Genomic DNA, 68772 nt, shown 5'->3' on the forward strand with positions numbered 1-68772 from the left:
GCCTCCAGCCTGCTCCGCGTCCCGCGAAGAAGGAGAGCTGGAGAGAAGGAGGAATGGAGGGAGGAAAGACAATGAGCTGGGGACACTCATCCCAGGTCTCTCCCTGACAGGCTGCAGGAGGGCTGAGCGTGTTCTTGGGGGGAAGGTCTCAGCCCTGGTCAGTGAGGCGGCCCCTCCCCCCAGACAGCTTTGCTGTCCCGGGTCCAGGTGACGCCCCCGGCCACCCCCAGGCCCAAGGGTAGGTCTCCCTCTTGCTTCCGTGTACCTGCTGCTCGCTCCTGCAAGCCCAGTCCCGTGGTTAAAATTATCCTCCAATCAAAGTGGCGGTGATGGGATGAATGGGGAGATTGGGATTGACATGTATACACCAATATGTGTGAATAGATAACTAATAAGAACCTGCTGTATAAAAAATAAATAAAATAAAATTCAAAAAAAAATTATCCTGCAGTCACTCAGTCTTGCTGTGCTGTTTCCGGTCAGGATCTGGGTGGCTTCAGACGGCGGTGGGCGACGGTGTTGGTGGGCAGTGGCTCTCTCCCGGAGCCAGCACCGTCCTGCCCTTGACACCTTGATGGGGGTGGGGGCGACTGGTTTTCTTCTCTGTTGGCCCACCCTGGGCAGGTGGCCCCTTGGGGGAGGGGGAGGGGCACGTGGCTTCCTGCCGGGGCGGGGGGGGGGGGGGACTGGCGGGGGGCAGGCTCTTCACCCTATGCACAGGTCTTTCCCAGCGTTCCTAGGTCTTAAGCCAGGGCCGGCCAGCTCCGGGAAGGACACGTGGGCCATCCAGGCTCCCCCACTCCCTCCAAGGGAGGGGGGATGCAGCCCTGGGGGCCACCGTGAGGGAAGCAGGAGGGCAAAGGCTCTGAGGCACTGGCCTGCGCCCCGACCAAAGGACCCACACGGCCCAGGTTATGAGGTTGTCAATCACTTCATCCTGCTTCCGCACCCCTTCCACCCCTCACACCCCAGTCTAGCCCGACCCCCAAGGCCCCGGCATTAACACCTTTAATAGGGGCTTCCCTGGCGGTCCAGTGGTTAGTACCCTGCACTTCCGTTGCCGTGGGCCCGGGTTCGCTCCCTGGTCGGGGAACGAAGCTCCTGCAGACCCCGCAGCGCGGCAAAAATAAATAAATAAATAATTTAAAACACCATTAATACTAGCGGCCTCTCCACGCTCTCCCCTCCCTCCCTGGGACCCCCACCTGGCAGAGGGGGGTCCAAGACCCGGCACCACTGCTGATGAAGGTCTCCTGTCATTCATACCCAGGATGCTCTCCAAGGCTCATGATTTATGGACTTTAATTTTCCCAGGTCCTCAGTCGTGTCCCCTCTTTCCCTCTGGTCTGTCAGGGCGTTTATCTGCCACCCTTGCAGCCCTTCTCCCCCTTCCCTGTTTTTTAATTTGAAGCATCTATCTGGAGCATCCTGAGATGGGACCGTCTGCAATACTGAATGCATTACACTGCTGACAGCTGTATTGATTTTCTCTCTCCTGCTGCATAATGCAAGATATATACAAGCCGATAGGTTGACCCCTGTCCCTTGCTTTGAAGGGACCGTGCCCTTTTTCTTTCTCTCTCTCATGTCCCCCTCACCCTGGCATACGTTGATATATAGGAGGGGTGTTTGTCCCTTACGCTCAAGATGGATTCTCCTCTGCCCCGATATTATTTTCCTCTCTGCTGGTGGACGCTGTCTAATCCATCCTTTTTACGGTAGCAGGTTGGACACCGTGGAAGCCGTTCACGGTGCAAAAGGGTTGGTGGAAGCAGGGGAGTTGAGGAGGTGGCATCTGTCAAAACTGGCTGTGTCCCCTCTGGGCAAGACCAGGCAGACTTTCCCAGGGGTGCCCTCTGCCGGCCTCACCAAGTCTAGGGCCACCCCAGCCCACCTCCTCTTCTCTGGGTTGTAGTTCTCCAAATCCACTGGCAACTCTTGACTTACATTCAGTTCACAGTCCCAGAGCCAGCTGCTGGGCTAAGCGTTTTCTGTTGTGGTTTCTGCTAAGCAAGGCAGGGAAGTGGCAGACAGTCATGTGGGCTACACCCAATTGGCATAGGGGTCTGAAAGGCTTGGAAGGAGGGATTAATATCCCTCCTCAACAGAGACTGAGGCTCAGAGATGCCAGGAGACTGGTTCAAGTTCTCCCAGCCAGACACAGGACTTGAATCCAAGACTATCTGTCTCCAGGGTCAGTTTTCCATAAATCCTATCACAACGCCTCCTCCAGGAAGACCTCCTGGACTGAGGCCACCTAATCCAATTGCTTCTTTATTCTTGTCCCCCTGGAACATATTTGCTTTGAAGGTTTGCTCTTGCCGGCTGGCTGCTGAGTGTGTTGGGTGGGTTCTCTCTGTTGTGAATCAGCATCATTGTTACTTCCTCCTGGCGGGTTTCCCTGGGCCCAGCCTGTCCCCAGCCCGGATCAATCTCCCACGGTCCCCATCTGGTCCCACAGTGAGAAGCACTTACTGCCTTATCAGTGCCGCTCCTGCTAGTCTGTGATTCTCTGGAGATGGGGACAGAGATGCAGACCGGATTTTATTTCTGCATCTTCACCGCCTGGCCGACAGAAGGAACTCTCTAAAAATGGGTTGAATCCGTTTAATCAGTCAATGGGCCGTCTGGGCGGGTGGGTGTTTGCTCTCTTAGAGGTCCCTTAAAGGCAGGCTCTGCAGGAGCTTTTTCTGCCTTCTCCCCTCCACCTCCCCTCACCCAACCCCCAGCCCCACACAAGGCCTCCCACTGGAAACGGTCCTCCAGCTGCCAAGGAGGAGAACACCATTCCTAAGGTTCAGGGCTTCTGGCCGATGGGGCCGCACGTGCTCCTGGTGACTGACTACCTGGCCACATCCATCTTGCCAGCCAGCCAGAGACCCACAGAGAAGCAGCAGAAAAGGATGCTGAACCTTCGAGCATCCCAGAGCAAGGGCTGGGTACCAGTATGAGCAATGGCCATGGGGTGCAAAGACAGAGGCCTGGGCCCATGAGTACCTGGCCACAGGTGCAGGACAGACGTCATTATAATAAAGAACATCCTCTTGGTTTTGTCTTTCTGGTCCAGTGGCTCTCAACGTGGAGTGATTTTGCCCCCCAGGGACGCGTGGCAATGTCTGGAGATGCGTTTGTCTGTCACAGTTGTGAGGGTCCAGCATCTGGTGGGTAGAGGCCAGGGAGAGCTGAACATCCTACAAGTTTCAGAACACCCCTCCCCCCAAAAAACAGAACGATCCCAAAAGCCAGCAGTGCCGAGTTTGAGAAACCCTGTTCCAGCCCGACCAGCCATGCCTTGTGGCTTTTAGCTCAGCAGCTGGGAGAATATCGAACCTGCATCCCTCGGGAGCACCTGAGATTCTCCTGGACTCCTTGGGGGCTGGAGGAGGGAAGAAACCTACGTTCCTTTAGTCCTCTTGGGTCCCCCCAAAAAGCACCAGCCTCCGTGCCCGCACCCTGCCTCCTTCCCTCCCTCATCAACCTTTTCCCAAGTCAGCAGATTCAAAATAACCCCCTTCCAAGATGGTTTAAAAGACAGCCCTGCCGCCAGACAAAGGCGTGGGCCTCTTGGGGGCCTCTTGGAAATTTTATAAGGTGGTAGATATGAGAGCACCCCGTCAGGTATGAAATACCATACAAATATTACCTCTAATTATGTAAGTGCTCTCAGCCAGGGGTTTTAGGATGCAAGGCAGAAAGGGGCCAGAATCTTCGCTTTCCATTTCCAGTCACGACCTCAGCGCCCTCGTGTGGCCACTGATGGAAACTACACCCAGGGCCGGGCGGGGATTTTCAGACCCGAGGCGGGGCAGGCAGGATGGCTCTGACTCTGGCTTTTCTCGTTGTCCCATTTGGGCTTCACAGCAGCACCCGAGGGAGGAGAGAGAGAGGTAGTATGACCTCCCCCGGAAAACCCCTGGAGCCAGCCATGGGTTTTTGCAGGATGACGCCTGCCGTGGACAAGCCCAGCCCTGCAGAGCAGCATAAAGTGGGAAAGGCAATTCGGGGAGCCGCTCCTCTCCCGCTGCCTCCTGGCTCTTATAGAAACCTTGAGCTCCCCCACTGGCACCCCCAGGAGGTTGGTCTCTGTGTTTTGTTACTAGACATCTATGTTCTCTTCTTATGCAGTTCAAGAGGCAAACATCTGTCTCTGGAATCACTGCCAAAAGGAAGGTGCAGCCCCCCTCCCTGTCCCTGTCCTGTAGGTCCCAGTGGGGAGAAGCAGCAGGCATTCACTCAACAAATATTTTTGTGGACCTATTATGTGCCAGGCACTGCTTCGTCCGAATTAATCACTTCCTCCCTCCCTCCCTCCCTCTCTTCATCCCTTCGTTCATTCATCCAACCATCCCTCCATCAATCTATCCACCCTTCATATGGTGAGTGATCTCGGATGCTGCGAACATCTCGAGGATCCTGCATGTCAGCACTGAGCACCTCTGTATATGCATGAGCAGTGCATTTTGGGAGTTATCAACAGAATGCAGAACGTCGACCTCACCTCTATAAAAAAGTCGGTGCAAACGTATGGGAAGTTTAACATTGCCGCACAGCCTATGGAAAGGCAGGTGGGAGTAACTGCTGCATGAGTGACGGGTGACAGGAGGCAGAGGTGCAGGGTCCTGCCCAGAGGAGAGGGCGGAGCTGAGCGCTGAGGATAAACAGGACTTAGGGTCAGAGGGGAGGGCACAGGCCGATGCCTGGGGTCAGGAAGTGCCCTTAAGACACCGGTTGGCTGGGCTGAAAAGGTCGTTGCTTTTGGCGGTGCAGTGGGGGAGAAAAGACCAGAAAGGCATCAGCCTGAGATGGAGGGGGGCTGTCAGGTCAGGCTGGGGGATTTGAGAGTGTCTTTCTCAGGTCAGAGCTGAGGCATCCTGACCTTCAGATAATCTCACATTAAGGCCCTACCAATTAACTTTTCTCTTTGTTAACACCCAGAAGCATCTGTAGTCACAGAAACATAGTTTGCCTTCTTTTAAAAGGCTGTCTAGCACCATTAGAGGATTTCGTGATCTCCCAGGGGCAAGGACTGTGGGTTTATCCTTCCCTGTATCTCCAGCATCTCTAGGAAAATGCTCAGCCTGGGCTTGTCTAATGGGAGGGAAGCGGGGGGGGGGGGGGGGGGGCGGGGGGGAGTGGGTTCAAAGCGAAGTTCATGGTAAAGGACTCTTTTCTCTTCAGGTGAGCTGCTCTGTAATAATGCGCACAGGGCAATTACATTCTGTTGTGCAGTTATTAAATTGGGGAGGAAACAAATATAATAAAATGTAGACATTTGTAAGGAGGTTAAAAATAAAGTGGAGGATGAAAATTAAATCGATAACCTCAGGTTTCCCGGAGCCTGCCTGAAAAGACGTTCTGGAAGAGCTGAGGGTAAATTTGTGCTGAGAAAATAATACCAGGGATGGGGTGAAGGCTGCGAGGAACCAAAGGCGCAAAGGGAATGCTGCCTTCCCAGAGCTGCCAGCCCGTTTCAGGTGGGCAGCCTAGTGAGGAGGTGGTCAAGAGTCTGGGAGCGTGGTTCCGAGTCCCGACTTCACCTCTCCCAGCAACTGACACGCCTTCATTCTCTGCGGGTAAGACTGGAGTAAACGACCGGAGCCACCCGTCACAAGCATGCCCGAGGATCACAGAGGCCCTATGGGTAAAGTGCTTAGTACAGGAGATGCCCGGTGTGAGTGTTCCATAAAACGTTAGCTATTCCAAGTTTGGTTTTTTGGGGGGGGGGGGGGGTTTTGCGGTACGCGGGCCTCACTGTTGCGGCCTCTCCCGTTGCGGAGCACAGGCTCCGGACGCGCAGGCCCAGCGGCCCTGGCTCACGGGCCCAGCCGCTTTGCGGCATGTGGGATCTTCCCGGACCGGGGCACGAACCCGCGTCCCCTGCATCGGCAGGCGGACTCTCAACCACTGCGCCACCAGGGAAGCCCCTATTCCAAGTTTTAACTTGCTTTTATGGTACCAGTTCTTAAAGGAATTGGAAGCAGCCAGTGGAAAAGCTCCGTTCAATAAAAAGAGGCGAGCAAGAGGGCCCTGCCCATGACAGATTAGATGTCCGTGGCAAAGGAGACCAGAAGGAAAAGGGAGGAACCCCTAGAAAGAGGTTATAAAATGTACGTAGGAGGGTCCCTCCATTTAAAAGAAAAAAAATTCTCTGCGTAGATGCCCAATACACAGGTCTAATGAAAGTAGTAGATAGTAAGTCCTAACACAGGTCTTCAAACCGGATCTGAAATAAAACCTAGCAAAGCCAAGGTGGGGTTTGGACCGGAGGATAGAGGAGGTAGGGAGTGGTGGAGGGAAGCGTCCCATTGCTTTCGGGGAGCCGCGCTGTTAATCCAGGAAGAGACGCAGCGATGCGAAAGGCGAACGCCTGTGTTATTCTTGACCCGTTGCGGACACCGTACCCAGCTTCCTCTGGGGGAGGGTTTAACTGCCCGGAAACGGAAGTCTCTTTCTTTTCCGTTCTCCTCGCTTCTGGCTGCTCACGGTGAGTGTTTTTCGGGCCCTACGTTGGGAGTGGGGGTTAATCCGTGGTAATCCATGGCCGGGTGACGTCTGAGGACCCAGGGCCTGGATCAGAGGTGCGGGGGGAGGAGGATAGAGTGCGATGGGGCCGGTATTTCGGGGGTGCGGGGAGGGGAAGCGGGGTAGCCGCTGGTCCCCGCATCCCATGGTCACTGACGCTTGTTTCCCGCAGGTTCTGCCTGTGCTCTCCGCGCCTCGTCGCCATGGTGAGTACGACCCCTGCCTGGGGCCTTTCCGGGGTTGGGGGGCGAGGGGCGAGGGCAGGGGCGCCTGTGCGAGGGTCTTCCGAGCCCCGAGAGGGGCTGGTGGGCCCGACCATCCTAGAAAAGCGTGTCTCTGCAGTTGCTTCTTTTTGCTTTGTGTTGCAGCCTCGCAAAATTGAGGAAATTAAGGACTTTCTGCTCACAGCCAGGCGAAAGGACGCCAAATGTAAGTGAGGGTCTAGACGAGCGAGTGGAAAGGGTCGCGTTGGCGCGGAGCCGCTCCTGCACGGCCGCTGGGCCGGGCGGCTGCTTAAGCCTGTGCGTGCTGTCGGGAAGCAGTGGTTTTAGCAGGTCTCGCGTAAGAAAAGCTGGTTGGCTAGTGTGTTCTCTTCCTTAGCTAGCTGTGAACGTTTAAGAAACGTCCTAAGGTGTTTTGTTCGTGTGTGTCCTCCTGTGTGTGGTAGGTGCTCAGAACGGAACCTTTACTGGGTGAAAATCTGGAAACGCGCGTTTCGTAAACCCCGACTTAGTGCTGCATGTTAGGCTCTGGGCTGAGCACAGGCCCTGCTCACAAGGAACTAAGTCATTTCCCTTCTACGTGTGTTAGCGTCCTAGCCTGTAAACGAAGGGAAAAGTAATTGATGGCATCAGAAACATAAAACAGCGAGTTTTTGGTGGACATGTGCCAGCCCCAGCTGCCAGCGTGTTCTCTCTACACTGGGAGGGAATTCTGCTGGTGTGCCTGTGTTGTAGTTGAAGGAGGTGTGGGGAGCTTGTGCTCTATACTAGATCTTGAACTGCCTTAATGCGGAGTCATCTTTCTTGTGCTGCTCCTTATAGCTTTCTTTCCTTCCCAGATTTGTGCTAAAGAGAAAATCGGATAACACGTGAAGGTGGAGTATTCTCGGGCTGACTTACTTTAAGGTGGGCTGAGGTGCCAGCCGTCTCTGATGCCCTGTGTCACTGGTAGAGTGAAGCAGTGGCGTGCAGGAGAGCCTTTGAGGGAGTTCACGGGGCTTCAGGGAGAGTCATGTCTGTGTCCCCTTTACCTGAAACAGGTTGTTGCCTTTGATCCCCTGGTGCTGTGTGAACTGGTGACCACCTGTGAGAACAAGTAGCATCTGGTGGGAATGTCTGTCCTGACGGGTGGTGGGGACCCCGGGTGACAGTGCGCTTGTGTTTTTGTATGTACTGTGGTGCACAAAGGAAATGTATCAGGTCAGCCTTAGTCCGGGCCACGGAATTTGCTGTCACTGCCTGGGCAGATCCTAGCTCTACCAGCAGGTAGCTGTCCTTAGCAAGGTAAACACAATCCCACTGTTTTCTTTCTGTTGAAGAGGGGGTGATGACATCTGTCTCCTAGTATTGGTGCAAGGATCAGATCAGATGATCTCTTGGAGACGTCAGCACGTTGAGCAAGTGACACCAAATCCATCAGATGGCTTTGCATTTTAATTCTGTTGGGGAGCTTGAGTTTAGACAGTGACCTGTGAGAGTAGGGGTCACGTTCCCCTGGATGTGATAGGGTGCTCAGTGAGTGTTTTGTGAATACACTTTTGAATATTTCTTTATAGTTTTAATTGTAAAATATAAAATTTTTTGGTGTGCAGTTTACTGGCTTTGAGTATGTTCACACTGTCGTGCAACCATCCTTTTCCAGAAATTTTCATCTTGCAAAACTGAAACTCTGTAACCCATTAAACAGTAGGTCTCCATTCTCCCTCCAAGCCCTGGCCACCACCATTCTACTTCGTCTCTATCAGTTTGGCTCTTCTCGGTGTATGTCGTGTAAGTGGATCCTCTGGTATTGGTCCTTTCATGACTGGCTTGCTTCATTTGGCATGAGATCTTCAGAATTCATCCGCGTTGGAGAATTTGTCAGGATTTCCTCCTTAAGACTAAATGGTCCATTGTGTGCACACGCCACATTTTGTTTCTCCGTATCCGTCCATGGACATTTGGGTGGTTTCTGCCTTTGGCTGTTGTGAATAATGTTGCTGTGAACGTTGTACAAACATCTCTTGTTGCTGCTGTCTGTGCTTTTGAGTATATTCCTGTAAGTAGAATTGCTGCATCACATGATGTTGAATAAACACTTTTAAGCGATGCGTCTGCCTTATCTTGTGAGGGTTCAGTTAGTTTATAGATGTACAGCAGCTGCTAGGGACGACGCAGTATACTTAGCTTTGGGAGGAATGTTAAGATAGCAAAATAGGTTGGTTTGAGTAAATATCCATGTGCCTGATTTATTAAGACATGAGCCAAGGCAGCCCGTGCCTTCGGCAGGACCACAGAGCTTCTGCTTCCTGTGACACGTCCCACCCCTTGAGCAGTTTATTGGCAGAGATGGAGCTGTGGGTTGTGAGTGCAAGTTACCTGTGCTGTAGAAGTCGGAACGGGGAACTTGACAGGTGCCTGACATGAGTAACCTGGGAAGCGGGTGTCTTCCTGCCGCCAGAATAGGTGGCGGCCTCATGAAGGTGCATCGACGCTTGCACATAACCACGCTGTTTGCTACATTTCAAACCTTGCGCTGTTGAACTTCGAGCACACTTGGGGCTCTTTGTGGTCTGAGCTGTGTTCCCGAGATGGAATTTTAAAGCAATAAAGAGCCCAGGACATGTGTTCTGCTCGCATTTGAGGAAAAGCTTCAGCACATGCTCATTATGTCGGGGGGCGGACCTGAAGGAAGAGCCTTAGCATCACCCCCGATGGCATCTCATATGCAGTTATTTCTGGAAGGGTGGTGGAAAGCTCTTGATCTCAGCAGATAATCCATCTCCTTACTTTATGAACTACTTTCATCCCTTAAAAAATAATAATAATGAGATGGACACAGGATGGTCTAGGATGTGTTCAGTGTACCAGATACTACCTGTGTTTTAAATATAAACATTAAGCTCCAGGTTCTTGAGTAGTAATGTAAGGGAAATGAAGATTTCTGACATTATTTTTAAATACTGAGCTCAGAGGAGGGCGGGGGCATCTTGTTTTCTGTTTCAACAGAGGGACAGTGGAGGGAGGCAAGCACAGCTGTCACACGTGCCACGTCCTGCAGACCTACAAAGCCGGTGGACTGTGCGCCCTCTCTTTTCTGTGATACAGTTTAATTGTTAATTCTGGTCTCTGATAGCGGTCAAGATCAAGAAAAATAAGGATAATGTGAAGTTTAAGGTTCGATGTAGCAGGTACCTTTACACCTTGGTCATCACAGACAAAGAGAAGGCGGAGAAGCTGAAGCAGTCCCTGCCCCCAGGTGAGTGAGGCGGGAACCCCGGCGGGGGGGAGCAGCCCGGAGTGTGGGGGTCCCTGTGTCACCACCTTGTTTCTTCACTTGTCCCCAGAATGAGGAAAGTCCATTCTGTACTTTGTCTAAGTATCTGCTCTTGCTGTGGCTGTAGTGCAGGGAATATGTGTGGTTCTCAGAGGTTAGATCCCATAGCAGAAATCGCTTCCGTGGCCACAGGAAAGTTTGTTTCGGCCCCTTCAGTGCTTTCCTAATGCAGCAGCATAACGGCCGATGCTCATTCTGTCACTCACCTCATCCTCACCGCGGCCCTACAAGGTAGGTAGGTGCTGATATATTGATGACCCCCATGTTTATAGGCTGAGGGACTTATTAAATACAACAGGCCATGAGCGTAGGTTAGTTAAGCATAGGGGCCTGTCCTGGTGGTGGAAGGCTCAAAAGGGCATCTGGGAGGAAACTGCCCCAGGAGCCCAGAGGGGGTTCCAAAGGCTGCTGCTTCACAGTGAGAAGTCAGCCAGCACCACTTGCCCTTGTAAGACTAACTGGAACGTCTTTAGAAAGGCTGAGAGAGGGAACGTTTTTATCATCAAACGCTAACTGTTATGTTTTAAGCGAAACCGTCCTGGTGGGCTTAATTTCTGAGCTTTGCGAACCCTCTGTAGCTTAAGTGCAAAATCCAGACAAGCAGTAGCTCAGATAAAATGAATAATCTTCTGAGTGGCTTACTTCTGGTGTCTCTTTTCCTCTAGGTTTGGCAGTGAAGGAGCTGAAATGAATCACGCACAGATTTGAACTGTATTAAAAAATTTGTAATTCTCAAAATGGCCTTTTTCTTTGAGGATGGGGGGTGTGGGTGTTACTTGGAATGGCTTCTGGTGGGAATAGGTTGGGGGTCCTGGTTGCTACCTTGTTGCATCCCTAATCTTGGGCTGTGATCCCAGTGGACAAATAAAGCCATCTTTTTTTTTTTTCTTAAGCCTAAGTTTGAAAATAAGTAGATGGAAATAGGCAGTTAAAAGAGCCAATTATTGGTGGAAGTGAAGCCAGTCTGCACTCGTGGGATGTAAAAGTCATTTAGGTAAAATGAGCTCCCTTGTCATGAAAATGATAGTTAAAAGGAGGAGTTGATCAGCCTTCTTGGAAACGGCAGTAAATGAAGCCGTCTCTTCCTCAGGAGGTGGTGGCGCTTTTGTGTCTGCCATGTTGAAATGTTTCTTGATGCGGAGGTGGATGTGTGATTCCCTCCCCTCCCTCGACTAAGACACTTGTGTTCTCAGGCACAGGAGTGAAAATTCACTCTTGTGTGTTTCCTAAGTGCTACTCAAGATTAAGTGGAGCTCGGGAGTGGTACTTGGTGCCGTGAGATGAACGCAGATGAGAGGACAGTTTAGATGAGGGGCTCTGAGAAGGAGCCTGTGAGTTAAGCATGGAGATGAGTGGATGTTAGCCCAGCGAAAGGAGCCCCTGGAACCCAAAGACCGGTCTGAACATTTAAATGGAGGAGCCAGAGATCTGACCCCGGACCTTGAGGCAGTGCAGTGGTGGGTGTGGGGATAGGACACGCTGCTCAGACAGGTGCGTGAAGGCCCGAATCCCACCTCCCAGCCAGGCCTGGCTCCTTGGGGATTCAGTCCCGCTTCCACTACTTGCTGACATGAATGATCTTGAGAAACTACCGCAGCTCCCCTGCGCCAGTTACCAGTCCCGGGGAGGACTCCAGACGCAGATAGGGCAGTACTTAGAAGGGTCCCCTGTGGCCAGCGAGTGTCTGCACGGTGGCAGGGCAGTTCGCTTACATGCACCCCTCCTGCCTCGTGGAAGGACCCCCATCCCTTCCCCACAGAGCAGTATGGAGGGCCAAGTGTTTTAGGAGGCACGCATTTTTAAGCAGGGAAAGTGATTCATTGAGCTTGAAATAAGGAAATTGCCCACACTGGTGACAACGACGAGCCCGGCACAGGTCCTGTGGCCTCATTACCCCTTGGCCAGGAAGTCTTCCCCAGCCCGAGGACCAGTCTCAGGCAGCTGAGTGGGGGTCGCCAGGGCGCTTTTCCCAGCACTAAGTTCCCAGAAGGTTATGGCAAGTCCCCACTGCAGTGGTTTCAGAGTCCAGTGAGCTACACCATCGAGGTTAGGGTCTTGGCACGGATGTGTGGGTGCACCACGAGGTGGCGCCAAACTACGGCAAATGAGCGCCGGCGGCCCGGGAAGGTCTGGCCGTGGTTTGCACTGATATCTACGCCCAAGTAGCCAAGTGGCTGAGATCGTTTGTAGGCTTTTTTCTATAAGAATTCGAGGCATGTGAGGTCCTTTTTCAATCTAGTCCTGAGGAGTTCGGGTTTTGTTTCCTCCGGCACAAGGGTCCTCGGCGCTCAGTGGTTGTCGACAGACCCAGATGGGGCGCCTTCAGCGGCTTCCAGTCCTGCCCGCCCTTTCATTGGTCCAGCTTCCCAGGAAGAGGGCGGGCTTACCACTTGGGCTCCCTTTGTCCCAGCACATTTTGCAGAGACCAGCCCCAGTTCCTAGGATACAAACCCCGCAGGCATTTGTCTAGAGGAGGCATCCTTTCATGCTGTGGTTCTCAGCCCCGGCCTGTGCCTGCCAGTCATTTAGGGCACTTTTTAAAAGTTCGCTGAGGCCAGGTCTGGTTCCAGAGATTCTGCGTAAGTTGGTTTGATGTATCGGTATGTGTTCAAGCCCTCTGGTGCCCAGGGCCGACACTGCCTCTCTGAGGTCAGCCGGTCAGCTTGGGTGAAGTGGTTCCTGCCACGCCAGATGAATGGGGAGCTGCGTAGGCAAGAGGGCTGTTCGACGCCCTTAACGAGGCCCTGGGAGGTCTCACGTTTCTCTTCTGCTTCACTGGCATCCCGTCTAGGTCAGCAGGCCTCCGGGGAAGCAGCTAGAAAGGTCACTGTCCAGCTGGGTGCAGACCGGCCCAGCAGGTTTGTGTGTTCAGGCTGCACCCCGTGGCTGTGGCTGCGGTGATGGCCCTGAGGGTGGGCTTGTGCAGTCAGCGTCTTCAGGTGTGGGCTGCGGGCCCACCCTTCCCCAACCCGTTCTGTCTCTGGGCCCAGCCCCAGCTCCAGCAGAGTCGATGCTCAGGGTGCACTCCATGCCCTCGCCCTCCCTTCTCCCCTAAGACACTTGCAGTTTGCTGTAGTGACGCTAATCTTCCTAGAGGAATGCCAAATCCTCCTAACTTCCGGGTCATTGTGGCAGGGATCAGCAGCTGCAGGCAGAGCTGTTGACAACGGGCAGGGGGGAGGGGAACGTGTATGTGGCACCAGGCGGTGCCTATCCCGGAGGTCCCGGGGCTGCCTGGGGGCTGCGTGACCATGCAGGTTTTCAGCGCCACCGAGGGCCCTACGAAACCGCTTCAGGTCCGTCTTCCTGAGCTACCAGCACGGCCGGTTCAAGACCAAGACCCTGACCAGGGCCTCTGGGGCCATGTGTGGTCTGGCCCGGGCCTACCTTGACAACTTGTTTCTCTCTCTTTTGAAAAATACCTTTATTTTGGGAAATTCCCTGGCAGTCCAGTGGTTAGGACTCAGAGCTTTCACTGCCAGGGGCCGGGTTCGATCCCTGGTTGGAGAACTAAAAATATATATATATACATATATAAATTTTATATATATATATTTTTTTTAAGTAAGGCTGAGGTATAATTTACAGTGAAATTCACCCTTCTTGGTATGCAGTTCTCTGTACTTTGACAAACGTGTACAGTTGTGTAACCAACCCTGCAATCCAGAGAGAATATTCCCACCACCCCAAAGTCCCCTCTTGCACCGCAGCCCCTGGCAGCCTGCCACCGGTCTGTTCCTGTCGGTGGTGTGCCAGCCTCTCCTTGTCGCTCCCCTCACTGCGGGCTTTGCATTTACTGATTCCACTCCGTCCCCTGCGGACCTTGGTCCCTGATCTCACAGTGTACTGTCCCCCTGCTCCGAATCCACCCTCCCCCAGGACTTGGGGGTTAACTTCAGCTCTCACCTCACGTGTCATTTTTCAGGAAATGCCCCCCCCCCCAAGACTCTGTGCCGATTCACACACCGACACCGGGCTCTTGAAAGCACTTTGTCGGGGGAGGGGGGGGCTGGGCGGGGCTGGGGTTGTAGTTAATCACTGAGTGGGATAAAGGCTGCCTCCCCTCACCTATTAAACTTCCCATGCCGGCAGGAACGTGTGTTTTTCTCATCACTGTATTCCCTAGAACAGAGAACGTGCTCAATCAAAATTTGTTGAATTAATGAAAGGAAACCCCAGTGACAGGAACAGTGCTCTCCAGCTTCTGTGCCTCAGCTTTGGGCCTGCGCAGATGGACGGCTGCAGTCAGGCTCAGGGAACCTTGACCCGGACCGCGACCTCCCGGAGGAGAGAGAGGTCTCGACCACAGCACAGGACTCCATCTCTCAGCCCTGGATCTCTGATAGGGGAAGGGGCGTGTGTGGTCTCTCCCCCTCTAGCAGCCACGCGTGTTTGGTGGAGTTTCACCCGCATCCACCCCGTTCCCCAAGCCAGAAACCTAGAAGCCTCTCCCGGGTCTCTGTTCTCACCCGTGTCTCTACCCGCCTCGCTACCACCTCTCAGACTGTCTGTAACTTAAGCCTGATCCCTTCAGGACCCCTTAACCGCCCCACACCCACCTCACCGACCTCAGGCGGCCCTTTACCCTGCCCTGGACCTTGTCCCAAGCCTTCCCCCTCCTTCCCGCCCCGCGCGTCCCGCAGTCACGACACGCGGTTTGGGTCGCAGGACCGCGCGTCCTTCCGCGAGGCTCTGTCGGATCCGGGGCTGCCCCCACCGCATCCCCCGCATCCTGACGCGCCGACCCTGCTCTGCTTTTCTCCAGAACATCGCTAACCTAGCACGCTGTCCGTCTTCACGTGGGTACTGCTACCACCTCCCGCTAAACTGCGATCCCCTCCCAGCCAGAGCTTCCATCCGCTTTTGTTCACGGACAGAACAGTGCCTGGCACGTAGTAGGCGCTCAATAAACTTGTGTTCTCGACGGTTCTGGCGTCTCCCTGGGATGTCCGGCCCTTCCCGGCGCTCCCGGTGCTCCCTCCCCTCCCCTCCCCTCCCTCCCCTCCCCTCAGGACAAGTCCAGGGTCTCTCCCCAGGGGGCCCGCCCCGTCCCGCCGGCTGGTAAGAATCGGCAGCTTCTCTTAATCCCCGCCCGGGGCTTTCCAGGCGGCACCCGTTAGTTGTTTGGGCAGATGCGCTGGGCGCTTCCGGGGCAGGACCGTGTCTTTGAACCCACGTGGCTTACAGAGTGAATGCTCAATCACCGTTGAGAGTGAGTACGGAATTAGTGACCCAGGACTGGGTCCCTTCCTTCCCCAGTCTGTCAGTTCGCTACCCTCTAAGAGGGCTAGGAACGGCCGGCCTCGCCTCTCACGCCATGACTGCCCGCGGCACTCATAGACCCTCTACATGCTGGCTTTGATGATAAGTGACCAGAAGCCCGGGGACCTAGAGAGTGCTGTTCAGAGACAGATTCAGAAGCCTTCTGGGGGCTGTTTCCACTTCTCCTTCCACCTCTTTCGCCCGTGGGGCCAGGACAGATTCCAGGCCAAAAACACGCTTCAGGCTTTTCGGTGTGACCCCTTGCAGCCGGAGGGTGAGCACAGGGCGAGGAGCGCCCCCCCCGGAGGGGGCGGGGAGGGCGCGCGCGCTCAGCGGGCGGGGCCTAGTCCAGGGCAAGGCGGGGTCGGGGTGGGCCCGAGGCGGGGCCCGGGGCGGGGCCGGGCCTGGGGCGGGGCGGGCGGGCGCGCGTCCCGGGCCGGGCGGTGGGCTGCGGTCGGCGGTCGCAGCGGGCGGGCGCACTCCGGCAGAGCCATGCTGGCGGCGCGCGTGGAGTATATCGCGCCCTGGTGGGTGGTGTGGCTGCACAGCGTCCCGCACGTCGGCTTGCGCCTGCAGCCGGTGGACAGCACCTTCAGGCCCCGCGATGAGAGTTACCAGGAGGTGAGTCCGCGCCGCCCCCCGACCCGGCGCCCCAAGTCCCCGCGCCACCCCTTCCGCCCTCCCAGCCCGCCGCTCTCCACAGGCGTCCAGACCCCGTCCCCCACTCTCCCCGCAGCCTCTTCGCCCCTTCTCCCCTTTCCCCGCGAGTCCTTGGCCTACGGCCCTCCGGTCTGGGAACCTCATGGGCCGGGACAACTGGAAAGATGGGAGTTAAGCCGGCCGAGGGACACGGGGGGGAAGGGCGCAGAGGCTGCCTGTGGCGGGGCGGGGAGGCTGAGCGCCGAGGGGGAGGGCAGCGCCGCGCGGCGTAGGGGCATTTGTGCCCGTACCCGGTGATTCCGCCGCACCAGCTGCGGAGATGCTGAGGAGGGCCCCGCCGTTTTCCTCCTTCTGCGGTTACAAGACGCGCTCTCTCTGGGAGAAGTTTGGGCAGAAACTCCCGGTCTCCCGGTTCGTCTCCGCAGCAACTCTCCTCCCCAGCCCCTGCTTGCAGCGTGGAAGCCGCTGCCAGCACCTCTACTTGGGCCCCTCCTGGAAGGCGACAGAGCTGGGGGAGAGGGGTGTGGACCCTCAGCTACGTGTGGATATTTGGGGGAAGGAAGGTGGCCCCCATCAGCCCCATCTCACACCAGCGCACCCTCCTTCTCTGTACAGACACACCTTCTAGGCCCTGGGTTTCTGGGATCTTAGCGGCTTGGCCAGCCACTCGCCTCATCCCTGCAATTCTCTCCTTGCCCTGCTCCTGGCCTCCACGGTTTCTGCACCCCTGGGGAGAAGGGGTGCTCCCCAGGCTTCCCCGCCCAGACAATTGCAGAATCTCCCAGCCTTCTCAGGTGTGGCCCAGCCCTCTCTAGCCCCTGTAGCCAGGCTGAGTAGTTTTCTGTTGGGTCAAAGATTCCGGGACTGGGAAGTCCAAGATGGGGCCCATTTGTTCAGGACTTTGACCCCCGGCAGCCTCTGCCTGCGTGTCAGGCTCTCTGCAGTCTCCTGGTGTGAGGCCAGTCAGGGCAGAGTGGGGCCTCCAGGGAGGCTGAGCAGGGGTCGGCTGTTCACCTCTCCCCTGCCAGGACTCTCTCCTGCAGGGCGCCGGGGATCCTGGTCCAGTAGGGTGTGCAGGGTGCCAGTGACAGGGAGTCTAATAATAACCCCTAGTGTCCCCGTCACCCTCGGGCCCCAGGCAGATGGTGCCTGCCCTTCCAGAAGGAGGAGAGAATCAGGACCCCTTCCTGCTCTTAGGCAGGGATCCGTCGCCGGGTTTGGCTTGCCGAGTTCGCTTCCTTCCCTGTCTGTCTGGCCTCCCTCTCCCCGAGCCCTGCCTGGGGAAGGCAGTTCCCTGAGAATGTAGCCACCTGGGGAAGAGCTCCAGGGAATCTTCCGTTCCCAATGAATGCATGAAAAGAGGCGGATATGATTTCAGAGACAGCTGTGTTGCTTGCGTACTGTGTGTGTGTGTGTGTGTGTCTGACCCCACGTCCTTGTGTCCCAAACCCTGCGCCCCAGATCCTGCCCCTGGGGCCTCCAACCACAGCTTTCTCCTCTCCCCTGGAGGAAAAGTAAACTCTTGGCCTGGGTGGAGAAGACCTTGGTGTATGGGGAGGGGCAGTAGGGCACTCCCCCCGCCAGAGACAGCTCCCGTCTGGCCAGCAGCTGTGGTTGGCAGGGCCTGAGCCTGGGCCACCCCCCTCGGTCCCCTGGAGAGGTGGCAGATGAGCCAGAGGGACCCACTCAGAGCCCCTGCCCCTCTCCTCCCCGGGGTTTCAGACCCTGACACACTGTGCTGGCATCCCCAGGGCCGCTGCTCCCCGGCCGCCAAACACCCAGCCCCACCCCTACCCTCCTTGTACTGCTTAGGCCGCCTGAGGGCTCTGAGTGGGAGATGAGTCTGGTGAGCCTGGATGGGAAGTCTGGCTCTGGGTGTTTATTTAAGGCGGCTCCTGTTTTGGTAAGTTCCCCTGTTGTCTGACCGTGGGTCTCTCCTGGACGTCCCCACCTTCGTCCCCTTCCTCCTGAGCGGCGGTCACCGCCCAAGTCAGGGCACCACGTCAGTTAACACCCTGGTTTGGGCACCTTCTGCTGTCAGTCATCTCAGTACTCAAACTGTGACCATGGCAGGTGTCTGTACCTCCCTGAGCCTCACTTTCCTCCTCTGCAAGTATTAAATGAGATGTCCCTTGAAACATGTTTAGTACGTAGAGGGTCCCATAGCACGTGATAGGACCCAGTGACGCAAATCATTACGCAGACTGGCCTGGAGGTTCAGAAACGTGTCCAAGTACCATAACCCATGGAGAACAGACGGAGGATCCGTGTCTACAGTCACTGATCAGGAAGGACTGAAAGACTCATGCAGAGGGGGCTTCAGCTCATGCCCCAAACGTCCAAGTGAACAGTACTGTCCTGTGGTACTGTGTGTGTGTGTGTGTACACAAAGGTTAAATGGAACTGGAAACAGGCAGTGCGTCCTGGAAAGCTCCGTGGCGGGGACGAGCCGTGCGGGGGATCTGGAAGGCAAGGAGGTCTAGGAGTGAAAAGCAGGTCGCCTGGTGACTGGGACATCCTGAGCAAAGTCAGTTCCCAGAACTTCCTTGAGGAAGCAGAGCTCCCAGTCACTTTCAGGGGTCTTGGGGAGCCATGGAAGCCCCCTGATGGCTGTCCTTCCATCCCTCCCTGCCAGTGGACTTGACCCTGAGTCCTCGCTCAGGCTACCTGGGCTCCATCCACCAGGCTCTTGGGGAGGTCGTGCCCAGTCTGTCTGCAGGGGCAGGTGAGGCGAGCCCCAGGTGGAGGAGGACGCCCCGGCCCCGCTGGGCCCCCAGCCCCATCCGAGGAAGCAGCCCAGACCTCTCAGCCTGAGTCTGCTGACCTCTGCCCGGAGAGAAGGAGTGGAGATGGAGCAGATCCCTGCTTCGAAGGGCTACTGAAGGGACCCGATCAGTTAGTGGGTGTAAAGCATGTGGCCAGCGCCCGGCGCTCCCTAAGTTGCCACAAGCCCTGCTTGGCAAGGAGGAAGCCCCAGCTGGCCAGGTGCCCATTGGACAGAGTTGGGGACAACAGAAAGGGCCCCTGGCACTGCCCCCGGCAGTGACTCCCAGAACAAGCCACTGCAGTTTCCTCCTTCAGTTGCCACCGTCAGCATGCGGCCGCCTCCCTGGAGAGGTGGGAGACCAGACACCGAGGAGGTGCTGTCCCCGAGAGGCCCGGCGGCTCCCGAGTGCTGCGCCAAGCTTCACTGCTGCTCCTGCCTGCGCATGTGCAGGAGCCTCCTGTGTGCGCCCTGCGCCGTCGGTCCTTGCCCCGCATCCACAGCCCAGCCGCGTCCGTAGCCCAGCCGTTCTCCTGGGACGCGCGTGAGGAAGTAGAGGAGACACTCTTAATTTTTTACACGGAGGCACGGATTTCCGTGTGTTGACGTTAGGTGGTTCCGCTCCTAGACTCCCCAGAGAGTCCCAAGTGTGTGTCCTTAGGCCGGGGGAGGGGCTAGACCCAGAACTACAGGGCTCCCCCAACTCGGGGGGCAGTCCTCAGGAGGAAAGGCCAGGCGGGGAGGCCCGCCGACAGGATTTGAGGGGAGTCGAGCTTGGGAAGAGGAAGCCCCCTTCACTCAGTCTGAGCCCTGAGTCACGGTCAGCTGGACAGTCACGCTGCGCCCTGCCCCCTGCCCCCGGGGGGGAGGGGCTGCACCCTATCGAGTCACTGCCTCTCCCTCCGGCTCCTCTCGCCCTGGCCTCGCCCCTCGGCTGGCTCACTCTCTGTCTCCTGGGGTCTCGGGGCGAGGGGCGCTCGGGCTGTTGCCCACTCCCCCGCCCCAGTGCAGGAGCCCCTCGCGATGCAGCTGCAGCCTCGGCGTTCCCAGAATGCCAGTCGGTCAGTGCTGCCCCCAGCTTGGGTCCTGGGTTCGTGCTCTGGTTTCTCATCGCAAAGTGACAAACCAGAACTAATGGAAGTCACTGCCATGAGGGAGAGGCCCGAGCCCTGACGTGGGGGCGGGGAGGCGGCGGCCGCAGGAGCTGCCCTGGAACGCTCCCTTCTCGGCGCTGTCAGAGCAGGAGGCCGTGTGAGCAGAGCTCCTGGCTTCCTCTGGACGGGAGGTCCTCCCTGTAACGCCCTCCCCGCACCCAGACACACGGGGACCCGCAGTGTTAATTAGCAGCCGGAAAACAATAGCCCGTTGGCCGCTGGCCGGTGACACCAAGGTGGCCGGTGACACCCAGGTGGCCGTGGGAGGTGGCTCTTCAGGCTCCTCTTCCCTCCCCCCTCCAACTCCTCCTTCCCTAACCCTAACCTCTGCCCCTGCCCTCGTGCTCCCAGCGCCCGAGGAAAGTTCTTGAGGGGAACTGCTAACAAAAGGGCCTCCGCATTTGGGTTTCCCAGACGGGGCCTCCCCGGGGATGGGCTGCACCAAGGGTAATCGAATGAGACCAGATGCCCAGCTTGGGGAGCCCCACCCCTGCCCCCCGGCCTTGGAATCCCAGGGCCCTGCGCACGAGATGAGGCTTGCAGGAGGTCAGGAGGCCGGAGTTGGCTGTGAGGCATGAAACAGGGGAGCCAGGGCAGGGGCTCAGGGGTGGGGACGGGCTGTGATTTGGAGAGATTGAAACGGCACCAACCCAAGTCGAGATTACTCCTTGGAGGTCCTTCCTTGGTGGATGGGGACCCATGATAGAGTCAGTGGGTTTTCCTGTTTGGGGGGAGATTGAGGGTGAGGCTGTCCAGGGTAGCTGGGAGGAAATATGGCTGTTAACCAGTCTCTAATCTATACAAAAGGTTTATCCAGGTTTTTGTTACCTTCTTTTTAATTAGGATTAACTTACAGGGAAGTGCACATCCCTAAGTGTACACCTCAATACGTGTGTGTGTGTGTGTGTGTGTGTGTGTGTGTGTGTGTGAGTGACACCATCCCAGTCAAAGTGTATTCCTGACCCCCCAGGAGGCTCCGTCCCACTTGATTCCCTCCCAAAGGTAGTTCCTATTCGGACCTCTGTCACTACAGATGAGTTTCTCTGACTTTGCATCTTACGTCAGTTAAACCACACAGTCTGCTGTGTCATCTGGCTTGTTTCCTCCACCGTGACATCTGTGAGATTCTCCCACATCACTGGCTGTCGCCGCAGTTGACTTTTCATAACTGCGTCATATTCCATCGTGTGGCTCCAATCCCTGTTATCTATCCGATCTCTTGTTGGTGGACATTTCGCTTGTTTCTGGTGTTTGGCTATTACCGCAATGTTAGGCTGCTGTGAACATTCTTGCATGTATCTTGTGGGGGACATGAGCCCTCCTTTCTGCCAGGTGAACATGCAGGAGTGGGGTTGCTGGCTCTTGGGGTATATGCACAGTGGTTTGCAACTTGTGACGGGGGTCCTGGGCTTTAGCAGAGGGGCCTCAGGCCTGCGAGGGGGTGGCCAGGACAAAGCTTGGCATTTACGTCCACCCCTCAGTCAGAGGCTCTCTGTACATCAGCGCTCTGCTAAGCGAGTCTGAAGAAAAGGTTAAGCTGCTATAAACAGTTTGAGAAAGTCTGTTGACACTAATCAGGGTTTCCCCAACTTCAATGAGATACAGATCTCTTGGGATATCTCTTGGTGCAGTTCTGATTCACTGGGTCCAGGGTGGGGCTTGAGAAGGTGAACTTCGCTTTGAATAGCGAGGCTCTAAACCCCCATCCTTGGCTTCTTCCCCTTGGCCTGGGGCTACAGGGCCTCCAGTGAGGGGCATGGGCTGGGGGCCGGCTAGTGGCAGCTTCTTCCACCGTCTCACCAGGCCAGCCTCCTGGCACAGTCCATGGGACAGGCCCAGTGGCCCTGGCCCGGGAGCCCCAGCGCCTGCCACCCAGGAGGACTTCCGCAGGGGGGTGTGGTCAGGTCCACTGGGCCTTCCCAGTTACCTGGAGGAGGAGGGCTTACCACCCATGCTGCTGAGTCGGGGGTCGGGGAGCAAGTTCCTGGCAGTACCTAAGACATATTTATCCCAGGTGGAGGCGAAAGCCACACTTCGTCACATCCACCCTGAGCCATCTCTCCTGTCCTCCTCTGGGCTGTCCCCACTGCTTTGGCCATTTGTCCGTGAGGCTCAGAAACCCGTCGGTCCAGGTGACCAGCTGAGCAGGTCAGGCCAGGGGTCCGCAGGCCGGCCCAAGCCCTCACGGGCCGAGCGGCTGCGTGGGCTCAGCAGACACCCTCTCCCCTGTGAGGCTCTGCCCACCCCCGTCCAAGACGACCCCGGGCCTCGGGACTGCAGACCCCAGCCTCTGTGTTCAGGGGTGTCTCCTGGTGTGCGCATGCCCCTGCCTGAGTCTTGTCTCCCCCTTAGCCCAGAAGGGCCCCAGTGTTCCCCCGACTCTGCTTATCACCCTGCCCTGACAGCCCAGACTGGAGCACTGGGGGTTCTGGGCTGGGAACGACCCGGGGCACGTGGGCAGCAGGGCGAGGCTGTCAGCTCGGGAGCCTGACTTAGAGCCAGGTCCAGCCCTGGCTGGCGGCCACCAGTCCTGCTGCCATCTGGCGTCCATCTGGCTGAATCGAGATTGGAAGGCAAGGAGTGGGGGGGCTGTGGGCCTCCTGACGGGTAGCGGCTCCTTCTGTAGGACCCTGATTGCTCGGCGGGCCTGAGACGGCATTTCCTCCCCCCTTCAGAATTCTGGGCTTTGCTGCCACAATTGGCATCTAGGGGTCGCCGTCCCTTTCAAGATGTGATGAGAGGGACGCCCCAGGTGCATCTCCTGACGTCTCCCCCCTCCCCCAGTGCAGAGTTGGCCTCTGGTTGAGGATGTACCCCAGTACCTGGAACAAGGCTCCGTGGGGCACATCCGCCAGGGCATCCCTTCCCCGCCCTGCGACAGGCCCCACTCAGCTTCTGAGACACCCCGCCCAGCCCCGTGTCCTCCAGGAGGCCTTGGATGCTCTGATCCCACGGACATCCATCTTGTCTCCCTCAGTCACACGGAGCACTGCCCACAGACCTCACTGTCTGGGGATGATTCCTGCCTTGTGTCTTGAGCAGCTCAGAATATCCATCAGACAATGCCTGGTCCGCACCTGCATCCAGGTGTGTAAGCCCCGGACCTGGGGGCCAGGCTTGAGCCGTTCCTCCTTCCTCCACTCATCTCGTATCCTCCCCCACCCACACCTGAGCTCCTCTGCCCCCCACTCCTCGCCCAGCCCGAGGGCAGGGCGCTTCCCGACACCCCTGCCACCCATGAGACCAAGTGCTGACCCCAGGCCTCTCCCTCCTCAGTCGCTGCTGTTCCTGGGGCTGGTGGCCGCCGTCGGGCTGGGCCTGAACCTCGTCTTCCTCGCGGCTTACCTGGTGTATGTGTGCTGCTCCCTGCAGAGCAGTGCGGTGCAGACCAAGCATCGCCACCCCTGCTGCATCACCTGGACGGCCGTGGCGGCTGGGCTCGTCTGCTGGTGAGTGTCCCTCTGCGCCGGGCCCGGCGTGCGCGCTCGGGCGGGGGCTGGTGGGGGTCTCCGTGTGAGGCTGCAAGGCGGACACAGCGGAAGAAAAGTGGCCTTGACCATCTGGGTCTTGCCTCGCCCTCCACTTCCCGCACCACCCCACCACCGGCAAACCCCAAGTGGCTCCTCAGCTGTCTGGCCATGTTCTCCTGCCTGAGCTCCGGGTACCTGGATGGGAGGGCCTGTCTCCAGGGTGAAAGCTGTGCCTTTTCTCGCCCAACAGTGGGAATCAGATGCCCTGGGTGGCGAGGGGAGGCTCCCTTGCATCCCTGGCCCCTGCCCCGGGGGGGTCTCTCCAGCCTGGCAGCGAGCTCCCTGAGCAGTTGACCGGCGACATCGCTGCTCTCTGCGTCCTGTCCCCTCCCAGCGGCCGCCCGGGGTCTGCGATCAAAGTCTGACTCCAGTCCAGATCAATGCCATCTTCTCACAAGATCAATAGCTCTTAGCACCATCAGCTGGGTCTTCTTTGCTTCGGATGGTGAAGTGAGGCTTTCTAACTGTGTGTCAGAGCCACGCTGCCCAGGCAGTGTACACACACACGCGGGCCCTGTGTTCACCAGTTGTATTTTTCTTGTCTTTGTATCTACAGAGGTTTTTCCAAAAGCCTCAGCTCCTCCTGAAACGCTCCGGGGGGTGGTCCTGCCCAAGGGGTGGAATGCCTCATGGCTAATTGTCCATTGTATCCAAGAACCCACAGCACTGTCTTGGCCACGGGACAAGAGGCAGATGGGGCTCATCCCTAGCGGCTCACCTCATCCCCCGGGCTTTCCTCTCCATTAGATCACGTTCAAGGTCCCGTCCTGCCTGCAGTGCCAGGGCATCTAAGCCAAAAGATAGGCAAGGACTCAAAGCAGCTTTGCAGGGGTGACAAAGCAGCAAACACGTGGAAGGGAACCAGGGCTGGGTGAGACACGCGGCCGGGGCTTAAATCATAAACTTAAAGGAGAGAGGTTGAGCCATGGTCGCAAGTTCAAAGACAAACATGACTCCCAGCAGAAAGGAGCCTCCTGCAAAGTACCTGGTATTAAACAGCCTCCTCCTGAGAGCAAGGTGTGCAGGGCGGGCAGGGAGAGACAGGATGGAGACGGCCAAAGAGACCAGCAGTGCTTGCTACGCAGGCAGCCCTCTCTCCTAGGAACTCAGATTTTTCTGCAAAAAATACTGCAAGTGACAGAAGAATACTTTGGAACAGTAAGAATGACTTGGGAGGGTCAATTCCAATAAGTAATCATGACCTGCCGCTTAAGGAAAACTCAAAACGGGAGTGTATGTGGCACAGCTCCTCCTTCAGAATTCTCCGGGTCGCCTGGGCCGGGCACGAGGGAGCCGGCGATCAGAAAAACAGCCACCAGTTCTGCCTTCTTGTAGCTCTCGGTCTGTTGGGAGAGACAGAGGATCATGTGCTTGTTTGATCTGAGTACTTACGAATTAAAGGGTAATTCGGGAGACAAGGCATAGGCGTGAAGTTGGATGGCCCACTCGAGTCAGGTGTGAACTGGGTGACAAGGGCACCAAGACCAACGGGATGAGAAGGCGTGAACTAGGCAAAGGTGGGGGCAAGCTGGGAGGAGATACTTCCATGCAGAGGGAATTGGAGTGTGTGCAAAGGCCCTGTGGCGGGGGGGGGGGGGGGAGAGGGGGAGCAAAGCTTTTTTTTTTTAATTTATGTTATCGAAGTATAGTTGATTTTCAATGTTGTATTAATTTCTGCCGTACAACAAAGTGATTCAGTTATTCTTTTTCCTATTCTTTTCCATTATGGTTTATCCCAGGACATTGAATAGAGTTCCCTGTGCTACACAGTTGGACCTTGTTGTTTACCCATTCTGTATATAATACTTTGCATCTGCTAACCCCAAGCCCCCAGTCCATCCCTCCCCCACCCCGCCTCCCCCTTGGCAACCACAAGTCTGTTCTTTGTGAGTCTATTTCTGTTTCGTAGATAAGTTCATTTGTGTCATATTTTAGATTATTCCACATATTAGCGATATCGTATGGCATTTGTCTTTCTCTGTCTGACTTATCTTCACTTAGTATGATCATCTCTAGGTCCATCCATGTTGCTGCAGGTGGCATTATTTCGTTCTTTTTTATGGCTGAGTAATATTCCATTGTGTACAAGGACCACATCTTCTTTATCCATTCGTCTGTCGATGGACATTTAGGTTGTTTCCGTGTCTTGACTATTGTGACTAGTGCAGCTATGAGCATAGGGGTGCGTGTATCTTTTTGAATTATAGTTTCGTCCGGGTATATGCCCAGGAGTGGGATGCACAAAACTTTTAAGGCACTGAGAGAAGCCAGTGTGGCTGGAGCAGAGGGGCGGGCGAGGGGGCTGGGGTAGGGGTGCAGCAGGGTGGGGGATAGGCAGTAAGTGCGGTGGAGGCCTACAGTTACCTTCACTGGAGTCGTGCTCAGATTGGAGCCCAGCTGGAGTGAGTTGAGGGAGAGAAGCGGGGAGGGGGGGCCAACAAAAGCAGAAGGAGAAGGGATACGAGGTGAGGCCGGGGGGATTAGGAGGCGGGGGTCTTGCTGAGCTCTGACAGCAAGGATCCCGGAGAAGAGGGGAGATTGAATCCGTAGAAGAAAGAATGAACAAGGCAAAAGGGACATGAGGAGAATTCGCAGTGCACCTCTCTTTGGGAGTGATTTAACATTTGATTAAGGGAGCGGTGCTGTTATACCAGAGAGGGGCAGCACCACAGACTTGTCTCCGAAGACTGGGTGCAATTACACAGCCCCTCCTGAACCATCATCTCCGATAAATCCATAGACCATGAGAAGACGCAAAAGTAGAATCCTCCGTTGTTGAAAAGAGGGAAAGGGAGAGTTAAAAGGCTGGGAGAGCATTGGCTTGAGGCCGCGTCCCCAGAAAACACTGGCTCATGACACAGAGAACTAGCAGAGAAAGTTAGAAACACAAGGAGCAACCGAAAGGTATTTTTCAGAGCAGACTGAAATTTAAAAGATGAAGTGACTAAAGAGAAGCTCATAGAAATACAATACATTTAATGTATGAATATTTCTGCATTTGACCAAGGTCCTCCCAGTATCCCTGCGGATGCTGTGTTTACGGATTGTGTGGTGGTGCGGTTAAGTGGATTCAAACCTGGTTGAACAATTCTGGATGAATGCAAAGAATACTGATTTACTCATGGCTTCACCAAACTAGCTGGTGCGTGCACGCGTGCGTGCGTCAGACACGTGAAGCAGATAGGAACCTTGTTTTAAAATGCACATTCTCAGACCATACTGGTAACAAATGGGTGCGGTGTGCCCCCCGCCCCCGCCCCACCCCACCTACGCTTTTAACAGGTGATTCTGTCCTGTGGTCCATGGACCGCTTTCTGAGAAACACTGAATTGGGGGTCAAGGGCAGCCTGGAAGGAGGTTTCTAGAACAGTCTCCCAGGGGATTCCATCCCAGGTTCTGCCCTGTTTAAAGAAAAAGGGTGAAAGCGTTTGCACATGTGTCTTCATCTTTCCCCCGCAAAATCAGCGTTTTGGATGAAAACTCAAGGAGGCTGTTTAATGAATCTTGAGAGGACCCCCAGGGGTATGAGTCAGAGAAAGTATGATCAGTGACAGAGGCGAGACTTCGAATGATTTGTTCAGGCTGGAATGTTGGACTAAAACCAACTAGATGAAATTTCACAGGGATGGATTTAAAGTTCCTCTTTTATTTAAAACAAAACAAAAAACAATACAGCACTAGAGGAAGAAGGAACGCCTGGGCTTAGCGGCAGTTCCTGGGGAGAAATCCAGGAATATTAATGGACCACAAGGTCAGTGACAGGGAGGGAGGACCCCAGGGCATTAGCCCCCTGTGCTCGGAGCTGGAGGGACCAGCTGGGCTTGGGTGCTTCACGCAGAGGCCACGTTTAAGGGTGACGTGACATGATTAGAGAGAGTTGAACCAGAGGGCGATGTAGACCGGGGCCTGGAGGACACATCTGACTCGTAGAGCAGAGAAAGGGTGACGCAGAGCCCCATTCAGATGTCTGACAGGGTGCCTTGCAGAATTGGAAGCTTATTCCAGTCTGGCCCCGAGGACAGCCAGGAGCCAGCAGGTACGTGATTTAAGGTGGTAGGCTTCAGCTCAACCTAACTCAAACTAAGAAGGGACTTTCTAGAAGCCCAAACATTTCAGCAGGACAGATGCCTCGTGTGTGGTGTGGGGAAGTGGAGGTGAAAGGATAGAGAAGGGAGGGGGCATCCCCAACCCTTGGAGGGTTTGGGAGAGGCGAGTGTGATTTCATGAGACCTCAGTGGTCCCCAAGCCCACGTGTGTCAGAGTCACCTGGGGAGCTGGCAAAGGTACGAGTTCCTGAGCCCCTCCCAGACCTCCTGTAGCATCAAAACCCCTAGGGCCCGGCCCGCAATCTTCCACCCTTCAGAGCCCCGGGACTGGAGAACAGGAGCATTTTCTCGTTGGCTGAATGAAATGTGCTGCAGAGCTAGTTGGCCCGGCCAGAGACCGCGGCCCCAGAACCTTCCTCCCTCCCCCGGCCAGCCCATCTGCCAGGACTCTAGACCCCCCCCACCCGGGAAAGAGTTCCTCAGCTAAAGTCAAAGACGCGCTCTCATGGATGCTTAAAGGCGCTTTCATCGTAATTGCCAAAACCTAGAAGCAACTGAGAAGCCCTTCAGTAGGTGAATGGCTAAATTGTGTTCATCCAAACAATGGAATATTATTCAGCGCTTAAAAAAAGAAAAATGAGCTATCAAGCCATGAAAAAACATGGAGGAATCTTAAATACATATTACTAAGTGAAAGAAGCCCGTCAGGAAAGGCTACGTACTGTAGGATTCCAACCATATGACACTCTGGAAAAGGCAAAACTATGGAGACAGTAAAAAGATCAGTGGTTGGCAGGGGTTAGGAATGAGGGAGGGATGGACGGGCAGAGCACAGAGGACTTTAAGGGCAGTGATATTACTCTGTATGAAACTATAATGGCGGATACATTTGTCCAAACCCATAAGATTGTGCTACGACACCAAGAGTGACCCTAATGTAAACTGTGGACTTTGGGTGATAATGACGTGTCCACGTAGGTTCATCAGTTGTAAAAATTGTCCCTTTCTGGCGGGGGCTGTTGACGGCTGGGGAGGCTGTCTGGGCGTCTGAGGCGCCACAGGGTATATGGGAAATTGCTGTACTTTCCATTCAGTTTCGTTGTGAAGTCTAAACGGCGCTAAAAAATAGTATACTAACAAAATTTCTCCTCTGGGTGTCACCTCTAACTTTGGGGTCTTGCCTCTAGTGCTGCGGTGGGCGTTGGTTTCTATGGAAACAGCGAGGCCAACGACGGGGTGTACCAGCTGATCTACTCCCTGGACAATGCCAACCACACTTTCTCTGGGATCGACGTGCTGGTAAGGTCGCGGGCAGCCGGTGAGGTCAGCGTGGTGGGAACGAGAGCCCCAGTCAGAGCCCGGCCAGCTCGGCTCCAAGGGGGCCCGGACTCCCCTTGGGGCTGCCAGTTGGTCCCGCCAGGAGCCAATCGGCGATTTCTGCTCCCCAGGCTGGGGGGCGGGGGGCACAGGGGGCAGGGGTAGGAGTGAGGACCGAAGGAGAAAGGCTGCGGGGTCCTGGGGGCCAGGACGGCTGTGGGATCAGAGCCTGTCCATCTTCAGCAGAGCTGAGCACTGTGCCATTTGTTCGAGAGGCCCCTGAATGTGGACAGTCGGCCCCGCAGTGTTTTCTGTGTTCACTTTCAGTGCTGGGTGTAGAGTATGGTGGGTGGCGTCCAGGAGATGTCAACACTTTTCAAAAACAAGTGAAGAGCCCCAAACCCCGCAAGGTGTCCTCTGGGCTCTGGTTTCCAGGCGCCGTGACTCCAGCTGGGGGCTAAGGGTGAAGGATGTGCTGGGCTGGCCAGAGGAGAGGAAGGAGTTTTCGCCCAAGGAAGAGGTCCACTTGCTGAGCCTCGAGGGCGGGGAGAGTCAGGGTCTTCAAAAAAAGGTAGCCCATGGCCCCCAGCGCTTGTCACTTTCTCTCTGGAAGCACTGGCTCTTTGCAGCTAATTTCCCAGCAGCCCCTGGCGCCCTAGGAGCCAGGCTCCGGGGCAGTTTTCAGAAATGCCAGTCCTGTCCGCCATCACCTCTGGGCCAGTTCCCCAGTAGAGGGGTGACCTCAGCAAATGAGCAGTTGTGTCAGGCAGCCTCAGCCGCGCAATCCAGCCCCGACCGGAGCCTGTGGACCTCACTTCCTCCTGGTGCGGCTTCAGGAGGATTCGACCTCAGTGCCCCTCCTCTCCCTTAAGCTCCTCTCAGGCCTTAATCCCCCAGCCCGGCTCCTCCCAGGAGGGACTCCCTTAAAGAGACAGCTGTGCTGCTCCTTGGGGGTACGGCTGGGTGCTGGGTGCCGTGGCTCTGGCCGCAGAGAGGGTCCTTCTGGGGAGCCGAGGGTCACACACCAGAGCAGGGGCCCAGCTCTCCTGCTGAGCTCATCCAACCACCCCCTGTGTCCACTGGGGGCTGAGAGCTGCCTGGACACTGGGCTGGAGCAGCTCTAATGGGGTGAGGATGGGGCGGCTGGGATGGGGGAGCTGAGGGGCCGAACGCCGCCTGACCAGCACTGGGTGGGGCCTGGGGGGAGCTCACTCCCTGGGGACCCCTGCCTTCCCCTCTGCCCTGGTGGGGAAGGGGCTCCACCCACCAGCACAGAACCACTGGAGGAAGAGCCAGCCCCTGAAGGAGAATCCCTTCCCCGGGAAGCCCCAGAGCCATGACCTTCACTGGCTGACTTGTGACCATTGTAAGGAATGACCCGTGGCTCCCCAGGGCTGAGGAAGAAAGTCCCAGAGCCGCCCTGATGGGAAGATTCAAGCTTTTCGTGTCCTTATCCGCCGTAGATGAGCTGGGCCCGAGACCCCCAGGTTGGGCCCATCCACCCCAGCTGAGCGCTCCCCAGGGTCAGGGGTGGACGTTGTGCATCAGACCCCAGGTCTCTAAATGCCCCCGTGGTCCTGAAGGGAAGGGTTCCGTGTGTCTCTGGCGGTCAGCCCCTCATCCTCTCTCCACCATTTCTGAAAAGTGAAGGCAGGCGTCCCAGGCTCTGGCGATGGTCCAGCCGGCCAGGAGCTGCTTGGGTCCTGATGGCCACCTCCTGTGTTGACCTGCGTCTTTGGCTGGGCCTATGGGGCTGGTTTGGGCCGCGGGTGGGCCCCCAACACTCACAGTCCCAAGGGCTCCAGGGGAGGCAGCAGATCTTAGACGGCTCCCCAGATTGGAGGGGGGTGAAGGCCAAATATCACACATAAATGACGTTGGTTGAGATAATGCCCATGAAAGTGCCTGGTAATCTACAAAAAACGCTCCACATTGGGAGGGGGGACCCTATGCTAATGGTGCCGTTATTATAATTACTGTAATTGTGTGTGTTACCGTAATCACCACGAAAGAGAGAGGAGGCTTGGACTGGGGGGCGGCGGCACTCAGGAGACAAGTCAGGCGACTAAGACCTGGGCCAGAGCGAGGTGGGCCCTCCCAGGCTCCCCTTCCCAGACCAGAAGCCGCAGGCCTGCGCCCTTCCTCCCTGAGGGAGCCCTGGGCCTCGGTGGGCGGCGGGAGGGTCCTGGATCAGCTGCACACTCTGATTTGGGGGGTCACAAAGGGTCCTTTGGGAGGGCCAGGTGGGTCCTTTCTCTGGATCCAGCGCCCCCGATCTGGGCCCAGTGACTCACTCAGGGCACCTTGCACACCTCTCACCCACTGGGGTCTCGGCTTAAAACCAGGGCCTTGGGCTCTACAGCCCCTGGGAGCTCAGCTGGCTCGAGTTTGAGCCACATGTTCTGGTGGCCACTGAGGCTCCTCTGGGTTCTCCTTTGCATTGGCATCAGGCCTGTGGGCAGCCCTGGGGAAGGAACTGGGCACAGAGAGGTCGTGTTGCTGCTGCAGGGTAGGGAGCTAGTTTGTGTTAGAGCGAGTACTGGAACCCAGGGGTCTGGTCTTAGCCTTTCCCTTCAAGGCTCTGAGATGGGGGCCCCGCCCCCGGCCTGCCAAGCCTCCACCCTTCATCTCCTGGTCCTTCATCCCCTGCCTGTCTAGAAAACCTCATCAACTCCCTGTCTAGGAGGGAGCTTCCTCCGTCTCAGAGATTTTCAAACTTGCGCTTGCAACAGAATCCCCTGGAGGGCTTGATAAACACAGATGGCGGGGGCCCACCCCAGACTTTCCAATTCTGTAGGTCTGGGACCAGACTGAGAATCTGCATTTATAACGAGTTCCCAGCTGATAACAGGTCCAGGGGCCACAGTGGAGAACCACGGCTCCATCCTCTGGGGCAGCAGCTTCCTCTACCACCTGCTAGCTCGCCCCTAACCCCACCCCAGCCTGGGGAGCTGAGCCGGCCCTCCCGATTCCCCGTGGGAGTGCCTGATCCACCTCTGAGTGTGCCCATCGCCATCTCCCTGTGGGCAGCTCTGTGCTGAACCTCCAAGGACTGGAGGTGCAGTGGGGAAGCCGGGGGTGTAAGTAGGTCAACACTGTGATTTTAATTTTTTCTATTTTGTTTCGTTTCCTATGGGAAGACATCAGGAGGAAAGAGAGGGCCTGGCTTTCGGGGGTTTTTTCCAAGGAGGAATTTAAGAAATAGAGAAGTTAAACATATAGAGCTATGGAAGGGGAAAAAAGTCGTCTTACAGGAAAAGTTTACAGAGCACTTTTTTTTTGGCTGTGTTGGGTCTTCGTTTCTGTGCGGGCTTCCTCTAGTTATGGCGAGCGGGGGCCACTCTTCATAGCGGTGCGCTGGCCTCTCACTATCGCAGCCTGTCTCGTTGCGGAGCACAGGCTCCAGACGCGCAGGCTCAGTAGTTGTGGCTTACGGGCCCAGTTGCTCCGCGGCATGTGGGATCTTCCCGGACCGGGGCACGAACCCGCGTCCCCTGCATGGGCAGACGGACTCCCAACCACTGCGCCACCAGGGAAGCCCCCTACAGAGCATTTTTAACGGCCCTGTGATCTAAAGTGTGCTGGGTATCATATAGGAATATGAAAATATCACACAGTACAGGTCTTGCTCCCAATGTTAACATTTATTGAGTGCCTTTGGATCAATGGCTGCAAAGCACTTGTCCGTTGATCTTATTGAATTGAAAAGGAATGTTTATTAGGGTGAGGTTTAGTTATTGAATTCATTTGTACATGCCCAGCATCTCTGCACTTTGGTATCTCTCAGTCCTTAGCCAGCTTGTGAGAACCAGCAACAAGCCGGGAAAAGGAACAAGCCGCTGACACTGAAAAACATAAAATGCAACAAAGGGGGCCATTCTCTTTTCCGGAACCAGGAACTCCTAGCCTAGCGCAGATGTGAAAGGCCACAGAGTTGCTGTCAAGTCCCCCCTAATGCGGAGAAACAGCGTTTGCTGCCAGGAGTGGGGTCTGATCACCTCTCTGCAGAGCTCTCCCCATTGGACACTCCTAAACCTTCTTCTGGGTCTTTTTTTTTTGGCAGTACCACAAGGCTCGCGGAATCTTAGTTCCCCGACCAGGGATTGAACCCACGGCCCTCGGCAGTGAAAGCGCAGAGTCCTAACCACTGGACCGCCAGGGAACTCCCATTCTGGGTCATTTTTCTCTTCCTTCCAGACCTGGGGGAGCTGAAGTCTGCCTGGAGGAATAGCGCACACTCCCCGCTTCCAACCAGTCGTGCTTGTTGGTATAGCATGACAGTTTCAGAGCAACGAAGCCCTTCTTCCCCTCGTGCTGACACCCAGGCTCAGAACGGGCTTGGCAGGGAGGTGCTTGGGGTTCCCAGGCTGGGTCTCCAGCCCCTGCCGGACCCTGCATCTGGGCTATCGAGAGGCACCTTTCTAATTCTTGTGGTCCTTGTTTGCAGATCCAGGAGAGTCACCTCCATTGCCCTTCCCTCTCTACCTCTGAGCAGAAAGATGCTTCCTTCAGGCTCTGCTCAGCTCCAGGCAGGACAAACGTGGGGGGGGGGCGGGGGGGCGGGTGGACAAGCACAGAGAAGGCGCCGATTTCCTCCTCCTGTCACGTGTCCCGGCTGCTCGGAGGCAGGATCCCGTCTGCCTGTATTATTTCAAAGTTCCATTGTTCTGCCCTCACTCGGGGGGTTCAGGACGCTGTGGGCTGTCCTTTGCTCTACAACAAAGCCTTTCTCTTGTGAGACGCTGAGAAAGCCTATTGTGGGAACAAAAGGTCAGGTAGCAACAGAGGGACTCTTCAGTTTAAACATTTTATTCCTCACCCCCCAAAAGAATTCATCACCCAAGGTGTTTAAACTTTGAAGAGAATCTTCAAGGAAGAAAAATGGCTTCTCTTGTTTGTTTCCCCATCTGGGTCTGTCTTTCTAGGAAAGCACTGTGTCTTGGAGCCCAGGTCCTGGTTAGGGCCAGATCGAGCCTGTCCCCTGGATGGAGGGACCCATGGGCTGGGCGGGTAGTGGGAGCCTCTGTTGTCCATCCTCCATCTGGACCACAGCCTCGTGACTCTTCAGGGCTGGGGGTGGCGCCCGTGGGGCACTCATTCAAGGCCAAGCTCTTCTCCTCCAGAGTTTGAGGCAGAGGGTTTACCTCTCTGGCTTCCTCCCACCCGAGGCCAGACTCAGAAGCCCCGCCCCTCCCCAGGTGTCTGGAACCACCCAGAAGATGAAGGTCGACCTCGAGCAGCACCTGGCCCGGCTCAGTGAGATCTTTGCCACCCGGGGCGATTACCTCCAGACGCTGAAGTTCATGCAGCAGATGGCGGGCAACATCATCGTGCAGTTGGCAGGGGTGCCCGTGTGGACAGAGGTCACCGAGGAGCTGACCGAACTGGTCAACCAGACTGGCTACGTGGAGTACTACCGGTGAGGGGCCCCGGGGAGGGGTGATGGGGCTGCCCCAGCTTCCTTCATCCAAGCCAGCGTCTTGGGGCTTGGGCTGGGAAGTGGCACCAGAAGGTCTTAAGCCTTAATGACTGAAATCCCTAGGACATGAGAGCTGGTGGGGGCCGAGCGGTGGGCATGTGGTACAGCCTGCTTGTACAGGCAGGCGCTGAGCCCCAGGGAGAGGCAGTGATGTGCCGAGATCTCAGCGCAGGAGGCTGGACCTGGCCTCCCACCCCGCACACAGCAAGGGGCTCCTCCGGGACCAGCATCCTCTGTGGCTGGCGCTGGGTGAAGTGCTGGTGGCTTATGGGTTCCTCACCTGCCCGGGTTTCTGGGACAGGGTTCCCTGCACCTGCATTCTCAGCCCCAGAGGTGCAGGGCGTCGGGGAGACGGCAGCCTCTTTGCCTCTCCCCAGGGGCAGCTGCTTAGCAAGCTCAGAGATGCCTCCAGCCTGAGTGATGTGGGCTGCGGGGCGCCACCCCACCTTTGCCATGTCAGGTATGCAGGTTCATACCTGTGTCATCGAGCCTTTGGGGTTTCATTTACGTCTCCCCTGCCTCCCCATCACCCAAACCCCATCCCAGGTGAAGGCACTGGACACAGGCCAGCTGACCAGGGACCGGCTGCCCTCCCTCCACGCACAGGGTCTGGTGAAGGTCACTCTGGGGACAACCAAGAAAGGAGGAGGCAGCCCCGGCTTTGGGGGGCTCCCAGCCGAAGGGTGACACCCACTCATGGCGTACACGTCCTTGCGCACCCAGGGCAGGGCGCCTGGCACGGAGGCAATGCTGGGGAGCAATGGACACAGGAGCCCTGAAGAGCAGGTGTCCGCTCTTTGGATGCCCCTCCCGCCACCCCCCCCTCCGCCCCCCTTTGTTGCCTCCCCTTCAAGCCATTAGCAAAGGTCAGAATCTTTACCACAACGCTGCACAGTTTACTCTGGGCTCATTTCCCCTTTATGAGAAAGCCTCATCCCAGGCTGAACTGACCCAGAGAAAATGCTTCTGGTGGCCTCTGGCCAGAGACCTCCCCATCCAGGGCTCTCCCTTCCCCGGGGTAGGAGATGGCCAGGCCCCGACCAGGGGGAGCTCATGAGGCCCCCCCGCCCTGGACAGCGCTCCTTGTTCCTCCCCTTCCGCCCATCCAGCCCCTGCCTTTCCAGATGTCACCAGTGCAACTTCCCACCAGATTTTTTTTCGCTCACGTGCAAAAGCACCTTTCTCCCAAGTGACCACAAAGAAACTACCAACTCTAAGGACTGGTTGTGACTTGTGACCCAGTACAGGGGCGTCTGATTAGTCCTGTGACGTGAGGGACAGTCATTGCCTGAGCCTCCTACATCTTTCTGTCGTGGAAAGTTAGGTATCCGTTTTGACCCTGCCATTCTCTCTGAGTGGACCTAACCTGGGGCCATGTACGCCGAAGGGCCTAATGCGGGCACTTGGAGAATGACTGTGGTGAAATAAGTCAGAATGTATGTATCAACCGGGACTTACGTTTAAGATGATTTTATGGAAAACTGGGGTAAGCGTGGCGACCGCTGCACAGTATCTATTTCAATGTGGGCGACTGAGAGCGTCCTCTGGAGCCCCCATCCCCAGCTTCCACCCCTTTTCAGGTCTAGTTCAAGGGTAGCACCTGTGGCTTCTGAACATTAGTGATGTTCTGTCCCTTCCCCTCATCTGCTGTTTGCTCCCGCCTCTTGCCTGAGCTGCCCTAAAACAAAAGCCTTATTTTATTCTTCATGACCTAACCAGCCTTAGGGGCTGGGTCTCCTTTGGACAGCCTCCACATCTTTGCTTTCCAAATGGTTCTAGAGCACAGCCATCCAGCTAAGCAAATTCTTTTTAGTACTTTTACACAAGGCCTGGCTAAGTATTGGAGGCAATTAAAAAGCTAAGAGATTCCTCTCCGGAGATTTACAAAGGGTGTAACAGCAATCGCATCAACACCGGATATGGGAGGAGCTGAGAGAGCAGGGGCCTGAGCTGCTCCTGCGAGAGCCAAGTTCTTGGTTAGAAACACATCCCCAGGTCATCACCAGGCTCCTCTGGGAAAATGCATCCGCCTCGCAGAGCTGTTTCCAGGAACCCTTTACTACACAAGGAGGCGTGGATGCCTTGAAACACAGTCCTCGTGGAGAGTCGGTTAGAAGCAGTCCTAACTGATTTCCTGCTAATGTGCAGAGTAGAGGAGAGAGAGGTAACAAGAAACCTTTATGTTGGAAACATGAAACCAGGACTTTGAGAGGCGCCTGGTGGCTGGCTGTGTCTCTTGTAGGAAGGCTCCGAGACATGGAGAGTCTGGAATTCCTGGTCCAGGCTCTTCTCCCACGGGCCTCAGTTTAACAATCGTAGAACGAGGTTCTTTTTTTAAAAATTTATTTTTTGCTGCATTGGGTCTTCGTTGCTGCGTGCGGGCTTTCTCTAATTGCGGCAAGAGGGGGCTACTCTTCCTTGCAGCGTGCGGGCTTCTCATTGCAGTGGCTTCTCTTGTTGCGGAGCACGGGCTCTAGGCAGGTGGACTTCAGTAGCTGTGGCGCACGGACTCAGGAGTTGTGACGCACGGGCTTAGTTGCTCCGCGGCATGTGGGATCTTCCCGGACCAGGGCTCGAACACGTGTCCCCTGCATTGGCAGGCGGATTCTTAACCACTGCGTCACCGGGGAAGCCCTGTAGAATGAGATTCTAATGCTAGATGTTCCTGAGGTTCTTTCAAGCTCCGACTCTGATTCTAGGAAGACTGGCTCTTGGTGGCCTCGTCCTAGTGGTGGGCGGGGCGGGCTCTGCACTTCCCCAGAGCCGCTAGATCCATTCCTGGGAGCTCCAGAGACTACAGTGGCTGCCCGGCTCCGCTCCAGGCAGGGAATCGAGGATTTTGATTTGCCCCCTTTTTGAGGCGTTTAGCCTCCATTCGTAAAGGGGGAAGGAACCTGGTTTGGCTGCCAGGCGGCCTCCAGCGTGCTCTCCCCGACTTGGAGCTTCTTTGTCACTTTCTTCCAGCTCCACCCCACTCCCTCCCCACACTCCAAGCTCTTTCTTACCCTCCTTGTGGTATTAGTGAAGCCGAAAACATTTGCTGGAGAGAAGTCAACGAATTTGCTTGGCTTTTGCATCAAGAGACATAATGATCAGAAGACTTCCCTCTTCTGGGACTAGGAGAAGCCCCTTCTCTCTGCTCCCTGCCGTCTCCGTCCACCAGTCCCCAGCGCTCAGACTGGTCCCCCCGCGCAGGGCCGATGGAAGTGGCTGCTCAGCGAGGCTGGAGCTGAGGTGTGAGGGCACCTTGGGATCCTGTTTGGAAGGGAACGAACCAGGGTGCTTTGCTTGGGGTCTTGTCAGCACCCTTGGACTTGGGTACCCTGGGCTCTGCAGCCCGTGCTTTGGAGAAGCAGAAAAGCAGGGACCCCGGAATCCCTCTGCCTTTCTTTGTTTCCCTTTTCATTTAGCGAGCACTTAATCCTCACAGAGTTCCGGCCTCCTTCACAGGTTTGCAAACTGAGGCTCAAGGGGGAGGGGGGGGTGCAACTTGCCAAGTTCTCCAGCTTGTGTGACTGCCTTTCCCCATCACCTCAGCCCTGGGTGGGCAGCAAAAGGCCAGAGGAGTGAGGGGCTGGGAGGCCTGGAGGTTCTTGGTGCCCTGGGATGACCTGGCCTGGGCTCCCTTGCCCCACCCCGAGCTCCTGGTGGTCTGGGGATGAACCCACGCATCCGAGAATCCCCTGGCCCTAAGCTCGGTGCCTGGCACAAAAGCTGGTTGAAATCAAAACCTAATCAAGGGCTTCCCTGGTGGCACAGTGGTTGAGAGTCCACTTGCCAATGCAGGGGACACGGGTTCGTGCCCCGGTCCGGGAAGATCCCACATGCCGCGGAGCGGCTGGGCCCGTGAGCCATGGCCGCTGAGCCTGCGCGTCCAGAGCCTGTGCTCTGCAGCGGGAGAGGCCGCAACAGTGAGAGGCCCGCGTACCGCAGAAAAAAAAAAAAAAAAACACTAATCAAAAGGATATATGTATATGTATAACTGAATCATTTTGCTGTACACCTGAAACCAACACAACATTGTAAGTCAACTACGTACACTCCAGGACTTCCCTGGCAGTCCAGTGGTTAAGACTCCGCGCTTCCACTGCAGGGGGCGTGGGTTCGATCCCTGGTCGGGGAGCTAAGAGCCCACATGCCGCCGGGTGTGGCCAAAAAAGAAAGAAAAAAACTATACTCCAATATAAAATAAAAATTAAATTTTAAAAAATAAAATAAGCTACAAGGATATATTGTACAATGTAGCCAATATTTTATAATAACTATAAATGGAGTATCACCTTCAAAACTTGTGAGACACTGTATTGTACACCTGAAACTTATGTAATATTGTACAGCAACTATACTTCAATTTTTTTAAAAAAGTTTAAAAAAAAAGGAAAAAAAAAGTAAATGAAAGGAGAAATTTATTTCCTCCGTTGCACCAGCCATGTTTCCCACTCCTGGCCACACGTGGGTAGTGGCAGAGAGAGTGGACAGTGCAGAGGTGGTCCACTTGCATCACTGCAGAAAGTTCAGGGGACCGTGCTGGTTCAGACATTCAGCTGGGGCAGGGGAAGGTGACTCCTTTGTCCGGGCAGAAGCGGGGTGCAGCTCCCAGAGCCCAGAGGAGCTGTCCACCATGCACGCTGGGTTCTTCCTGTCCGGGGCAGGGGCGCCCCCTGGTCTAGTTTGCTTAGCCACTGGCTGTGGGCGGTTTGAATCACGAAGGGTCCAGCGGGCCTGGGGCAGTGGTCCAGGCCTCCCTGGTGGACCCCAGGTGGGCAGTTCTGCCCTGCTCCCCTGACCATCCCTTCTGGTCTGCTCAGGTGGCTCTCCTACCTCCTGCTCTTCGTCCTGGACCTGGTCCTTTGCCTCCTCGCCTGCCTGGGACTGGCCAAGAGCTCCAGGTGCCTCCTGGCCTCGTGAGTAGCCCCGCCTCTGGGCCTGGGACAGGAGCTGGCCAAGGGTGTGGGGTGACAGTGCCACCAGCAGAGAGATGAGGGCCTGGCAGGGCTGGGAGGATGTGGGGGCAGCAGCCACTGGCTCACCATCTGGACACCAAGCCACACCAGGCTTTCTTCACGTGTCCCCTCCCTCCTGGGCCTGACTGTTGAGCAGCTGAGGCGTTAGAGACACTCACTTCCTCAGCTTGCGCCCTCACTGCTGTGTCTCTTCGGCTCGGGGACCTGTGCCCCAGGCATCGGTCCATATCCCTCCGCCAGCAGTCAGCGGGGCGATGTCAGGGCAGGGGCTGAGGCTGCCCTCAGGGCCACTGCAAGAGTCTGGGGGTCGGGGGGACAAGATCGTAGCCGAGAGGGAGGGCGTTGAAGGTTGGCGGGGTGACAGCCATCACGGGGTCCCCCGCCTGCCGGCCTCGGCCTGGATCCCACCGGCAGCTGCCTCTCTCCTAGGGTGCTGTGCTGTGGGGTGGTGGCCCTGCTTCTCAGCTGGACGTCCCTGGCTGCTGACACTGCTGCGGCGGTGGTGAGTTGGGTGGCCTGGGGGTGCTGGGTGGTCTGACCAGGTGGACCGTCTGTCCAGCGTTCCCAGGGTAGGGCCAGCTGCCAGTCTCAGTCCCTGATAGAATCGCAGAGTCTCAGGACTAAAGGGGCCGGGCTCATCTGTGCCAACCCCTCCCCCTTCAGATGGGGACACGGGCCCAGGGAAAGGAAGGGGCTTGCCCAGGGTCACGAGGCATTTCAGGGCAGAGCCAAGATAAGACCCGTGGAGCCTGATCCCTTTCCCACCCCGCTGGCCCATTCCCAGCCACGGCTTGTGAGGACGGGCACAGATGACCAGGTGCCTTCTCTCTGGGTATAAAGAACTAACCAGGTCTGGTGGGTGTGGGTGGGGTTTGAACCTCAGGCTGGAGGAGCCCTCCAGCTTCAGAAGCACACTCCTGGGCCGGCTTCCCCGGTGTCAGGAACGTGGAAGGTGGCGTTTCACCTGCTTCCCGTCCCCTTGCCCTTGGACTCGCACACACCACCTAAAACGCAGTGGTGTATGTTTCCTGGTGTGGTGCCTTGAGATGTGAAAAAAACAAAACCAAGCGTGCACACACACACACACACACACACACACACACAAGGTGGGTCAGGAGTGTAAGGGGGGAAGCTTCCTGGGCAGGTATGTTTGGTCTTTAATAGACCTAATGCTCGAGAGAAGCTGGGTGCGTGTCAGTCATTCATTCGTTCGTTCGTTCAGCTGATGCTTGGCTGTGTGGCGCTCGATGGTGCAGGTGCCTGGAGATGCAGAAACAGGAGGACGTGATGTTTGCTCTTGACTAAGTCACAGCCCGCAGAAGAAAGACGTGTAGGCAGATCACTGCAATCCCGTGTGAATCGATACATGGTGGAGCACTGTGTGTGTGTGTGTGTGTGTGTGGGTGTGGGTGTGGGTGTGTGTGTGGGGGGGGGTGTGTGTGTGGGTGTGGGTGTGGGTGTGGGTGTGGGTGTGGGTGTGGGTGTGGGTGTGTGGGTGTGGGTGTGGCACAGGGGGCAGGATGTACCAAGGGATTTCAGGGAACCCCTAGCTGACTTAAGGGCCACAAAGTAACCCCGTGACCTGCATCCGTTCTGCCCTTTCAACCTGGGGAGAAAAGAAAAGGGCTCACTGGAACCCCTCTACCCAAATACGTGCCTGGCCCAGTGACTTGGGGGCTGGCTGGTGGCTCTGGCCTTGACCACTTTGCATCCATGAGCCCCCAAAATGAGTAGACCCTGGTGCAGCTTGGCTCAGAGTAGCTTTGGGCAAAGCTTGTCCAGCAGGGGGAGGAGGTGGGCATCTCCTGTTTTGTCTCCCCTCCGCCCATGGCTTTGGGCAGGAGGGAACACTGGACAGGCGGAACCTACATCCCCGGGGCTGAGGCCCCTCCAGATACAGGGAAGAGCAGAGGAGGAGAGCGCAGGCCATACTCAAGCGCATCCTGCCTTCATCTGGAGCTGGGTGGGCTGTACATGGTCTGGGGGGAGCGGCTGCTGGCCGGAGCCCCACGCACGGCTGCCTGGCGACAGCCTCTCCTCCAGCGACAAGAGTGGGCGCAGGGAAGCTTGCATATGGTGGGCCCTTCCCCCATCTGCCTTCTCAAAGCAGCGATGGCCTCCAGCTGGCCACCACGGGCTGCCTTTTGGGAGACAGCTCCTTCCCAGCGGGGACTTCAGCTCCCAGCTGAGGGCCCCGGGATGCCAGGGAGCTGGAGAGAAAGGCCATTTCCCTAATTCGATTAGTCAGGCCCTTGTGTGTGAGAGAGAGAGAGGGTGAGGGAGTGAATGGGCCTTTGATGGGGCTACAGATCCTGCTGCATTTTAATAGGAAGTTGGGGGTGAAGGAGCCAGGCCCTCAAAGGCTATTGTGGGGAGCTTTTGTGTGGCCACTGCCCCTGCTCTCTGAGCCTGTTTTTCGGGGGTGGTGTTTTTGTTTTTGAGATCTGTGGGACCAGAGCTCCAACACTGCCTTCCCGCTGCAGGGGTGGCCTCACCCCCTGCCTTCCCCGTCCCCCCCCACCAAAGGGCCTCCATGAGACAGGAGTGGAGCTGTTGCCCCTAAGAATGTGATGGGGAGGGAGCTGGGAGCCGGGTAGCTGACCCTTATCTGCCCGACCACCCCCTGTGCAGTCAGGAGTGTAAGGCAGAGGTGAAGGGTGAGGGGCAGAGAGGAGAGAGAGCGCCCAAGGAGAAGGAAGGGGGAGAAGTGGATTCCGGGAGAGGAAGGAGGAAAGGGTCACCCAGGTGCTTTGGCCGCAGGGCACCCCTGACTGAGCCGAGGTCTCCCTGAGAATCGGCCACGGAGGGACGGCGGGCCCACCTCACTGGGCCCCGACCCAGTGAGGGTTTTTTTTTTTTAATATTTCATATAATAAGCTTATTTTAATAGTGCAAAAAATAATCTGCTTCCAATCAATAAAGGAAAAACTTCCAAAGAATTTTATAAAAATAGCCAGTACTTTGAACAAATACAAAAGCAAATACTAGGTAAATATTACAATTATATACTCCAAGCCCAAGGAGCCTGGCCGCTGGAACCCCCCTGGCTGGGTCCTCATCCCCTCCCCCCCCAGCAGGGGGCCCCGGGGACATAACTGAAGTTCCCCAGACCTCCCTCTCCTGTCTCCTCTTGTGTAAAATGGGGAGAACAGCAGTCGCCTGGAAGGGTTGTTGTCGGGAAGAGATGGGTTGGTTGACCCCTGGGAGGCACACAATAAGGGTCCATTGGTTTACTGCACACTTACTACCTGTCTAGGAGGGTCACAGGGTGACTCCAGCTGTGCCCAGCGCACCCTCCCCCGCCCCCCATCCCCATCCCCATTGCGTGAAGAAAGCACACGTGTGCACACGCACATACGGCCCTTGTCTTCACCGATAGGAAGGTTGAATCCTCCCTGAGGGTCTGAAGAGCAGACCTGGCCTGAGGAGGGGGGGTGAGGGGCACATCCCTGGTGGAGCCTCTGCCAGTGGCCTCCTGTCCTTCTTTGGATCCCAAATTTGTAGGGGGTGACCCAGACCAAGATGGCGGCCTCGCTCGTCATGTTTCCCAAGGCCTCCCCATGGCCCTGCCCGGCTCTGGCTCCCCTCTCTCTGCCACTCCTGTAACGAGGGTGAGGGTGCACCCTGGGCCCGCTGGTGCGGCAGCTCTGACATATTAATAAACCAGTCTGATGATGGACCTAGTGATTTGAGTATAAAACGGTTCTCCCAGGGTCCTGAGGCATGTGGTTGTGTGAGCGTGTATATGTGCGCGTGTACAGATGTGGCTCTGTGGAAGCTCTGTATCTGGAGGGGCATTTTATTCCCCATTCCCACCCAGACACGCACTTTCTAGACCATAAGTGCCGTAGTACAGCTTGCCACTGTGTCTCATGCCTAGAACATCGTGTGGCACCTGGTAGGTAATAAATATTTGTCAATTCGGTGAATGAATGAGAGATACTCCAGCATTGCCCCCTGAGGCAGCCCTTCCTGAAGGAGGACAGGGCACTGGCAGGAAAGGGCCATGGAGAGGAGTCCCCGGCTTGGAGAGCGTGCACTGGAGCAGGGGTGCCCCTTGGAACAGGCCAGAGGAACAGAGCTTCCCCTGGCTGCTCTGAAATGTGGAAGTCCCCCTCTACCCAGTGTCCCACTGCACCCCCCAGGCCAGATCTGGCGAGGGCCTGGCTCAGGATGGCATCCTTGCTGCTGCCTCTTCCAGGGCCCAGACGTGCTTGCACTCAGCCCTGTGGGCCCTTGGTGGTCACCTAGCCAGGCTGCGCTGCGTTGTCCCAGTCCCCCAACGCAGCAGTGGCAGAGCCCGGAACCCGTGTCCTCTCAGCCCGTGCGCTTCCTGCTCCCCCATCTCATCATGACAGGACCTGCACCCAAAAGCTCGAAGATGGATTCAGCACCAATGTAGTTCTTTAGAAAGAGATTCTGAGGGAGGCTTCATAGATGGACAGCCCCAGAGTGGGGATGGACTTGGTAACTGCAAGACAAAAAATAAAACAGAGATGAGCGAACGCGAGGTCATGGTGCAAATAACTCTCCAAGACACGTCCCGCAGCTTACCCTTGACCCGGGTCCATCCCAGAAGAGGCATTTGGAAATAAGAGTTAACGGAGTAGTGCCTGCTGTTGGCCACTTTTCTGAGTACTTTATGTAGATTAATTCATTAGGTGAATAGCGTTTTTCTCTCCATGTGACTGAGGAGGCCGCTGAGACACGGGGTAAGGCATTTGTCTGTAAAGTTACAGAGCTGGGCAGGGGCAGAGCCAGGATTCGAGCGCAGGGAGGATGGCTGTTGACTGTTTTTGCCCACCTGGGTCTGAGCTGCGGGGTCCCTGTGCCTGGGGCCAAGGGCACCCGGTTCCTCCCAGGGCCCCGGTGTGTGACTTTCCTCCACCCCTCCCGTCTCTCCCCGGCTCAGGGCACCGGCGACTTCTGCGCGGCTCCCGACGCCTTCATCCTCAACATCACGGAGGGCCAGCTCCGCACAGGTAACAAGCTCTCGGGCCTCTGTGGTCAGAGCCACTCAGGATGCTCAGTCCAGGCCCGTGGTCAGCCAGGCTGTGCCTCTACTTACCCCTTTCAGCACGGTAGTCACCCATCGCCTCCCCACCCCTGTACTTCAGGTCCTGCTGGACCACTGGGTCATTTCTGAGAAGTTACCTCCTTCGGGAGCTTGGGTACCGGCTTGGCCGCTGAGGGTGAATGAGCACCTGGTCACGTGTGAGCTCCTGCCTGACCCAGTGTCTTTGCCTTGCAGAGGTGACCCGTTACTACCTGTATTGCAGTCAGAGTGCAAGCAGCCCCTTCCAGCAGGTACGGCCCGCCCAGCCCAGCCCCCACCCTGCCCCCAGCCCCCTTGGTGGTCAGCTCGCTCCCTCTTGTCCCCAAGCCCCAGCACTGACCAATAGGGTGGCAGTGGCTGGGTGTTCTTTGGGGTCCTGTGCAGGGGACAGTGCTCTCGGTCAGCGTGCACGCCCATCCACCGCCCTGGATGCTGGTTACCATGCAGAGGCTGTGCAGTAGGTCTGGGTTGGGGCCCAAGATTCTGCATTTCTCACAAGCACCACCCCCGGGCAAGGCTGTCCCAGCAGGACATTTAGAGTAGCAGGAAGCAAGAGAATGGGGCAGCTCTCAAGAAGCCTGAGGACTGAGGGGAAGACCTCCTGTAAGCAGGAAGGGCCATGATCAGGGAAGCCCCTGCAGCTGCACACGGGGGAGGGGAATCAGGCAGCTGCGGGGGTCTCCTGGGAATCGAAGCTCATGCGGGACCTCGGTCTCTCCTGGCCCAGGCACTGACTATCTTCCAGCGCTCGCTGACCACCATGCACATCCAGGTGACGGGACTGCTGCAGTTTGCTGTCCCGCTCTTCCCCACAGCAGAGGTAAGGTGGCCGGCCACCTCCCACAGGGCCGGGCTTCGGAGACCAGGCTGTGGAAAGAAAGTGTTCCCTCCCGGCAGCCTAGCCGCTTCCTTTGGCTTTAAAGGCTTCTCTGCACAAGCTGCGGTTTGCGGTTTTATCCACAAGCCCTCCCCCCAGCGCTCATTCTCTGCCTCTCTGTCTGTCTGCATGTTTGTCTCTTTCTTTCTTCCTGCTTCAGAAAGATCTGCTCAGAATCCAGCTCCTGTTGAATTCATCTGAGTCCAGCCTCCACCAGCTGATGGCTATGTTGGATTGCCGGGGGCTGCACAAGGTGCCGGGGTGGCCCTGGGGGCGCGGGTGGAAGGCGGGTGGGGGCACCCCAGCAGGCCACATCTTCCCAGAGACAAGGCTGCAGAGGCTGGGAGAGTGATTGCCTGGGCTTCCTTCAGGCCAGGGAATGGGGTGGAAGAGGTGCCTGGTTTCTGGATTCTCTCCAGTAGCTGAGCCGGGGAGCCTCAGTGAAAGGTACCCGGGGGTGCAGGTAGGAGAGTTGGATCCGTTTACCTCTAGAACGCTGCAGGGCCCTGAGCTACATGAGGGTGGCTGTTCCCCATTGCCCAGACTCCCAGCCATCTGGTCCACCTGACCAATTCCTGAATTGCAAGTGGACATCCCATTCTCATTGCCAGGGTCATCTCTAGGAGTTTGGAATATCGGACAATCGTGCAGGGAACACACTGGGAGTATGTGAGGCCCTCTCTCCCCCAGAGCAGAAAGCCAGTGCATGTCGACGTTTCACATCCCATGTGGAATTCGAGCAAATATTCGTAATAATGTTCACAGCTGCGGTTTACTGAGTCCTTGGTTCTGTGTTCAGCCTTGTTCTGTGCAGTTTATATCCAACATGTCATTGAGTCCTCACAGTTTTACTGTGAGATACATGTTATTTTATGGGAAATTTTATAGATAAGCAACATGTGTGTGTGTGTCTATGTATGTGGATGGATAGATACAGATAGGTAGATAGACAGATGTATCTATCTACCTACCTATCTATCTATATGTATATCTAAAAAGTAGCTTACTGAAGATCCCAGAGCTATCAATGCAAGGGCTTGGGTTTCCGACCCCAGAAGTCTGACTTCAGAGCTGAGAACATGGGAGTCGCCCCAGTACCCTTCCTCCCCTTCCACATCCAATCCCTCAGCAAGTCCTCACAGCTATACTCTCAAATATATCCTGCTCCGTCCACTTCTCTCTCCCTCCACAGCTCCCGCCTTGGTCCGAGCACCATCCCGCTCCCCTGGGTGACAACCGTGACCTCCTAGCCGGTCCCCACTTTCTCCTGTCCCCTTACCTTTCATATATGGCAGCCAGGCAGCCAGAGCGGTCTTTTAAAAATGAATAGGATCGGGCTTCCCTGGTGGCACAGTGGTTGAGAGTCCACCTGCCGATGCAGGGGACATGGGTTCGTGCCCCGGTCCATGAAGATTCCACATGCCGCAGAGCGGCTGGGCCCGTGAGCCATGGCCACTGAGCCTGCGCGTCCGGAGCCTGTGCTCCGCAACGGGAGAGGCCGCAGCAGTGAGAGGCCTGCGTACCGCAAAAAAAAAAAAAAAAAATGAATAGGATCACATCCCTTCCATCCCCAAACCTGCCCATGTCTTCCCATCACCTTGTGTAAAATTCAAACTCCTCGCCTGTCTGGCGAGGCCCAGCATGACCTGGTGCCCTCTCACCTGTCCCCTGCTGGCCTTCTTCCTCTTTCCTGAACACACCGAGCTTGTCTGCTCTGCCTCAGCTGCTCAAGGCACACTCCACTCCTTGCCGTCCTGGCCTCAGATTGAATGCCCCCTGTCCCCTGGCTCCCCTACCCTGCAAGCTCATCTGCCCTGTTCAGAGCCCAGCACACAGTAGGTATTCAGCAAAGGCTTGTAGAGAGAGCCCGAGACGCCCCATTGTGTCGGGGTCCCGAGCGTGGACTGTTCAAGGTGCTTGGGATGGGGGAGGGGCAGAGATCCCGAGTCCAGGCTGGGGGAGAGGGGCTTTCAGAGACCAGCGCAAACCCCAGGCTGTGTCCCACTCCCCCTCCAACTGTGTGTCCCTCTTCCTCTTCCAGGACTACCTGGACACCCTCGCTGGCATCTGCTACGACGGCCTCGAGGGCCTGCTGTACCTCGGCCTCTTCTCCCTCCTGGCTGCCCTCGCCTTCTCCACCATGATCTGCATGGGGCCAGGGGCCTGGAAGCACTTTGCCACCAGGTGGGCTGCCTGGGCGGCTTCCTGGGGGAGGAGGCAGGAGGCTCAGCTCTGTGACTGAACCAAGAGCTGATAACCTGAGATGGAGAAGGGCAGCAGGGGGACCAGGCATTCAGCCCCAACAGGCTGGCTGGATTTCTGCCCAAGCGTCCCTGAAAGTCCAGACAGAACCCCAAAAGGAGGTTGGAGGGGGCCAGGGCAGGAGCAGGGTCAAGAATGGTGACAACGTCGTGCCACAGCCTGGCATCCTTTGCTTATCCCCTCTTCCTCTGCAGGACTTTGTGGTGTGATGCTGCTGCTGGGAGGGGTGCCTCAGAATACCAGAAGGACATATTGTAGCACCAGGGCACCTATAGTCTCATTGAGGAGATAGACAGAGACAAGATGGTATTTCAGTGTCTTCAGAGTAGATCAGAAAAGGAAGCAGGGTAGGGAGGGTCCGTGTGCCTGTGGTCAGCATGGTGGACTGCCTGGAGGAGGTGGATGTGCAGTTGGGAATGGAGCAGAGTGATATCAAAGAACCTCAAGGAAACACCTGTGGCCAGAGGGAGAGTCCTGGGAGGAAAGATAGGGAAGCAGGCCGGGGCCGCACTGCCTGGAGCCTCCCTCGCCCCTCACAGCTGGCCATATCCTACGTGTCATTCTAGGGACAGAGACTACGACGACATCGACGATGACCCCTTCAACCCCCAGGCCCGGCGCATCGCTGCCCACAACCCCCCTCGCGGGCAGCTTCGCAGCTTCTGCAGCTACAGCAGCGGCCTGGGCAGCCAGACCAGCCTGCAGCCCCCGGCCCAGACGATCTCCAATGCCCCCGTCTCGGAGTACATGTACGGCAGGGCTCCCAGGGCCTCCCCGGTACCTCCCCCGACACATCGGGCTGGATCTGCGGGCAGCACGTTTGGGTCCAGAGAGCCGGGTGGGGAGGAGGCATCCGAGGCCAGCGCCAGGATGCCAGGTGGGAAGGCCCCCGGGGAGCATCTCGTGCTGGAGGAAGAGCCCCTGCAGGCGTCAGGTCTTTTGCCTCAAGCTTGCAGGGCAGGTTGAAAGCCCGAGAAGCTGCATTTCTCCAGGCCACACTGCTCCCGGCACCATCACCCCATCTGCTCCTCCCCAGGCCTCCCTGTCTTCCTGCCCTCACTCCCTCCCGTCTATCCGTGGTCCTTTTCCATCTCCCATCTGCACACCCCCGGGACCCTCCTGTAGAAATCTGAGCAGACACCCCCCAACCCGGCCTCCCCAGCCTGAGCACTCCCCGCTCCTTTCGGCCCTGCAGGAACCAAGCTCTGCTCTTCGGTGGGAACCCACGCTACGAGAATGTGCCGCTCATTGGAAGAGGCTCCCCTCCACCCACGGTAACCTGGTCTCCCGGGGCAAGGGCACTGCCCTTGTGGGGAGGGGGGAATAATTGAAGAGAAAACCTCCTGCGGACCCAGTGACTCCCCGCCACAGAGGTAGAAAAGAATGAAACAGTTTTGTTACCAGATAAGCATTAAACCAGACTGCCATGCACATCGCAGGCTATCTGCTAAGGGGATTGTAAAGACAGAGCTCATCCTACACAGCCAGGCAGATAGAGGCACCGCATTCCGTACCCGTCCTCAAGATAAGCGATTCCTGTCCGCCAGCAAGAGGACTCGGCAGCACCATTTGTCACACTGGTTCATCCTAAATCCACCTGCTAATCGTGTGGCCATCAGGGCTCACTAAGTGCTGGGGAGATGGGGGACAGTCTCCCTGATGCTACCATTTCAGAGATGGCTCCCAGCCCCGGAAGAAAACGTTCCTGGATTGTAAAACTGCTGAGAGCCTTTGTTGGCCTTTAAAAAGCTTTACACACCTCTCAGAGGGACAGAGGAGTAATTTATGATGATCAGCTTTCTAAAGGAAATGCTGTTCAAAGAAGCATTTCTTTCCCTTTTTGCACCAGGGAAATTTTTTCTTTTTGGATTTACGTTTACCTTGACACCCTAGGCTAGAGGGTCAGGGGCCCCTGTGGTGGCAGGTCTGGGAGGGCTAATACCAGACCTGCCTGCTCCAAACCGCCCCCCACCGCCGCAGCTCCTGACGTCCCCAGGCTGTGCCCAAGTGGGGTCCGCCCTTCCCACCCACCCTCCACCCCGGCCAGGGGACCTAGACGCAACATCGGGGTGTGAGGGGTGTGCCAGCTGTCTGCCCCTGGAGAAGTATGAGGGTCACCTCATACTACTGGCTGAGACAGAGCTGCGAATAGAGACAGCTGAGGTCAGAAACACAGGCTCAACTCTTTCACTGCCGCGGCCCAGGTTGCATCCCTGGTCGGGGAGCTAAGATCCTGCAAGCATCGTGGCATGGCCAAAAGAGAAAAAAAAAAACAGACTCCAGTACCAAATGCCTGGGTTCCAATGCCAGCTCATTGCTTATGACCTCTGTGGCCTTGGGCGAGTACCTTTCTGTGCCTCAGTGTCCCCATCTGTAGAATGGGGATGTAATCGCACAGCACATAGGTGGTTGGAGCATTGGAGAAACTGCTCCTTACAGAAGCATGTTTGTGTGACGCAGTAAGTGCTGTGAGACTGAGCCACCTATTTATTTTACCCCCTCCTGCTGTCACTCAAGCTTCCTCCCACCCCACCTCCTCCACGGAGGCGTGGCCTATGTAAGAAAGAGGGGGCTCTAAGACCAGGTTGAAGTCTGCATTCTTGAGCCAGGGGTCTGTCTGGGAAGGAGCCCCTGCCTTCACTGGGCTGGGCGAGGTGTTTCACCTGCCCCATCCAGGTAGTTTGGAAGGAGCCGTCTAGTTGGTGAAATAGGAGCCCTGGAGCCCCAAGGACGGGGGACTAATGAAATAGACCTTGGCCCTGAGAACCGCAACGTTCACGTGCGCTCAGGGAATCCAGCGAGTGTGTCTGGGGAAAACCACAGTGCCTGACCCCGGAAGGAGAGATGGGGACCCAGGTCCATCTTCAGGACATGGATAGCCTGCAGGGGCGGGGGGGGAGTGGGGGGGAGACTCAGAAAGCTGTTGTAATAAGTGCCGTGTGGTGCTTTAGGACTAGAGGGAGGAGCTGCTTCGGGGTCTAAGGAGGTGACATTTGAGCCTTACCTTGGAGCACTGGGTCTCACCCAGGAGGGAGCTTGCTCCCCCGGGGGACATTTGGCCACGTCTGGAGGCATCTTTGGTTGTCACACCTGGGGGGTCGCTGGTACTGGCATCTAGTGGGTGGAGGCCAGGGGTGCTGCTGCGCACAGGGCACCGCCCACCACGCAGGATGACCGGCCCCAAATGTGTGCAGTGTCGTGCCCAGACCGACCCTCTGGCTCTCCCCACCTTGCTGCTTTTTGCCCAGAGCGCCTCCCTGCTGTCCTTTTACAAACAGCACTAGACCCAGGCCTTACTCGCTCCCTGGGGGCCTGAGGCAGGGAGAGCGGCTGGTCCAAGCCTGCTTCCAGAGTTGGCACCTTTGAAATCCCAAGCTGGCTTCTCTCTAAACCAGAAGCCTCTGGGGTTCCTTTTTTCCTCCCGCCAGCTGCTGTGGCCCCAGGAATGCAGATTGATTGTAATATTAATCTCAGTACAACATAATTAGGGGAGATCCGCTGCTGTGAAAAATAAATTACTCGAGGCATTGGGATGCCAAATAAAAATGAATTTCGGATTACCTTCTGCTCTGAAAGATCCAGGCCACTCTCCCTGACATTAGCAGAGATGATCAAGAACTGACCTTATTTGCAAGGACAAGGACGGACTAAACCTTCCCCCGCTATAACTGAGACCAGCCCAGAAACTCCAGTTGCTTTGGCAGAGTTGACTGCCCTGCCCTGCCCAGCTCAGCCTGCCCCAGAGATGAGCCCCCTCCCCTCCTGACATGCAAGAGGCATGAAGAGACGGCTGAGCCTGCTGACCAAGGAAGCCACAGCGTGGAGGATACGGACGTGAGCCCCAGTAAAGAGGACACAGCTGACCGCTCCCCACTCTCCCCCTGCACCTGCTCTAAATATTATTCATCGGTACCCAGTGCATTTGGTGCACGGAGAATCCCTCCCCCTGCCAACCCCATCTCTGGGACATTGGGGATTTCACTAAGGTGGGTGATATCAAGCCAGGCCATCGGAACCTACAGCCTCTTCCCTCGGCTAGAAATGTGTTTTCCCTTAGCTCTGCTTTCTAGGACTCACCTCCTGTCTTTCCAGGCACCGTATCCTGGGCCCGATGGACAAAAATGACCCAGGCACTTGTTTAAAAATACCAGTCCAGGGACTTCACTGAAGACGTAGCCCGGGTGAACCTCGTCGTCAAGCAAGTTTGGAAAATACTGCTTCAAGGAGGAGGGTCTCACTCTTGAACATCCATCACCTGGGGGACTCATTACAGCACAGGCCGCTGGGCCCACCCTGCTTCAGATTCAGAATATCTGGGGTGGGGCTCGGGGATTTGCATTTCTAACCTGTTCCCAGGTAAAGCCTGAAGGCTGCTCGGGGACAGGCTTCCTCACTTGGCGTACCAACACTTTGAGCCAGAGCGTTGGCGTCACGGGAGCCGTCCTGTGCACTGTCAGAGGTTTAGCTGCATCCCTGGCCTCCACCCACGCGATGCCAGTAGCATCCCCACTCCATAGCCCCCAGCCATGACAGCTGAAAACGCCTCCAGACATTACCAGATGTCCCTGGGCAGGGGCAAAATTGCCCCTGGTTGAGACCCACTGGCTTAAGGGGTCTCAGGCCCGTACTCCCTGCCCCCCAGCAGGAAGCCTTCGTCCATCTCTGGTGTGAACGGCCTAGACCTGGACCCCGGAAACATCCCTGGCGCTAGGAGACAGTCAGGGTCCTGTGGACCACTGCTACTTGGAGTTAGCTGCCCAGCAGCACCTGGAGCTTGTTAGAAATGCAGAATCTCAGGTCCTACGTGTGATGTGAGATGTGCTAACCTAAGAAGCCGCATCTCTACTTCCGAGCAGAAGCCGGCTAACATCTGTGAATGAATGCTTAAACTTTGTGTTTCTCCAACTTGGCCGCACTAGGAAGAACTTACAGAAAAATATTCGTGGCATTTTATTTTATTTTTTTCTGTAAGATAATTATAGTCTTATTTTTCTCACATGAAAAGGAGAAAACAACTTATCTCTCCTGTCCTAACCCTTAATGAGCAATTTGCCAGCGAATTTAAATGAATTTATCTTGTGATATAATCACCATGACGATCTTAGATCATTCCAGTAGTTGTCAAGCTTGTTTTACGAACTAGGACACTGAGTCTAAGAGGATTAATGTGAATTGCTAAGAGCTACGCAGCTAGTAATAATGATGATAAGCAATAATAGTGATAACATTTATTGAGCACCTACTATTAAGCTGATTCAGACATAGTCACTTTTGTGGTTTTTTTTGCGGTACACGGGCCTCTCACTGCCGTGGCCTCTCCCGTTGCGGAGCACAGGCTCCGGACGCGCAGGCTCAGTGGCCATGGCTCATGGGCCCAGCCGCTCCGCGGCATGTGAGGTCTTCCCAGACCTGGGCACGAACCCGCGTCCCCTGCATCGGCAGGCGGACTCTCAACCACTGCGCCACCAGGGAAGCCCCAAGTCACTTTTATCTAGTAGTAGCAGATACTGAGCTGCTTGACTTGCTCTCCACCTCCTCACTTTCCTTAGGCAGGGTCCCAGGACCCAGGAGATATGTACCCAGCTGCATGCAGGTGTAGCCCACAGCGTGACTCTCCCAGCTTTATGGAGGGATTTGCTTTTGCACTACTCGATGCCAGTTGGTCAGGGAGGAGCCTCGTGGGTCACCGGCCAGTGCTGCTGGTGGTACTTTAAAAGGCTTAATTTTATGTTATGTGTGTTTTATCACATAAAAAACAATACTGGTGGGTGTGGCCTAGGTTTCAGGATGCTTTTAGACCCACCCCTGCCCCCGCAGTGTCTCTGATACCCAGCCAAGTTTGAGAACCCCCGTGTCAGGGGTCTTGCCTGCTTTATGTCACTCCATCCTTTCAGCGGAAGAGCTGAGTGTTCTTAGGGCCATCGTGCAGGTGGGGAAACGGAGGCTTGGAGTGACTGGAGAGCCTCCGCCGAGGTCAGGGATGAGTAAGGTGCACAGCTGGGATTTGAGCCTGGCTCTCTGCGTCAGTGGGCTTGTGCCCCCGGCCTGCTCACTAGGCGGGCTTCTAGGCACACTGCTGCATTAGGGTGGCTGGTCGGTGTGTGCATCTTGAGTTCGAGGCTGGGACCCAGACGTCCTGATGGCCCCAGGGTTGGAAGCATCAGCAAACACGAAGCCTGCCCAGGCCACTCGACGATCCTCTGATAATCGCCACGAGGCCTTGACATTGAAACTTGGCGCCCGGCCACTGTGCCTGGCCCAGCTCGCGCTTCCTCAGAAGTTCCAGCATTTTTGCTAGTACGGTGTCTGGTTTAACGGGTGATGTGTGACCCTGTTCTGACTGTCCCCTCCCCTCTCTCCCACAGTACTCTCCCAGCATGAGGGCCACCTACCTGTCCGTGGCAGATGAACACCTGAGGCACTATGGGAATGAGTTTCCAGCCTAACACGCTTTCGGGAGTTTCTGCCTCCTTGATGCATTTTGGTTTTTAACTAAGGCAAATGCAAGCGTGTTTCTTTCATAGAAACCAAAGGCACCTAGAGACTGTGCGTGGACCTGCAGGATTGGAAGGCTCCTGCTGGCGCAAGGGAGTGGCTGAGATTCAGGGAGATTCGGCCTGGGGTTGGCTGAGATTCCCAGGCAGACAGAAGACCCATGACTCGGACCAGCCTCTCCCTCCTTTGACCTCCTCTCCACACCGGAAATGCCCTCCAGGGGCTTGGCCGTCCCTCAGCTGGGGGAGCCTGGTTCAGTTTGCGCCTGCGCCCCACCCTCACCAGGTGGTGAATGACAGTGAGGAGGACCGGGTCAGGCTTGAGGGTCCCCTTGCCTGGACTGTGCCTCCTCCTGGCTGCTCGGATGGGTGCCATTTCCCCACAGGTAAAGGTGGAAGGGCGGATCAGGAGATGACATCCCTGATGAGACCAGACACTGTCCAAATCCGTCTCCCGGGGCCAGGTGGACTCTTCCTGTGCCACCAGGGGAAGGTACTGGCAGGCTCTGCATAGGAGGCTGGGGGACCAGAGCCTCGTGCCTGGTGGGCTTCCAGGTGGCAGGGGTGGGCCTGTCTTTCTGCAACCCTCTGTCGCCTCACCTCCATTCCAGAATCGCTGCTGTGAGTTTGCTCACCGCGGATAGGGACAGTCTCAGGTATTCACAGACACTTGGAAAGCAATTCTCTTTTTTGCCAGTGTTTTAAAGAGTTTTGATTATCCAAAGAATTGAAACTCACAGCACAGCCGGTTTTTACTATAGATGTGGGGTTCATCCCTCCCACCTGATTTGTCTACTAAAATAAAGATCAGTGAGACATCCTGTCCCAAGATGCTGATTGATGGGGTTGTGGGTTCATCCCACCCCGAGGGAGGCATTTTGAGAGAACAAAGTCTCTAAGAGGCAAGTCTGAACAGGAACAGAGTCTGGTCCAGGAGACTGGCTCAATGCCCAGGTCAGCTCTCCCCGCCCCCACCCCCCCACCCCCCCGCTTTTGTCTTCAGGAAAGTTTGTCATAAAAGGTTTTAGCAGAATGGGCTGACTGTGTCCTGATGTGAAGATAGGTGTCTTCCCTACCTCTCCCACCATCCCGTCCCCACCCCCTTGTCCCCCAGCCCCTGACCTACACCTGCTGGGTGAGAAGGAGCTTGTGGACCAGGAGAAAATAATGACCCACCACCCTTCCCGCTGAGGATCCAGGGTTAGGGTCTTTGGTGCTTCCAACCTCCTGCCGCCGAAGAGCGCACGGCCCGGGAGCCTCCGCAGCCCGGCACACCGCAGCAGGGGCGCCAGGGTCGTGTAGCTGTGGACAGGGGCTCCATTTCCATTTTGGAAGCACCACCTCCTGGTCAGAACACTGTCAGCAGAGTGGTTCTCAGCCCCCAGCCAAGCCCCCACGACAGCGGGGCCACGGGGCCTCTGGGACTCTGTCTCCCCCATTCACCTGTACATACGTGCACCGTGAAGCCACCTTCGTGAGGCCCGTCACGTGCAGACAGGACTTGGCGACATCAAGGTGGTGCTTCTTAACACTCGTTGGCGACTAGAGTTGTTTTTAATGCATGTAAACTAAACTAGAATCCCTTGGGTGGTTCCTGAAGGGGCCGTGTGGGCACACCTCTGCTTGACACACGTGTGCCCTCACCTGGGGCAGAAATAAACCACTGGTACTAAAATGCACACCGTGTCCAGCTTCCTCAACTTTGGGAATGACGAGGGTACCTAACAGCGCCTTCTGGCTGGGTTATGCGCCGGGAGTGCTCCAGAGCGGGTCTCAGTATCAAGGATTGAAAGACAGGGCTATTGAATGAATGTCCCAGGGCCTCTCTGGCGGCGGTGACCTTGCTGCTCTTCAGGACCTAGGACAGGCCTTCCTGCTCGAGTCTCCAAAGTTCCCTTTAAAGGTCATTGCTTCTAAGGTTGCTGATAACGAGTGGCGTTTATTGAGTATCTCCAGTGTACCAAGGACTGTCCCAAGTATTCACATTAATTGTTAAACCTCGTAATAACCTTATGAGGTCGTTTTGTAAATAAAAGAACAAAGGTGCAGAGAGAGAGTAAGGACTTAGTTGGAGCTGAGACAGGCTGGGACCTGGGGCCCTTTGCTGCAGTGCTTACACCTGGACACACATCTCCTCAAGCAACAAAACACAAAGAAACTATAAGGGACTAAAAATAACTGCATGCGTGTGCAGTTGGGGCAAACTCTGGACAAAAAGACCCCCAAAACCCAACCGCCACTTCTGAAGAGCTGGGAGCAAAAGCAGGGCACTGCGCATGCCCCCTGCGCACAGCACCACCAGTGGGGTGGGCGGAGACCACCTAAGCCACCCTTCCAGCTGGACCCCCGGACACACCCCCACCCTCACCCCATATAAGGAAACAGCTCAGCTCCCCCCTTTTCGGGGAGCAAGCAAGGGAACCTGTTACTTGTTTTCGCTCTCTCCTGCTGCAGCAGGGGCCCCAATAAAACCTGGCCTGAATTTCTTGTCTGACCTCTAATCAATTTCTATTGGTCAGGTAAGTCCAAGAACCCTGGTCGAGAACAGAGTGTCAGAGCCGGGAGTGTGTAACCCAGAGCCCCGGCTGGGCACCTCTGTGCCATTACATGGGCTTGGGGCGGGTGTCGTGCGGCGGGCCACCTCTCCCAGCTTTGCAGCGGGTCCCTGCTGCCTTCTCCTCCTAAACTCTTCACCTCCACGGGGTGCTGCTATGGGCCTGGGCGCCGGGGATGCACAGCGTCTTTCCAGCTTTCTTTGCAGCATCTCATTTGTCCGCTGAACACCTGGGCCAGCCTGGGAGGGCTGGGCAGGCCGACCCCAGCTTCCCGCCCATGGTCCTCAGCTACTGTTGACTTCCATGCAGCAGCTGCGCTCCCAGAATCGACCGTGTTTCAAGCCTTTGCCGGGAACAGGCGTGTGTTTTAGGCTGTCGTTCACACTTATCCCTATGGAGCGGCAGACGGAGTGGTCCCTTGTGCACTGTTGGCAGGAATGTGGAATGGTACAGCTGCTGTGGATAACAGTATGAAGGTTCTTCAGAAAAATTAAAACTTGGGACTTCGCTGATGGCGCAGTTGTTAAGAATCCGCCTGCCAAGTCAGGGGACACGGGTTCGAGCCCTGGTCCGGGAAGATCCCACATGCCGCGGAGCAGCAGCTAAGCCCATGCGCCACGACTACTGAGCCTGCGCTCTAGAGCCAGCGAGCCACAACTATTGAGCCCACGTGCCACAACTACTGAAGTCTATGCACCTAGAGACCGTGCTCTGCAACAAGAGAAGCCACCGCAATGAGAAGCCCGCGCACCGCAACGAAGAGTAGCCCCCACTCGCCGCAACTAGAGAAAGCCCGCGGGCAGCCACAAAGACCCAACGCAGCCAAAAATAAAAATAAATAAATAATAACTTTTTTAAAAAATTAAAAATGGATAAATTCTATTAAGTAAGTAGAATTACCATATGATCCAGCAATTCCATTTCCCAAAAGAATTGAAAGCATGGTCTCAATATTTATACCCCCACGTTCATAGCACCATTAGTCATAATAGTAAAACGTGGAAGCAACCTTAGGGTCAATAGACGAATGGGTAAGCAAAACGTACTCTATCCATACAACAGAATATCACTCAGTCTCAAAAAGGAAGGAAATCCTGACTTGCTACAACGTGAATGAACCTTGAAGACATTAAGCCCAAGTGAAATAAGCCAATTACAAAAAAGGAACAAATACTGTGTGATTCCACTTAGACCAGTCGAAATCATAGAGACAGAAAGTAGGATTGTGCTTGCCTGGGGCTGGAGGGGGGCCGTGAGGTCTTATTGTTTAACGGGAGTAGAGTCTCAGATTTGCATGATGAAAACAGCTCTGGAGATGGACGGTGGTGACAGCTGCATAACACTGAACTGTGCACTTAAAAATGGTTAAGGTGGTAGATTTTATGAGTACTTGACCACAATAAAAACTTGGAAAAAGAGGTTGAGGGGACAGCAGTGCAGTGGATTGCGGACTGGCCTTGGGGATGTCCAGGGCCAGGGGCCGCTCTCAGCAAAGAATTTCGGTTGCCAGTTCTGCTGTGATTGAGCAGAGATCTGAGAGACCATGCATTTTTTAAACTGGATCCTTGTGCCTACTTCTAATTATATGCTCTATTGCTGGCTTCCCAGGGTGGCTGAGACGGGCTTGCACGTGGGTGCCACCTGTCTTCCCAGTGAACACAGCCGCATGTTGGTGGTTGGCAGCATGCAGGCTTTCTGCGGGGGGGCGGCGGGGGGGGGGGCGCAGATCGGGAGCCTGTAATAAATCATTGCAATAATAGGAGAAAGGAGGGGACAGTTTTCCTTTCAACTTTTCCCATTTCCCCCTTTTCCACCTCTGCCTCACTTCCCTGCCCGGGGCATAACGTGTGTGTAGGGAGCCTCAGCTTCCCAAGGCTGGGGGTGGGGTGAGGAGGGCACCTGGGACCACAGTCCCAACCAGCCAGGGCTCCAAGGTGGAGCCAGTCTTGACGTTTTGTCCGGGTCTGATTCACATCTGACCACACAAAGCCGGTTCAGTGGGGCTTTCAGATGCTCCAGCACCCAGCCCCCATCACCCCCCGCGGCATCCACCCTGAGGGACTCCTTGACTCAGAGAAACTGGTGGCGGGAGTCGAGGGGAGGGGCGGTTGATGTCAGCAGTCACTTCTGGGCTCGCCTTTGGTTAGTGCGGTTGGGCAAAGTGCCGTCTCAATGGCAATTTTGTTGCACCTGCCCAGTAGTGGTGAGAGCACATTTATGGAGGAGCTGGGGAGCCTGAGGGAGGGAATGTTTGCTTTTCTTCCTGTACTTTCACAAAACCCCCGGGGAAGCTGGCCAGGCGCCTTAGACTGCCTCTCGGATCTCCCACAAACTGGCCCCAGCTGACCTTTGCAAATTCATCTCTCATTGTCCCCCTGCAGGGACTCCAGCCACCCAAATGCCTTTCTTTCATGACAACAGCCCCTCCTTTGCTCACACCAGCCCCGCCCTCCACCCAATCTGGAATCCTCTCCCCACTTTTTCTCCCCTGCAGCTCATAACCGTTTTTCAAGGCTTGGCTCCAACCTCAAATGCTACTTCTTGGATGACACATGGTCCGCCCCACTCCAAATCTCCAGCGCCCATCCCTGAACTCCGATTAGATTCCTTGCCGTCGGAGGTACAGAGCTGGCCTCCCTTCAGATGCCGGCTCTGCGGTCAGCTCCAGCCTGGGCACCCTGCCGCGTCAGCTCAGCTGGCCCTCCCAATTATCCTAAGTACTGCCACTGTCCCCTCCCTTTGCCAACGAGGATGGCTGAGTCAGAAAAGGAAAGCAACTAGCCCAAGGTCATGCGATTAGTAAATGGCCAAACTGGGATTTAAACCCATGTTTTCTAGCCCCAAATCCCCTTCTTTTAGTTTACATTATTTCCCCTCATTGCCTTAAACCATGAGAAATTCATTTTATTCATTCATTCATCCATTCGATAAACAGTACATGTTTACAACGTGGCAACCAAGAGCTAAGCTGTGGAAACACCCAGTCCCTACTTTCCAGGAGTTTCCATTCTGGTGCTGTAGTCAGACTTAAGATTATTATACAATGTGCAGGGAATATGGTAGCAGAAAGGAGGCTGGGGATTATAATTCCCATTTAGTAGACGAGGACCTGAAGGAAGGAGTGGTAAAACGACCCGCCGGATTACGAGCAAATAAATAGCAGAGCCCCAACCAGGGCGCAGGACCCGGAGGCGCGCTGAGAACAATTTGCATTTTCTCAGGATCTTGCCAAATGCATATTTGTAGACTCGGATAAGCGCCTTGGCAAAGACTCTACACACGTTTATCATTACCGGTGCTTGACTAACTTGGGAGGGACCGCTTGGCGCTTCCAACATAGCTGGATGGCGGGGGTCACGTGCTTCCGGCTCGCCTTCCGCGCAGCGCTGCGCCGCACCGCCCCACGCCCGGGGCCAGCCAGGGTTGCTAGGCAACGGGTAAACGCCAAGACTCCGAGCCGTTTGAGAAGCCGGGAAGCTGGCACCGCCGCTCGGGTGCTTCCCCAGCGGCCCAGAGGCAACAGGAACGGACCGAGGGTAAGGGCGGGTGCGAGGAGGACGTCCGCGGCTGAACAGGAGAGTGGAGAGTGAATGGGAGGGGGAGTCCCCAAGTGTGAGAACCACCGCTAGTGCAAGAAGCTCCTCGTGGGGCGTCCTTCGGGGCTAGCTCTGCCGGATGGTGGATTCCTGGACTAGCTCTCCTAGGGTCTCCCGCCCCATCAGTCCTCGCTGCCCTCGATGCTTCCCGAGTCACGGGACCCAGCAAGTTCTAAACACCCTGCCTCCTGCACCCCTAGCTGCCAGTCGGGTCCTGATGTGATCTGTCTCCTGGAGGGGACGGGAGACCTCTGAAGGGTTTACAGCTGAATGGATAGAAAATACAGCCTGGGGCTGGGGTGCCGGGAGGCTAAGCCCGTGAAGAGGAGAGCTTTCTGATAAGAACAGACGACAGGGAATTATAGTGACTGAGCCCCTACTAGGGGACAGGCCCTCTGTATCAGTTTGTTCCTCAACCCGGGAGTGGGCATACTTATGCCCCTTAGGGTATCACGCTCAAGGTCACACCGTTAGTTCCTTCTTCCTGCAACAGGTTCAAACTTCATCGTGGTCCCTTGAACCGCAGAAGCGCACTCTTCTCGCAGCTTTCAGAACCGGTGCTTTCCTCTCTTAAACTGTTACCCTTGCTGTGCTTTGCTTTTCAAGCCGCAAGAGGAGTGGAGGGAGAAGAGCTCTAGGGGAGAGGCCTGGGGGATCGGGGTCACATCACACATTCAGCATGTGACACACGGAGTAGGGAGCCCCTCTCTGCACCAGGCACTGGGGATAGTGATGAATAAAAGACCTCACTCTTCATTCAAGGGGCCAACACTGTGGTGGGCAGAGGATGTAGACAGAGTCCCGCATCACCCTCCGGTTCTGGGGACCTCCTCCCACTTCTGGCTATCCTCATCCTCCACCTCTTTTTTTTTTTTTTTTTGTAATAAATGTATTTATTTATTTGTTTTTATTTTTGGCTGTGTTCAGTCTTCGTTGCCGTGCGCGGGCTTTCTCTAGTTGCAGCGAGCGGGGGCTACTCTACATTGCGGTGGGCGGGCTTCTCATTGTCGTGGCTTCTCTTGTTGCAGAGCACGGGCTCTAGGCACGTGGGCTTCACTAGTTGTGGCACGTGGGCTCAGTAGTTGTGGCTCGCAGGCTCTAAAGCGCAGGCTCAGTAGTTGTGGTGCACGGGCTTAGTTGCTCCGCAGCATGTATGTGAGATCTTCCCGGACCCGGGCTCGAACCCGTGTCCCTGCATTGGCAGACAGATTTTTAACCACTGTGCCACCAGGGAAGCCCTATCCTCCACCTCTTGGAGCTCACTGCTGGTCGACCCAGTGTGAAACAGAGGAAGGGATTCAGGGAGATCAGCCTCTTTTGAAGGCGAGTGAGTCCCTTAGGACCGCAAATTCCAGAAGGAGAACAGACAGAAGAAAGAGGGCAGGAAGCCCCTCCCCCTGCAGTCCTTTGTCCAGCCAGACACAGCACAAAGACTGGGGGCTGCCCCAGGGACACGAGGAAGAGGAGACCTTGTTTCCTTTGTACCACCAGTGAGTCCCGTGGTGAGGGAAGGTGCCACCCCCCACCTGCCTGCCTGTGAAAACCCTGCACTGAACTTCTGAGCCACCCTCCACTCCCTCGTCTCCTTGCTTGGGAAACACACGTTCTCTTAAGCCAAAGGAAGTTCTTTTCCAGGAATTACTTTGCTCGCTATCACTGCACAAGACTAGTTTTGTTTCTATGTTTGGTTAAGGTTCTGATCTGACTGCCCCAGGATGCATATTTGACATTCAGATCGGCAGGTCTCCGATTCTGTGCGTTCTTGTGTTTGAGATGCCTGTGGGTCTGAGGTTCCCACAGGTGGGCGATCTCCTCCCCTGCACTCTCAGAGGGCAGCGCTGCTGCTCCCGCCTTCCTTGGAAGCCCCCTCTGCAGACACCCCCGTTTAGGCGCTGCTTGGGGCCGCCCAGCCTCTGAGACTTGTCTCACCAGGGCGGGAAGAGACCTCCTGAGACCCCCAGCTCTGACCTCACCATTCATGTTCGCGCTCCACCAGCTTGCAAGAAAAAGCCCGCTCTGGGTCCTTGAATGAGCTGTCTTCCCATCACCCAGCCAGCCTTTAAATGTCCCCTCTGTCTGCCTCCAGATAGAAAACAATGCCTCTGTTCTCGCTCCTAGCTTGGCCTTAGGAAGCACCAAGAAGGAAATAAAGCTGTTAAGATACGACCTGGGCTAAAAGGATATTTTTGTCTTCCCGGGGTTTCCTCGTGCTCTTAAGACCCCTCGTGTCCCCTAGGAGCTAGCTGCCTCGTAGCAATTATCTTTTAACAGAGGGAGAGACAGGCAGACTGTAATTGCCCACGTCTGGCAGTCCTTGGGGGAGGGGGCGGGGGGAGGGAGGGGGCGCAGGTGCAGCCCTGTCGTACTGCAGCAGTGTGCTGGCAGACAGGAAGAAGCTAATTGGATGTGCATCCTTTTCCACGGGGCTCTATCTTGTCCATGTCAAATAACCCACGAGGGCAGCCTACTGTGACTTGTGCTTCCGTCCCCACCCTCTGTTCTCCAAGCCATTGTTTTAACCCTTCCCTGGGCAGAAGAGTTTCCAAACCACAAGAAAGAGCAGGAAATACTGCTCTCTGAGTCTGGTGCAGTTTGAGTTGTTCTGGGGCTGGGACTGGGCAGTTCGGAGGGTGGTATTGTCTTCAAGGAACAACATAGGTGGATGCAAAGGGACCTAGGGGTTAACCTCCCACCCTCGTCGCCCTGAGGCCTGGTCCCAGGCACGTGCTTCTAGGCTGTCACACAGCTCTTGGCCGTGCATCTCAGGGGGCAGCCGGGACCCACCTTTCTGGTCCTTTGAGGCCCTGGAGGTGGAGTCAGACACATACCTGGCCCTAACAGTCCTCTGGGGTGACTGTGTAAAACACACGTCGCTAGGCCTCCTCCCACACATGTAAATCAGTGTTTGCAGGGGGGGGCCTGGGAATCCCTATGTTTTGAATGGACATCCCAGAGGCGAGAAACGTTGGTTGAGAGATTAAGAGCCCTCACTTTATTTATTTATTTTTTTAATTTTTTTTTAATTTTTTATTTTTTTTTGGATGTTGGGAGTAGGAGTTTATTAATTAATTAATTTATTTTTGCTGTGTTGGGTCTTTGTTTCCGTGCGAGGGCCTTCTCTAGTTGCGGCAAGCGGGGGCCACTCTTCATCGCGGTCCGCGGGCCTCTCACTGTCACGGCCTCTCCTGTTGCGGAGCACAGGCTCCAGATGCACAGGCTCAGTAGTTGTGGCTCACGGGCCCAGTTGCTCCGCGGCATGTGGGATCCTCCCAGACCAGGGCTCGAACCCGTGTCCCCTGCATTAGCAGGCAGACTCTCAATCACCGCGCCACCAGGGAAGGCCCTATTTTTTTTTTATTTTTTAAATTAATTTATTTGTTTACTTTTGGCTGCGTTGGGTCTTTGCTGCTTTACGCGGGCTTTCTCTACTTGCGGCGAGCGGGGGCTACTCTTGCGTGGTGCGCGGGCTTCTCACTGCGGTAAGAGCCCTCACTTTACATCGGTGGTTCTCACCCTTGGCTGCAGGCTGGAGTTACGTGGGCCGTTTGTAAAAATACTGCTGAGAGATGATGATTTAGTTAATCTGCAGTTCACCCGAAGCACTGTGATGTTTACAGAGCCCTCCAGGTGTTTCTAAGTGGGTAGCCAGGGTTGAGAATCATTGCTTCGGAGCCAGATGTGTGTGGGTCCTGGCTCTGTTTAGACTTAAGAACTTTGACCTTTGACCAGGTACTTTCTGAACATCATTTTCCTTACCTGTAGAATGAGAATTGTGATACCTCTTTGGGGTGTTGTAGTGGGCATGCAATGAGAGTGCCTGTAAGTGCTGTTCATAGCACCTGGGAACTGGTAGGTCTTTATTCTGGACACAGTCCTTCCTCAGATATATGATTTGCAAATATTTTCTCCAAGTCTATAGCTTATCTCTTTATTTTCTTTTTTTTAAAAAATAAATTTATTTATTTTATTTTATTATTACTTTTTTATTTTTGGCTGCACTGGGTCTTCATTGCTGCACGCGGGCTTTCTCTAGTTGCGGCGAGCGGGGGCTACTGTTCGTTGCAGTGTGCGGGTTTCTCATTGTGGTGGCTTCTCTTTGTTGTGGAGCACGGGCTCTAGGCGCGCGGGCTTCAGTAGTTGTGGCACGCGGGCTCAGTAGTTGCGGCTCACGGGCTCTAGAGCACAGGCTCAGTAGTTGTGGCACACGGGCTTAATTGCTCCACGGCATGTGGGATCTTCCCGGACCAGGGCTCGAACCCGTGTCCCCTGCATAGGCAGGCGGATTTCTAACCACTGTACCACCAGGGAAGCCCTCTCTTTATTTTCTTAATCTTGTCTTTTGGGGCAAGTTGAGAGCAATTCGTGGGAAGGGCCCACAGCCTGTCTGAGACTTCCAGTTAGCAGAGTAAGAAAGCATTGCCTAGCGTTGCATGTGAACCCTGGCTCTGCTGCTGCCCGAGATCTTGCATTTCACCTTCTCGGCATCCTAAGTGTGTCAAGTCTTGGAATGACTGGGTGGCCCAGCCAAGGTCAAGCAGCTGGTGAGTGGCAGGGCCAGAACTTGAAGTCAGGGTCCAACCCAGCCTGCTTTTCAATTTCCCACTGTGCTTTTCACGACCAGTAGCACAAGTCAGAAGGTTTCCCAAAGGTCTAACTCTTCTGCCTGCTTGGGAAGGGGTCTGACCCTCCGTCCTTCTCAGCTGGACTCCCAGCCCTGTCCCCGTTGGAGTGACGTGGAGGGGGAAGAGGTTTCAGTGGGGCTCCCACAGGGTGATGGAGGGTAGAATCCAGTAACCTAGTGGGTGAGCCTTTCTGGCAATCACGTGGTTGGATGGGAGGGTTTCCAGAGAGGCCTGGGGCTCAAATCTATATGCTGTATGATCAGGTCCAGTGTGTGGCAGGGAATTAAGTTCAACATAATCGCCATTAGTATTTCTTCCTGCCTCGCCATAAGCATACTAGCTCAGCAGAAACTGTATCATTTGGTGAGTAAGAGCTCTGGAGTCAGGTAGACCAGCTGTACCACATGTGAGCTATGTGATCCTGGGCAAGGCATTCTGGGTATCTCCAAATATCGGATTCCTCCAAAGTAAAACGGTGATTTTATTGTCCACTTCAGAGGGCAACAATAAGAACTGAACAAGATGATGCTTAGCCTGTAGTCATCACTCCATAAATTATTTTTTCAAATGCAGATGCAGCATCTGGATAAATCCGTTAGGAACCCTCCCCGCAACCAGATTGGGAACCTGGAGCTGCCCCCGGTGGTAGGGTCCGTGGGGACCGGGAAGCAGCCAGCTGGGACCCCTCACCACACGCCCTCCCTCTGTTCCTGCAGCAGCTGGTACCATGGAGATTGTGTACGTATATGTCAAGAAGCGCAGCGAGTTCGGGAAGCATTGCAACTTCTCCGACCGCCAGGCAGAGCTGAACATCGACATACCGCCCAACCCTGAGCTGGCCAAGCAATTCGTGGAGCGGAACCCCGTGGACACGGGCATCCAGTGCTCTATTAGCATGTCGGAACACGAGGTGGGTCCCTGCCCCAGGGGCCGGGCCAGTGGAGGTGTGGTCCGGCAGGGTGGCTGGCCAAGGTAGGCAAGTGGGACTGGGTGACTCCATCCCCCTGGAAGCCAGTTAGAGTGGACCAGTGAAGATGCTGGAAGTACGAGGGCAGAATCGCTCCCAGACCCACCTGGGTGCCCAGGGTCAGGACAAGGCCCGGTACCAACCACTCCCTGGGCCGGGTGGATGTAAATCAAGATGTTCTCTCTCCCAGGGAATCTGGCCTCACCTCTAAGACTCTTACTAGAGTTGTTTTAGGCATTGGGTGCATCTGGGAGAGGTATCTGAGGGAGCCAGGGATTCACACCTATAGGACCTGCTTAGCTTGGGAAAAGGAAAGGGTCCCATAGAAAGTGCCGGTCAGAGTGCCTCCAGGATAAAGGAACTGAGGGTCATGTCGCTGTCCAAGCTCCCAGATTTCTCCTGGTCTGTCTGAAGCAAGTGATCCGCTCCTGATTATGTCAAGAACTGCTGGGAGAAGATTAGACCGAAGGGGTTAACACAACTGTCATGTCCCCGAGTCAACGGAGTGAAAGTCACACCGCTTTGGCCATCCACTTTGTGGACGGCTCCACTAGCTCACAGTTCAAACAGACTGAGTTTCTTGCTTTCCCAGGGCAAGCTACTGTCATGGGGACCAGGGTGGTTTTGTTCATGGTGTAGTCACCTAAACAAGATGGCGGCCATGAAGACCACACCACGTCGGGGTCTCCTCTGTCAGCAGCTCCACCCTGTTGAAACTTTTAGCTTTTGTGAGAACTGGCTTAAAAAGGAAAAGGAGAAGGGGAGTGACCGCTCAGTGGGTATGCAGTCTCCATCTGGGGTGATGAGAAAGTCCTGGAATTAGATAGTGATCATGATTGTGCAACATTGTGACCCTTCTTAATGCTACTAACTTGTACATTTTAGTCAAACTGGTAGATTTTATGTCATGTGTATTTTACCACAATTTAAACGATGGGGGAAAACTGGGAAGGAGGAAAAGAGGTAAGTTTAAGGGGTCAAACTACATCTATGCCAACCTCCCTACAACAGAGAAGGGGCAAAGCAAGTCCACACTCTTAATCGTTTTTATGTTTCGATCCCTGTGACATTGTGAATGGTAGGGTGGAGAAAGCTTAGTCACGGTTTCCTTTGGGATCTCACAGAACCGATGGGTGGGCTCCTCCGGACCTTTAGGGGTGAGATCAGGTCAGAACTGGATTTTCCATAGCCACTGGCAGCATCTGCAAAGCTGCTAACTCCACAGGGGTGACACTTTTGTGGCGGCCTGTGACCACCTGAGGACCAGAAAGTTCCTTGCTGGACCTGAAAATATAGTGGCTTTGGCCAGGGGCACCTCACGGGTCCATCCCTGAGCACTCAGAGCCCAGGGACCCGGGAGCCCTGGAACACTGGTTTGCAGAAGTGGTCGGATGCTTCCACCGGGGCCAGGCGTCTTCTCACCTGTGGCTCTCCGTTTAGGCCAACACAGAGCGGTTTGAAATGGAGACCCGGGGGGTTAATCACATCGAGGGGGGCTGGCCCAAGGATGTGAACCCCCTGGAACTGGAGCAGACGATCCGCTTCCGGAAGAAGGTGGAGAAAGATGAGAACTACGTCAACACCATCATGCAGCTGGGCTCGGTAAGGCTTCCTTCAGCGCCAGTGGTCAGGGCCTCAGCCATCACTCTGGTTCCCCAGCTGCGTGTCAAGCTCAGCAACTGTGGCTCCTCGGGGAAGGACACCAGCTACGTTATGGAACCTTCTGTCTGGGAGCAGGCAGGCAGGTCCACACAGCAGACCAGAAGGTCCAAGGACTGAACGGGCTTTAAGAGGAATCCGAAAAGCGGGAAATCCTCTGGGCAAAGAGAACCCCAAGGAAGCCCACCCAGCAGCTACCTGCCAGTAGGGATCATTCATTCATTCGACACATTTGCATGGAGCTTCTAGTCTCTGCCAGGTGCAGTAGAGATTGCAAAAATGAAATTCACATATATTCTGCCCCAAAGAGTTTATAATCCATTGGAGGCCAAAAACAAATACAGAGGTATCACTGTATAATGTAGAAAGAAAGGCTGTAAGAGAAAAGATGCTCTGCCATTTGCCCCATAAGGAGGGAGAGTTGATTTCCTGCTGAAGGAATCAGGGGAGTCTTCCTGGAAGAGGTGGCACTTGATCTTGAGCTTTTCCTTGTTGGACATTTGGAATAATGGGGAATGGCCTTCTGGGTGGAGGAAACAGGAGATGGATGCCATATATGGGGTAGTTACTAATTCTGTTTGCCTGGAGCAGTGGTGTTTCTTCACCTTTTTTTCATTGTTGTCCCCCAAGAAGCCTTTTTAGACATCGCCCCACCCCAATGAAAATGTAATACCGTAGGTGTACTATATATTTATGTACTGGATGTATATCTGTACTTTGTATAAAAAAGTAATAATATTTTACCCCCAAGAACCAATTTCCACCCTTTTGGGGGGTAGATGTTGCCCCCATTGAAAATGCATGGGCTGGAAGGATGGGAAAAGACTACTAGATATTTCTCGTCCCTCCCAGACTCCATCTCAGCCCTGGTCAGGCTGAAAGGACATCCCTTTACTGCTAAGAACTCCCGCTGTATCCTCCTCAGGTCGTGGAGCACTGCATCAAGCAGAATAATGCCATTGACATCTACCAGGAGTATTTTGATGACGAGGATGCGGTGGAGGTGATGGAAGAGGCCCCTTCAGCTAAAACCGTCAGTGTTTTCAGGTACCTCTATAGCCAGGCAGGTGGCTGGCCAATTTCTCTCAGCCCTATGTGTGGGTGCTTCCAAAGGTGACCCCTTGCCAGTCACTCCATGCCATGGGTACAATGCCATCTGTGATCCGAGCTTAATAAGGGACAGAGCAAAATAAAACGCCCAGCAGACAAGTGGTACCTACCCTGAGGGCAGGCCTTGTTGGTAGAAAAGGAGGACAGAGTCTGGGGAAAGACTAAAGCAAATTTGCAAAGCTGTGTACAAGTGTGGTTGATTCATACGCTGTAGAGAATGTATCAAGTACCAAACGTCAGTGATCCGGCTGCACTGTGAGTAAACAAGACCCTTGTCCCAAGCTCTCAGGAGTGTGCCTGGAATAACCTCCAAGGACAGCAGAAATTTGACAAAAGAAA

The 68772-nt window shown here is 55.6% G+C and overlaps 3 protein-coding genes across 5 annotated transcripts in view; all 3 read left to right on the forward strand.

Moving 5' to 3' along the window:
* The first annotated feature begins 6421 nt into the window (after window positions 1-6421).
* Window positions 6422-10797, forward strand: RPL38 (ribosomal protein L38). Its single transcript, XM_082679482.1, has 5 exons — window positions 6422-6484; window positions 6695-6728; window positions 6891-6951; window positions 9859-9981; window positions 10725-10797. Exons 2-5 carry the CDS (start codon window positions 6726-6728, stop codon window positions 10748-10750), a joined length of 213 nt encoding a protein of 70 aa, XP_082535608.1. The 5' UTR covers window positions 6422-6484; window positions 6695-6725; the 3' UTR covers window positions 10751-10797.
* Window positions 10798-15779: 4982 nt separating this feature from the next.
* TTYH2 (tweety family member 2) lies at window positions 15780-54889 on the forward strand. 3 transcript variants are annotated; one of them, XM_082678865.1, is made up of 14 exons: window positions 15780-15942; window positions 23176-23348; window positions 28663-28774; window positions 33991-34211; window positions 39080-39175; window positions 39665-39737; window positions 44148-44217; window positions 44487-44542; window positions 45019-45111; window positions 45329-45421; window positions 47210-47352; window positions 47997-48179; window positions 48626-48704; window positions 53796-54889. In XM_082678865.1, the coding sequence occupies exons 1-14, from the start codon at window positions 15814-15816 to the stop codon at window positions 53874-53876; spliced, it is 1602 nt and encodes a 533-aa protein (XP_082534991.1). In that variant the 5' UTR covers window positions 15780-15813; the 3' UTR covers window positions 53877-54889. The 3 variants fall into 3 exon arrangements, with proteins under 3 accessions (XP_082534991.1, XP_082534992.1, XP_082534993.1); XM_082678866.1 differs by lacking the exon at window positions 53796-54889 and adding an exon at window positions 51523-51600; XM_082678867.1 differs by lacking the exon at window positions 45019-45111.
* Window positions 54890-65424: 10535 nt separating this feature from the next.
* The window catches only part of DNAI2 (dynein axonemal intermediate chain 2), a gene marked incomplete at both ends in the record, with an annotated part of 22900 nt that continues 19552 nt past the window's right edge, over window positions 65425-68772 (forward strand). The window contains 3 exons of the mRNA XM_082678770.1: window positions 65425-65607; window positions 67105-67266; window positions 68249-68370. Of these exons, the coding sequence (XP_082534896.1) occupies window positions 65425-65607; window positions 67105-67266; window positions 68249-68370 (467 nt within the window). The remainder of the gene's footprint in view (window positions 65608-67104; window positions 67267-68248; window positions 68371-68772) is intronic.

Source organism: Grampus griseus, assembly GCF_964374135.1.
Source record: "Grampus griseus genome assembly, chromosome: 20".
NCBI lineage: Eukaryota > Metazoa > Chordata > Mammalia > Artiodactyla > Delphinidae > Grampus > Grampus griseus.

Bases quoted from the DNA above. Each gene is read 5' to 3' on its own strand.
- RPL38 (XM_082679482.1), top strand. The intron at 6,952-9,858 runs GTAAGTGAGGGT...GGTCTCTGATAG, and splicing joins CAGGCGAAAGGACGCCAAAT to CGGTCAAGATCAAGAAAAAT. The intron at 9,982-10,724 runs GTGAGTGAGGCG...CTTTTCCTCTAG, and splicing joins GAAGCAGTCCCTGCCCCCAG to GTTTGGCAGTGAAGGAGCTG.
- TTYH2 (XM_082678865.1), top strand. From the start codon at position 15,814: ATGCTGGCGGCGCGCGTGGAGTATATCGCGCCCTGGTGGGTGGTGTGG. The intron at 44,543-45,018 runs GTACGGCCCGCC...CTCCTGGCCCAG, and splicing joins CAAGCAGCCCCTTCCAGCAG to GCACTGACTATCTTCCAGCG. The intron at 45,112-45,328 runs GTAAGGTGGCCG...TTCCTGCTTCAG, and splicing joins CGCTCTTCCCCACAGCAGAG to AAAGATCTGCTCAGAATCCA.